General features: G+C 41.6%; 1 protein-coding gene across 1 annotated transcript; it reads right to left on the bottom strand.

The window, feature by feature from the left end:
* Positions 1 to 29,643: 29,643 nt before the first annotated feature.
* LOC139566856 (neuromedin-K receptor-like) lies at positions 29,644 to 71,794 on the bottom strand. Its single transcript, XM_071388181.1, has 5 exons — positions 71,104 to 71,794; positions 66,011 to 66,199; positions 64,897 to 65,047; positions 36,255 to 36,451; positions 29,644 to 34,630 (listed from the first exon to the last, which is right to left on the bottom strand). Exons 1-5 carry the CDS (start codon positions 71,475 to 71,477, stop codon positions 34,330 to 34,332), a joined length of 1,212 nt encoding a protein of 403 aa, XP_071244282.1. The 5' UTR covers positions 71,478 to 71,794; the 3' UTR covers positions 29,644 to 34,329.
* Between the last annotated feature and the right edge of the window lie 295 nt (positions 71,795 to 72,089).

Raw genomic sequence — 72,089 nt, 5'->3', positions numbered from 1 at the left:
AAGTAAGTCAACAGAATGGCTTCAACAGAATAAAATACGCCTTCTGGATTGGCCCAGTCAGAGTCCTGACCTCAACCCGATTGAGATGCTGTGGCATGACCTCCAGAGAGCAACTACAGAAAACGTTTGGTTTAGGTTATTGCTTCCAAAGGAGGGTCAACCAGTTATTAAATCCAAGGATTAACATACTTTCCCACCCTGCACTGTGAATGTTTACACGGTGTGTTCAATAAAGACATGAAAACGTAGAATTGTTTGTGTGCTATTAGTTTAATCAGACTGTGTTTGTCTATTGTTGTGACCTAGATGAAGATAAGATCACATTTTATGACCAATTTATGCAGAAATACAGGTATTTCCATAGGGTTCACATACTTCTTCTTGCCCCTGTAGATAATATCCTCAATTTACCTCCTATTAACAAAAGTCAGGCATGCTTTGTTTCTGTAAAAGAAACCAACATTGAACTTCAATTTCTTCACCAACTCAGTGACAGGTTTTTTAAACTGACAGTTGGTCATCAAGCCAGATACCAATATATTTGTAGGAAGGAACTCAATGTGTGTACATTTCAAACTACAAATTCATTTAAATCTGGGTTATGGAAACTATTTAAAAAAGCATACTTTTTGTTTTCATTTAGCACATCCAATAGTGAGTGACCTCTGCAGTGCCAGAAAATCTGATTTCAGATTTTTATTTTATTATTTCACCTTTATTTAACCAGGTAGGCCATTTGAGAACAAGTTCTCATTTACAACTGCGACCTGGCCAAGATAAAGCAAAGCAGTGTGACAACACAGAGTTACACATGGAGTAAACAAATGTACAGTCAATAACACAATAGAACAATCTGTATACAGTGTGTGCACATGAAGTAAGGAGGTAAGGCAATAAATACGCCATAGTGGCGAAGTAATTACAATTTAGCAATTAACATTGGAGTGATAGATGTGCAAGTAGAAATACTGGTATGCAAAAGAGCAGAAGAAAAAAAAATATGGGGATGAGGAAGGTAGTTGGTTGGATGAGCGATTTACAGATGGGCTGTGTTCAGCTGCAGCGATCGGTAAGCTGCTCTGACAGCTGATGCTTAAAGTTACTGAGGGAGATATAAGTCTCCAACATCAGTGATTTTTGCAATTCGTTCCAGTCATTGGCAGCAGAGAACTGGAAGGAAAGGCAGCCAAAGAGGTGTTGGCTTTGGGCATGACCAGTGAAATAGACCTGCTGGAGCGCGTGCTACACCTATGGTGACCAGTGAGCTGAGATAAGGCAGAGCTTTACCAAGCAAAGACTTATAGATGACCTGGAGCCAGTGGGTTTGGCAACGAATATGTAGCGAGGCCCAGTCAACGAGAGCATACAGGTCGCAGTGGTGGGTAGTATATTGTATGTGGTGGGTAGTATATTGTATGTGGTGGGTAGTATATGTGGTGGGTAGTATCCCACCCTTACGGAGTGGTAGCACAAAAGATGCTTTCCACACTTTTTGGAAAATTTCCTGATACTAAAGTTAAATTTAAAAAACGTGTGTTACGGAGCCAGCAATGAGAGGCGCTGCAAACTTAAGCAAAGACCTGTCCAAATTGTCAGCCACTAATGACTTATTGGTGTCAATAGCTAATAAGGCAGCAAGAACTTCTGTTTCTGTGAGTTGCCTGAAAGAAAAACCCTGACTACCATTCCCGAAATCACGTGGGATTGACTGATCATCCATGAGGCAACTGGGAATGTGGGAAGAACAGTCAACTGACTGGCCAATACCAGTATGACCACGATTTTATTAAAATAAGAAACCAGCTGAGATAAAAATGCTGATTAAAAGCATCACAAATCTGAACTTTTTCAGTAATAATGCAGGAGTCTAAAATGACTTGCTTAGGCAGGGAAGTAGAAGAATGACCCTGCTTCAGTGAATGAACAGTTTTACAGAATTTAGAGGGAACACTAACAGAGTCTGCCTTAACGCTAAGAAAGTTGTTTGGCCTGTTTAACTGAGGCAGTGCACCTATTTCTCAACCGCCTAAATAGCTGCCAATCAGCTAATGAGACAGTTTGTCTAGCCTTGGCCCAGGCTTGATTTTTTTCATAAAGAGGTCTGAGAGTGCAGGAGGATACCATGGATTAGTTCGCCTTTTGACTCTGAGTTGCTTGAAAGGGGCCATGTTAATCAGCCAGAGAGGTAAAAATGGATGAGAAAAATTAAAGTGACAAAACAGGGTCTGAAGAAACACTATAGATCATGAAGGAACACCTGGGGTGAGAATTTCAAAAAATGCATTTCTAAAAATGTATATTTGTTATCTCTAATGCAAGCAATAGGTCAATGGTCGCTGATATAATTTGCAAAAACAACACGAGCCAAATACATGGGGACAGTTAGTCAGGATAAGGTCAATCAATGAATGAGGATTTGATATCTTATTATCTCATGAAGTTTTGATCTTCTTCAGAAATCAACATTGTTTTCTTCCTCACTGACTGGCCGCACGAGCCCAAGACTGGTAACTATCACCGAAAGGCATTAATATCTTCAAAAGTAATCTCTTCCTCGGCGCCCTCTGAAATCATCCAATTTAACATGAATTGGGACAGCGAATCTGACTACTTACACTGAGGTTTAGGAGAAAAAACACAAAAGCATGGATGGCTGCTGATATCACAACTGGAATCAAAGGGGACAACAGGATACATGATGTGTTACGTCAGGTATCCTCTGACTCATGAGGTGGTGACGACAGCACCGCATCGCACTACGTTAAGTAGAACCAAGGGTGCACCAGTGCAATCTTAAAAGCTCTACAGTCCTGCTGGTTTTTGTTCCTTGCTTTTTGACAAACATTCTAGGATTGCCCATGGAGATCAAAACACTTTTTTTTTTGCCTGGTCTAACTCAGTAGCTGATTATCAAGAGAAGAGAATGAAAAACAAGCAGACGTTGACTACGACCCTCAAGGGTCAACATTGTGCACTCCTGCATTCACCCCATGTGCTGTACTGTTAAGGAGCCACTCCACTCCAAGATAGCATAGATAAGTTAAATCCCCCCTGACCCAATGTTCTTTCTCTGAGTAATCTAGCTGTGCTGAGCCTGAGAGGTAGCACAGATAGGGGTGTGATTGCTTTGTGAGTGCCTGGCAGGACTCACTCTTTAATTTGGGGCCTGGGGGCCCATCAGGACCCTGCTCAAAGCAATGCTGCTCCTTGAAAACTCATTGTTTTCAAGGACCGGCTAATCTCAAAAGACCGGAGCAAAATCAGACGTTGGCAACAATGAGACTATAAGATAGTGCTTGAATTGATTCTAAAGCGCTTGGTTATTGCCCGGAGCAATATTTTAGATATTGAGTACAGAGGAAATCTTCTCAAATTGATCTAGTTGTTTTTGTAATCTGTTGTTCATTGCTTTTAAAGACTCCCAAGAGCAAGCTGAGAAAAAACTCCCGAGCTCAGTCTGGAAAAATGTATTATATCTGAATGTAATTGACCATTGTTTTGCGGCAGGGGAGGCAGCGACCATATTCGGTGTCTAAGGCTCAGTTGCTCAGTTTATTTCACCAATGCGCCGCTTTGAATCGAGTGGAATGTTCGCCGGTCACGACAGCCAGCTGGAACGGCCATTTCATCCCAGTGAAGAAACCGGAACAATCTGTAGGTCCTAATCGCAGTTTGACAGAGCGCAACTCTGTGCCTGTGGCAGGCCAACGAGAAGTGCTTGAATGATTGCAGGGCCAACTGCACTGTTCATGATTGAGTAATCTGCTTGTGGAGAACATGATAGTCTTACTGACATCTTAAAGAGGAGGAAATTCTGTGTGTGTGTGAGTGTGTATGTGATTGTGTGTGTGTGTGTGTGTGTGTGTGTGTGTGTGTGTGTGTGTGTGTGTGTGTGTGTGTGTGTGTGTGTGTGTGTGTGTGTGTGTGTGTGTGTGTGTGTGTGTGTGTGTGTGTGTGTGTGTGTGTGTGCGTGCGTGTGTGTGTTCTTGCGTGCATGCATACTGTGTGTGCGCATGTGTGTGTAAGCCACTGTCATTCAGGGATAAATTGCGCTTTGAGGGGAACCTAAGATGGAATTTAAAAGATGAGGTTCATGTAAGGCAAAAGAAAAGGAGAGGTAAACACACAACAACCCAATGGAAATAGTGTCCTGTGTGGCTCAATCGGTAGAGCATGGCGCTTGCACCGTCATGGGTTCGAATCCCGCTGGGGCCACACACACAGAACATTTACGCAAGCATGACTAAGTCGCTTTGGATATATTATATATCATTATTTTTATAGTGTAAGGCTGCAGACAAAAATAGATTTTGTCTCTGAATATTAAGGATAAGCCAGCGGTTTTTCACTGGGAGTGATCCGTGGATGGATGATTAGAACCGAGATAATTGTCTGTTAAAAATGCACAATTTGTTGGCCTTTGTGCGTATCTAACTCGTCCGAAAATAATTAACTTGAGTTGAACTTTTGTAGGACAAAAATGTACAATGATGAATGTGTATCAATTTTCATGTGTCACTGTGTGGCCACAGCCTATTCTTGGCAACAGACAGCACTAAAATGAGCTAATCTCTGTCTAAAGGTTATTATACTGTCTGTAGACTGTATCATAGTTAGGTGCTGTTCGTGATATCTCTCTGTACTGCTGAACAGAGGTACTGGAGGTTATCTATCTATCTATCTATCTATCTATCTATCTATCTATCTATCTATCTATCTGTCATTTATGAACATTTGAACATCTTGGCCATGTTCCTTTATCTGTCTCCCGGGTGGCGCAGTGGTCTAGGGCACTGCATCGCAGTGCTAGCTGCGCCACCAGAGTCTCTGGGTTCGCGCCCAGGCTCTGTCGCAGCCGGCCGCAACCGGGAGATCCGTGGGGCGACGCACAATTGGCATAGCGTCGTCCGGGTTAGGGAGGGTTTGGCCGGTAGGGAGGGTTTGGCCGGTAGGGATATCCTTGTCTCAGTATGTTAAAAAAAAAAAAAAAAATGTAAGAAAAAAAAAAGTTATAAAAATGTATGCACTCTACTGTAAGTCGCTCTGGATAAGAGCGTCTGCTAAATGACTAAAATGTAAAAATAAAATGTGTCTGTCTCTATCTATCTATCTGTGTTGAATGGATTATGCATTCTGTTTGATCAGGCCCCAAGCCTACCCTCAGGCAATTCTACAAATGGCAGCCATGATTAATGTAACCTCTCTTTAGAAGCCCGAGGCATGTCAATGAGCAAGGTTTTAAATGGCTGGGGCTGGCAACTGATCGATTTATACTGGTGGCATATCTGACTGACTGTAGACATATGATATGTGTATTGCATGGAATGTTTCATTTTGTATGTGTGACTAGCATTATAATTAAGAGTGGATGTTTTCCGTTACACTTCCCAAGGACCTTAGAGATACTTCCGATTTGCCACTCAAAATGGTGGTCTGAAAGGAAGATGGAAAGTGGTGAAAATAACGAACAGAAAAAGCTTGAGATTGTTCACGCAACACAGAACTACACTTAACTACCAGGTCTCACAACGTTATCCTCATCCTTTAAGTCCAGGAAGGTCCCGTTTCTTGTCTTCCCTGGTGACTCATTTATAGTGTGTGTGTGTGTGTGTGTGTGTGTGTGTGTGTGTGTGTGTGTGTGTGTGTGTGTGTGTGTGTGTGTGTGTGTGTGTGTGTGTGTGTGTGTGTGTGTGTGTGTGTGTGTGTGTGTGTGTGTGTGTAAATAGGTTTTTTGATAAGCTTGACTCTCTTTTGTTTGTGTGTGTTCCTCTCCCCTCTGGGAATGTACTATGTGAGGCTAGAGACATTAACTGAATGTGTCTGTTGTTGATTGTTCCACTTGATTGTGAGGTAAAACCTGCTGCACAAAAATGGGACTTATTTAAGCCTTTAAATGGATTTATCGTGACGTCGGGTACGTTGTCAAATGATAACCCTGTTTTCTGGTGAAAAGTAATTACTCAATGTAACATCAGAAGGTAACAGATTACTTGATCCACCTGGCCGTGCTGCTGCTCGAGTTTCAACTGTTCTGCCTGCGGCTATGGAACCCTGACCTGTTCACCGGACGTGCTACCTGTCCCAGACCTGCTGTTTTCAACTCTCTAGAGACAGCAGGAGCGGTAGAGATACTCTCAATGATTGGCTATGAAAAGACAACTGACATTTACTCCTGAGGTGTTGACTTGCTGCACCCTCGACAACTACTGTGATTATTATTATTTGACCATGCTGGTCATTTATGAACATTTGAACATCTTGGCCATGTTCTTTTATAATCTCCACCCGGCCTAGCCAGAAGAGGACTGGCCACCCCTCATAGCCTGGTTCCTCTCTAGGTTTCTTCCTAGGTTTTGGCCTTTCTAGGGAGTTTTTTCTAGCCACCGTGCTTCTACACCTTCTACACCTTGCTGTTTGGGGTTTTAGGCTGGGTTTCTGTACAGCACTTTGAGATATCAGCTGATGTAAGAAGGGCTATATAAATACATTTGATTTGATTTGATCATTTTGAACAATTATCTCATAATTACACGTTGAGTTAATACAATACAATAAATAACACCTTGGGAAAGTGTTAGGAATTTTGTTAATAAATAGTTAAAACAAATTCTAGCTTTAAATAAAACTATAACAAATTGAACTCTGCACGCCTGGTGAAAAGAGATTTGTGTTGTGGGTTATAAAGTAAGCAGAAAGGGTCATTCAACTCTGGTTGAACTGACCCAACTTAGCCCTGAGATGTTTAGATTAGGCTGTGGGTCACTTTTTAGGTCTTTCATTATCTTGAGTTGTCTGCTAAAGTGGTAATCAATTATAGTGAGCCTTCAGGATAAATGATTATATGGTGTGTCATATGAGTGCCCTGTGAGGTTAGAATGAACTTTTGAACCTGTTTTCTATTTGATTAGGACAATGAGACGCATTCTGTAACCTATGACGTCATATATTGTATATAAGTCTGTGTTTATGATCAAATGGGAGCTTGCTCCGAGAATAAACACTATTATCTAATTTTAATATGACTGTATCCTGTCTATTTTATGTTAATAAGTATCTTACAAATTCTTATAAATAGACAGATTGAATTTAATTAATGAGTATATTGTAGGAATCATTTAATTCCACTAACAATTGGTCCTTCGAGCCGGATTTCCAAACTTTGCCTCTGTCATCCGAAGATATTAGCCGAAAACCGTGCACGGGCGGGTCAAGACCCGTTATTTAAAGTCCTGGCCTCTGAATTGAGGTTAAACAACAGGCCGGTATTTATATATCTGAGGTAGACAGAGACGGTAACGGAATCAAACCGGCATTGCTTTTCCCAGTCTGCAAGACGAAGGTAAATAGTCTTTATTCTCGAATGTGGGGGGTATGATGTAAGTTATCTTTGATTTTAAATTCTAAACGTGTTTAGCATTTATCAATAATAGTAGCTTCGGATATTTCAAACAGATTGTGGGTTACTTGTATGACCAAGATACAAGATGGATGGATGAAAAGGTCCGAAAAGACCTTGGTAGGTGCATTACCGTAAAAAAAATAATGAACTTGAATAATCCGAGTCTTGCAAAACTGTGAGGATTATTAAGGGTGGGATATAGTAAGTGTTGTTAGGACGGTCGTTTTGTACAAATAGGACAGCCATTAATTCAAAAGACATACCTAAATGAAGTTTTAACCTAAAACAGGTGAGGATAAATTCGGTTTGGTGAGAAGGCAGGGTAATCCTAGGCGAACGGAATAACTGAATTTATTAATACTGAAAGATATTATTATCCAAAAGAGTGGGAGGGAAACTTAAAATAGCGAAGTGAGATTGGATAAATACAAACAGAGTTTGACCAGGGAAGTGTGTCCCCTGGGTAATAACTGATAGTTTAAAGTGAGATCTAATGTCCGATCGATAACAACGCTATAGATAAAGTTTCCAGGGAAGAGAATCATAAGAAATTCATACACATAGATTATAACTTGGGTAAAAGTAGTAACACACACATAGAGAAATAAATAAATAAATAGAAAGACATAGATAGGTGATAAATACCATAACTACTAGTAACGGTAAGGATTTATGAGGATGAGAAGAAGCAGAATAAACAGGGGTTATACACAGCTAGAGTCTGGCTTTCGGAAGCTAGGAAAAGAGTAGAGGGCGATAACAGAAGTCGAGAAAAGTGGGTAATAGTAATGTGAGTCAAAAGAAAAATAGAAAATGTTTTAATTGTAATGAAACTGGACATTTCGTCCGGGAGTGTAACACTCCCTGCAAACATTGTGACAGGATTGGACACAATCACCGAGATTGTAAATTAACTAAGGGAAAGGTAAGGCGCGACTATCGGGAGAATAAGAGAGAGTCGAGAAACAACGAAAGCGAGAAAAATGGGAATTCTCACTGAAGAAATGCTTGAGCTTTTAAATTAGGATATTTGGTTGACTCGGGATTGGAATTACGAATACAGATACATGTAAAGTGGGGTTAAATGCGAATAAGTTTTTATTATTTACATGGCTTTGGTGGATTAGTGGTAGAATTCTCGCGAGAGTCTCGGGTTCGGTTCCCGGTAAATGCTTTGACTAGAATCAGAGTTTTTGATTCTAATTAAACTATTTGTATGTTTTGCCTAGAAAGTTATAGTTGCTAGTGTTTGTATAAGATATAAATTGAACTATTTTAATGGATTGTTTAGGTTAAATTGAGTGACTGATTTATCAAAATATAAATAAATAAAATAACGAAACGAATTTCGATGCAAGACGATGTCTTTTGCCTAAATTATATGTTTGAATAATGTATTGGGAATATAGTCGTAATTAAAATGCTGAATCAAGGAAGAGATAGTTACAAAATTCTAATGAATTCTAAAATAATAATGAAGAGAGACTTAATTGTATGGTGATAACGAAAAACTGCGTCGTTACGTTGAATACACATTTACGTTACTCAAATTAATTTGAAAGTAGTTTAGGGACGGACTCCCACTCTTTTCTGTACTTCTGGAAGTACAATTTGGATTGGGAGATGTTGATTGATGTTGTAAGTTCTATACAAGTTCCAACATTTGTGATAAATTGGGTTTGGTTTATCGAACCCGTAAAACTGCTGCTACAATCAGTCAACTATGATTGTGCAATTCGTTGAAAGTCGCTGTGGCATGGAGACAGGATGAGCGCATGTTGATGACATCACTCACAAGGCACTTTTGTCGCCACGGCAATGATGTTGTGACTGGGGTGTGGCAGAGAAAAGTGTTTGTGACATTTAGAAGGGAAATGCGTCCATTATGATTTTGAGTCACTTTTCAGAAGTTGATAAACATTTCCAGATACATTTTTAAAAGTAGCTGTAAATCGTCAGGGTAGTTAGGAAAGATGCTAAAAACTAGCAACAGATTCGCTAGGTGGGCATCATTGATTTATGGTGTTTATTGGACTATATTCACCTGTGTGAAGGGAGATCTGAATGTCTGAATCGTAAGACATAGTAATAATGGATTCTGATGGTTATTGATTATAAACATTGTATTCTGGTGTGTTTAAGTAGGATTCCTTCTTCCGGGACGGATGGAAGTTATCTAAAATATGTAAGTTGAAGAAGCCATGGGAAAATACGTCTACATTTTTATTAAATACCTGGGATTAAATTACTGATTTCTTACACTGAGAAATGTACGACATTTGCGACAGAGGAAAAAAGTAATATGGTTAGATAATAAATATCAGGTTAATTGAATCTAAGGCTAGCATGTTCACTTAAGTAGGCATATACATGGACGTTGTTTAAAACTTATGATTAATGATTAGAGATTTATTGGAAATTATCATTAGGTTTGGTTAATAGTTCACTTTTGAGTTTCTGAATCGATGTAGCACAGTGAATGCTAGTTAAGCGCTTTGTGTTTTTCCTGGGAGAGTGCGAGTTTTATTGTCTTCTTGAATGTTTAAAGGGACTATTATCTTGGGGAGAGATTGAGGAGTGAGATTGAGGCCATAAACGACCAAATTGGAAAGGGCCTGAAAGGTTTTTGTTTTTTCATTAAGGTTTGCAAATATACACACATAAAACATTTGTTAGGACTATTTGTTTTAGTGCAAAGGAATTTTAAAGGGGCATGCTCATATATGGAGTTTTTATTTTCTGAGTTTTAATTACACAAGTTAATTTTTTGATTTTAAGGATAAAGGGTTCTTTAAAATGTCTAGGAACATGACTATACAGGGGTGGTATAACCTTTGACCTTTATCATGGCTGTCTCTTGAAGTCTGATCAGCTTCAGGGGAGGGCCATGTAGATAATGCATTTGTGGTTATTTGGGATACTAGTTTTGAGGTAAATTAATTGACTATTATTGATTTGGTATTACAACAGGAAAAATCTCCTTTGTCATCAATAATAAATTAGGGAAGATATGATACATTGAGGTTTGGACAGGAGATATTTTAAGCCAATATGGCAGGAAAATACGTAAGCATTAAAATTATTTATGAGAAGAAATAAGTTTTAGTTCTTAGGAGTGGTAATTTACTGTGGATAGGGTTTCCACACTGTAAAACATATATTAATTATTTATGAGACTGAGTTTAAGGTTAACCAAATGTTATTATTTAATAAAAAACAGTGGGCTCCTGGGGGAGAGAGCTTATTAGTAAAGAAAGGATTTGATATGGTTACCATTTGTTTTGGCCATTAGAAGATTTTTATTTAAATAGTATTAAAATTGACAGGGGTATATGGCATATGTGATGATTTGGGATTATTGATAGGATGGAGATAGGTTATGTAAGGACTTTAGAGATTGACACTATAAGACATGTTTGTTTTTTTTTATCCAGGATTTTAGATAAAGCCAAAACAGTGAGACACTTAGTTAATATTTGGATGGAACACATAGTTGTTATTGACTATTATGAGAAAAAGGCATACAGAGGGGTCTGCCATGCACTGTTGAGATCTTGAAGGTTTGAGAGCAGAGTGGAGAGGGGGGACCAGGACATGAGCAAGGTAGGCTGTGAAATAAGAAAAGGGATACGGTTTAAATAAATAAATATATATATATTTAAGAACATATATAGGCGGCACAGATACCTTTTTAAAGTAGATAAGTCTCTTGACAGAGAATTGGAAAAGGATAGATATGATTGGACGCCCAAGGGAGAATTGGACATGCGGCGAATGAAAGGGGCGTTCCTACATGATAATGTCAGACATAAGGATAATTTACACTAATTTGACCTAAGTCATTGGTTTGGTTAGGCAAGGTTGAGCCAGGTAACAAGGGGGGATGGGTAAGTGTTGGTCTAGGATAGGATGTGGCCTATTGGATGATAAACTAATAAATAAAAAAAATCTAGCTAAACAAGCAGATATAGAAATAGAAAGAAGTATTGTTAATTACATGAGGTTGTTTGTTTAACCAAACCTGTATGTCCAAGGTTTTATGCACTACAGGTGAATTACAGGTGAAGTCACTCAATCCAGTCCCTGAGGCCTGTTGAGGGGACCATACCAAGGACTCCTGGTAACAGCTAGCTGAAAGAGCTACCCGGATTCATATCACACTGAGGGAGGGTAAGACACATTGACACTGTCGAACAAGCACAGTGTCCGAGAGGAGAACTGGAATTAACAGAATTCTGGGGGCCATCTCTCGGATGAAGATTTCCTTTTCCCGTCATTCCATTCCTGTGTTTGTTCATAGAAGTGAAAGTGTGTCTGGCTTCTTGCTGATGATGTTTTCTCTGGGAGAGGGTGGGGCTTTATAGGTGGGCGGTCCATCCTGAGCTGTCTGGTTGTGGGAGCCATATTCCTGATACACCATGAACCCCAAGAAGGCCAGAGGGTAATATTGACACATAGTTAGACAATGAGGATTTTGTATTAACCAAGCATAAGAGATCACTTGATCTGGATAAACAGGAAGTGAGAGTGGGATTGGGAAGGAAGTCTCAGTGGAGTTTTATGTAGACCAAATGGGGCCTCTGACTCCTTGGAAGTTTAGGACTAAGAGCAGCCATTGTGGAAGACATCTATGCAAGTCCTTGTGTAGTTCATGGAAACAGGTTATAGCTCACATCATGAGAGAGGGATACATAAATCTACATACCCAGTATGGAAGAAGATGGAGAGTGGTGAAAGTAAGGGTTTCAGTTGACAACCTAGTGCCATTCCGAATACGAGAAGTTAGAGCAGATGATAGTCAGCCAGAATACAAGCAGAGCCTCAGACAAAGCAGATACTGACCGTAGAGTTGTCCAGAGCCAAGGCCGATGTGGATGGTTCAGATGAAAGATTTTAAGGAAGTGATTGAGGTGGAAACTGTTATGGGATTCTAACCTATGGTTAGGCATGCCTCAGCAAAACCTCAGTTCATACTCATTTCCTTTCCATTTGATGGAATTGCTACACCCATGGAATGGCCTGTATGATAAAGCGGTTCAAGAGGGCAGGAAGCTGAACTATGACAGTTGCATTGATCTGTGATATGTGTCCCCAGGTGCCGATTACATCCAGATTTTCTCTTTCACAGTGACAGGATTTTATGGATCGCTACGTAAAACACGGATGGGAAGTAGGGGAAGTCAGTACATGCAATAGGACTGAGAATGTTACAACCGAGAAGACAATGAGGGACATGATTGGCAGATGAAAAGGTTTAGAGTGTGGAGGTATGAAGCTGTGACCTAATCTGCCTACCAATTGGAATGGTAGTTATGCACTAGTGCAGTTAGGCATGTTCTTTACCCTTACTCAGATCCAATTCAAAGCGAGGAATTGGATCTTAGCAGGATTAGAGTCAAGTATTTTCTAGTAGTCCACTCTCAATAAAAATGTGGACTAGATCAATTATACCAGAGATGTAATGAATGGCTTGGCAGAATAGAATAGAATCGAGATAGATATGTTATTGGCAGAAAAGGGTGGGGTTTGTGTGTTATTCGGGTCGATGTGCTGTACGTTTATCCCAAGTAACACAGCTCTGGATGGATCAGTGACCAAGGCCTTGGTAGGTTTAACCACCCTAGCTCACGAGTTGGCAGTGAACTCAGGGGTGGATACTTCTCTGACTAATTGGTTTGACAGTATGTTTGGGAAATGGAAAAATGTCATGATTACTGTGTTATGGGCTACCTTCACCTGTGTGACTGTATTAGTTTTGTGTGGATGTGGTTTGATTCCGTGTTTGAAAGTTCTCATTTCCAGGATTCTGGAGAAATCGATGACACAACAGATGATGAAGTATGGACCAATCATAAGCTCTGACCAGTGGAAGGATGAATGTATGGGCCCGGATCTAGTGGAAAACGATTCCGGATCTTTTAATTATGAGGAACCGAGATTGGACGAGACTGTATTTGATGTTTAGAGAATTTAGACGGTTACATGTTTCAATGTATAGACTGTTTCTTTAATGAAGATTGTAACGAAAATCCTAATAGAAGTGTTACAATTCTGATATAAGTTAGAACAGTCATTGATGTTGATGGAGTGTAGATACATATATTGTTTTGGTATTATTCTTGTATAAACATTTAAGTTTATATATGATCTTTTGATATGTAGCTATGAATTGTTTTGTTATTTAGGGTGGATTGTTAGGAATTTTGTTAATAAATAGTTAAAACAAATTCTAGCTTTAAATAAAACTATAACAAATTGAACTCTGCACGCCTGGTGAAAAGAGATTTGTGTTGTGGGTTATAAAGTAAGCAGAAAGGGTCATTCAACTCTGGTTGAACTGACCCAACTTAGCCCTGAGATGTTTAGATTAGGCTGTGGGTCACTTTTTAGGTCTTTCATTATCTTGAGTTGTCTGCTAAAGTGGTAATCAATTATAGTGAGCCTTCAGGATAAATGATTATATGGTGTGTCATATGAGTGCCCTGTGAGGTTAGAATGAACTTTTGAACCTGTTTTCTATTTGATTAGGACAATGAGACGCATTCTGTAACCTATGACGTCATATATTGTATATAAGTCTGTGTTTATGATCAAATGGGAGCTTGCTCCGAGAATAAACACTATTATCTCATTTTAATATGACTGTATCCTGTCTATTTTATGTTAATAAGTATCTTACAAATTCTTATAAATAGACAGATTGAATTTAATTAATGAGTATATTGTAGGAATCATTTAATTCCACTAACAGAAAGTCTCCGTTGATCACCTTTTTGCGCAAATGACAGCCAAACCGCCACACTTCAGATTTGAACACTTGGCTTCTCTTGTAAATAAATGGTCATTTCAAAATACATATTGCTTGTCCTAACAAAACACGAATCCCTTTTTCCAATTTCATTGACCTTTCCAAAAAAATATTCTTGGCCGATAGGCATTTGTCCACTGATAATTAAAACAGAAATGTTCAACAGGCATTAAGAGACATGCATATTCATAGATACTTGTCAAGCTTACCAAAAAGTGATAGAGGGCGAGGGTGAACCCACTGGGCACACACACTGGTTGAATCAACAGTCCTTCCTCTTAATTTCAATGAAATTACATTGAACCAACATCTGTGCTTCGCCCACAACTGTAAGGCTCTACAGAGGGTGGTGCGGTCTGCACAACGCATCACCGGGGGCAAACTACCTGCCCTCCAGGACACCTACACCACCCGATGTCACAGGAAGGCTAAAAAGATCATCAAGGACAAAAACCACCCGAGCCACTGCCTGTTCACCCCGAGGTTCATCAAGAAGGCGAAGTCAGTACAGGTGCATCAAAGCTGGGACCGAAAGACTGAAAAAAAGCTTCTATCTCAAGGTCATCAGACTGTTAAACAGCCATCACTAATATTGAGTGGCTGCTGCCAACATACTGACTCAAATCTCTAGCCACTTTATTAATAAAAAATTGGATGTAATAAATGTATCACTAGTAACTTTAAACAATGCCACTGTCATGACGTGGCCCTCTTTGGGTATAGCGAGTACCCTCCCCCTCTCTATTACCACCTCTCGCTCCCTCCTACACTCAGGTTCTGTTATCTCAGGTCATAAATTCCATGAGGAGACTCTCCTCAGGGCCAGGCAGTGTAGAAAGAGGGTTTCACAGTAGAACAAAGGAACTTATTCTACATCACAGAACTTGAGAACAATATCCATGTTTTGGTGAATGTGTAAACGGTCGGTGGAGAAACCGTTTTATGTGTTTTATGATTTTGACCTCAGGAAAGACAATACAGCCACATTACCATAACTCTGTTTTACACAGGAGCCTCAGTTATGAGGTTTTGCATCTAATTATTGTATAAAATGAATGAGTAAAGATGAAACTATTTGTGAAATTATGTAATGTGATTTTAAACTGTTTAATGAAAAAGAATCCAATTCCCTTTAAAGTTTAACTAAGTCATTGGCCCGCGCCATGAGCACAGATATTGATCTGGCGTCATGGGATAGCCCCTTTTTACTGTTCGGAATAAAACCCCCACCTAGAGAAATCACCTGTAGACCATGCGTACCTCGATCACAGAGGGGGCGAAGGTTTTTGAATTCCTAACCAAACCACGTGGAGCATTGGCTACACTGGTGGAAAAGGTTAAACTCTGAGACTAACGATACCGACAGAATTACAGCAAATCTTCTATACTAATTACTAGTCTGCAGCTAGGAATGATGTACCATTGACTGCGAAGACCGACAACCGCCAAACACATCTATTCTACAAGAACATTCCTGAATGTTACTCTGAAGTATCCATTCTAACCGCAAAGAGAAGTTCAGATTAACTTTCCAACAGAAAGACGGACGATTCCAACAGAGATCACGACGACACACTGAGCCTAAATATATACAGTATATTGATTGCAATTATTCCCGAATGAGTGAGCGTTCATGTGCCAAGGATTAGTATTTCTATCAATATAATTATCAACTGTGTAGTGTCTTTAGTCTTTCGCGCTTTTCTCAGTCCCTTTGTCTACCAAGCCGCCATATCGGTTTAGCCCGCTAGGGCACATGCCCTATCATTTCCTTGTAACCATATCTACGTTTGTTATGCATTTCTGTGATTATTTAGTTAGTAAATAAATGATTAAGACAATGATGTATGGATGATTCATAGTGAAGGCTGGGTTCGTGCAGATCACCAACAACTTATGGTGTTTAGTGAGACTAACGTGAGGTAAAGAACAATTCATTCATTAGAAGACTAATTGATCAGATATTAAAATATCTGAAAAGTTATATTAGGAAAATGATAACTTTGAAATCTGAAGATTTTCCTTGGTGCCCCGACTTCCTAGTTAATTAAAATTACATGATTAGTTTAATCATGTAATAATAATTACAGAGAATTGATTTGATAAAATAACAGTCTTCAATTTAATGATGCCAAAGACACGACACCACTTTATATATATTATATAATGTTTACATACCCTACATTACTCATCTCATATGTGTCACGTCCTGACCATAGTTCTTATGTGTGTTGCTTGTTTTAGTGTTGGTCAGGACGTGAGCTGGGTGGGCATTCTATGTTGTGTGTCTAGTTTGTCTGTTTCTGTGTTCAGCCTGATATGGTTCTCAATCAGAGGCAGCTGTCAATCGTTGTCCCTGATTGAGAATCATATATAGGTGGCTTGTTTTGTGTTGGGGATTGTGGGTGGTTGTCTTCTGTCTTTGTGTTCTGCACCAGATAGGACTGTTTCGGTTTTCACATTTCTTGTTTTGTTGTTTGTAGTGTTCTAATATATTCTTTATTAAATCATGTTGAACACTAGCCGCGCTGCGTGTTGGTCCTCTCCTTCATCCCAGGAAGAAAACCGTTACAATATGCATATACTGTACTCTATACCATCTATTGCATCTTGCCTATGCCGCACGGCCATCGCTAATCCATATATTTATATCTACATATTCTTATTCATCCCTTTACACTTGTGTGTATAAGGTAGTTGGTCTGAAATTGTTAGATTACTTGTTAGATATTACTGCATGGTCGGAACTAGAAGCACAAGCATTTATCTACACTCGCATTAACATCTGCTAACCATGTGTATGTGACCAATAACATTTGATTTGATTTGATTTGTGCACCCTGGGGAATAGAGAGATGGAATAAGCCAATGCGTCTGCTCCACAAACCAAGTCTCCCTTCAACTTATATATTGTGATCAACCTCATTGGTATCATTTATCCAACTAGAAAAAGTACATTTCCTGACGAAAATGTGTATGCTTGCTTCATCTTTTAGTTGTCTTAGATGTATCATCTAGTTGGAAGTGTACTTAATATAATTGGTAGCGATCGACAATCTAGTTGGTCTACATCTTCTCCATTAAAAGTAGTTACAAGCACTATGTCAAACTGGCTGACATGGACTGAGAGATCTTGCATTTCTGTTGCATCTAATCCTACCACCAGCACCATACACAAATCGCTAGAACCCTCTACCGTGCTCTCCCAAGGGCTACTTTCAAGAGATCCTCTAAATACATCAGGAAGTCTTACTGTGGGAGTGGTGGAGCACGAAGCACAGTGGGGAAGCTGTTATCTGTCCCCTAACAGCACACACACACACGGACACACAAGCACACTCACAAACACACAAATGCAGGAAGTGCAGCTTAAGGACATCTTCTACTAGGGACACTCCTGTAGTCGCTAGGGACACTCATACTCATGCTGTGAACACATGGTGAGGTGTGTGTGTGGGGGAGTATGAATTTCCCCAAGCATTTGATGCAATAGACCTACAGTTGAAGTCAGAAGCTTACATACACCTTAGCCAAATACATTTAAACTCAGTTTTTCACAATTCCTGACATTTAATCCAAGTAAAGATTCCTTGTTTTAGGTCAGTTAGGATCACGACTTTATTTTAAGAATGTGAAATGTCAGAATAATGGTAGAGAGAATTATTTATTTCAGCTTTTATTTCTTTCATCACATTCCCAGTGGTTCAGAAGTTTACATACACTCAATTAGTATTTGGTGGCATTGCCTTCAAATTGTTTAACTTGGGTCAAACATTTCGGGTAGCCTTCCACAAGCTTCCCACAATAAGTTGGGTGAATATTGGCCCATTCCTCCTGACAGAGCTTGTGTAACTGAGTCAGGTTTGTAGGCCTCCTTGCTCGCACACGCTTTTTCAGTTCTGCCCACAAATTGTCTATAGGATTGAGGTCAGGGCTTTGTGATGGCCACTCCAATACCTTGACTTTGTTGTCCTTAAGCCATTTTTCCACAACTTCGGAAGTATGCTTGGGGTCATTGTCCATTTGGAAGACCCATTTGCGACCAAGCTTTAACTTCATGACTGATGTCTTGAGATGTTGTTTCAATATATCCACATAAAGTTCCTTCCTCATGATGCCATCTATTTTGGGAAGTGCACCAGTCCCTCCTGCAGCAAAGCACCCCCACAACATGATGCTGCCACCCCCGTGCTTCACGGTTGGGATGCTGTTCTTCGACTTGCAAGCCTCCCCCTTTTTCCTCCAAACATAACGATGGTCATTATGGCCAAACAGTTCTATTTTTGTTTCATCAGACCAGAGGACATTTCTCCAAAAAGTACGATCTTTGTCCCCATGTGCAGTTGCAAACCGTAGTCTGGCTTTTTTATGGCGGTTTTGGAGCAGTGGCTTTCTTCATTGCTGAGCGGCCTTTCAGGTTATGTCGATATAGGACTCGTTTTACTGTGGATATAGATACTTTTGTACCCGTTTCCTCCATCATCTTCACTAGGTCCTTTGCTGTTGTTCTGGGATTGATTTGCACTTTTCGGACCAAAGTACGTTCATCTCTAGGAGACAGAACGTGTCTCCTTCCTGAGCGGTATGACGGCTGCGTGGTCCCGTGGTGTTTATACTTGCGTACAGATGAACGTGGTACCTTCAGGCGTTTGGAAATTGCTCCCAAGGATGAACCAGACTTGCAGAGGTCTACAACTTTTTTTTCTGAGGTATTGGCTGATTTCTTTTGATTTTCCCATGATGTCAAGCAAAGAGGCATTGAGTTTGAAGGTAGGCCTTGAAATACATCCCCAGGTACACCTCATATTGACTCAAAAGATGTCAATTAGCCTATCAGAAGCTTCTAAAGCCATGACATCATTTTCTGGAATTTTCCAAGCTGTTTAAAGGCACAGTCAACTTAGTGTATGTAAACTTCTGACCCACTGGAATTGTGATACAGTGAATTATAAGTGAAATAATCTGTTTGTAAACAATTGTTGGAAAAATTACTTGTCAGTTTCGGCATTCCATGGTAACCTCACCATGCGGTAAATTGGTTAATAGACCAAAAACAGAGTTCCAAACCTCTCTGCCAATAACAGCTAGTTTTCAGTTTCCCCTCCCCACTCAGACCACTCCCAGACAGTACTAGCTAAATAATTGCTTGAGAAATTGTTTTTTACTAAAAATCAATTTTAGCCCATTTTAATGGAAATCTGTTACAGTATGGTTAGCCAGAAGTGATTTGATAAAAACTACTGCATTAAAGTAATACTCCCACTAGCGTATCAGCTGTGGTAAACAGACATGGGCTTTAAAAAAGGCACCAAATATGTGCAAATCTCAGCAGTCAATCATACTCCAAAGAGAGGGGATAGGATTGAGCTACATTGCCAGAACTCTAATTTATGAAAATGAAGGCATAAATACATATAGAAACTTATGTAAATCACTGGGTAACCTTTCGATCAAAAAAGGGAGAAATTACAGCCTACATAATATATCTTTATCAAAGCTTCATCGTGGTGTAATACTGCCCATCAATACATCCTGTGACACAGACATAAAGCAGTGTATGTTGAAAGATATGCAAATTAGAATAGATAATAGATAGATAGCAGGCAAGGAAGATGAATGCATATGATAGAAGTGCTGGTATTGTATTGATGATCAAGAGTACATTCGCAACGAGAAATACATCTAAGAAATGGTGTGTGTTGCGTGTGTGGGGCGATCTTTTCCATGGACTTGTGAAAGTAAATGGATGGAATTCTGTGTTATAGACTCATCTATAATTCATAGGAATCATCATCATGAAGTCATCAAGCTGTTTCACCATTTCTATTTATTTGAAAAAGAGAGGTCGTCGCTTTTTTGAGGTCTTGAGTCTCTGCCTTGATAAAAGTCAACAGAATGCATCTTACATAATCAAAATTCTAACATGCTGACCAGACCGGACACGTCGCGTGCGCTCACGTCGCAAAATACATTTAGAAATCCAGATTATTAAATTATCGCGCGCGTTAACGAGCGTCTGCGGTGCCACGGGCTAAACAATCCTATTTCTGACGCAGATCGCGCTGGAAGTCCTGCCTCATTGGTTTATAGAAGCAGGTACCCACGTGCCATCTCCTCATTGGTTATACCCACGTAGGTGATTGAAAGACGAAATGTTTTGCCGGTTGTCGTGGTAAAAGTGTAGATGCCAATCACCATGTAAGTTCAAAGATGAACAAGCCTGGAAGGAGGAGAGATGACTAGAAACGATTCGGTTGGCCGTTTTATGTGTGGATTAATTGTCGGAGTAGAAAACCTTGTGCATTTCAGGTAAAATAACAACTCAATGTTTATATCCCAGGACAAATTAGCTAGCAACAGCAAGCTAGCTAAATAGGACAAATTAGCTAGCAAGTGCAAGCTAACTAGCTAAATTGCCATACATGTTTAATGCTTTTCGACCTGTCCCCAAATTAATATCATTGGTTCAGAGTTTGTTTTGATATTTTAACCTGCGTGTCGTGATCACGTTTGGTGTAGGGGGACAAAATACATTTATGCACGATAGCGCACGCGCGCAGCCGGTTTGGGTTCCGTGTTAGAGAAGAGGCCCGGCTCAGTATCAATGTACACACACCAGATATTGTGTCTCGAGTGTGAATCTCTCTCTGCGATTTTCCATTTTCACACTCTGACCTGTATAAAGACTCAGCATATATATTTCACATGAGGGACATACCTTCAGAGAAAGCTTTCAACTTTGAATGCACTACGGAGCGAATGTGAAAGCCATCTCTTTTGGATTGCAGGTAGCAATGTCAAGATGCGCTGTATGGAATAATGTATAAGAAAGGTTTATGACATGACTAGTAAGATGACAGATCTGTGTGCTTGACTCTGAATTCGTAATACACATGTGAAGGTGTGCAGGGTTGCAAGTGCAGTTGATAAAAGAAATAGACAAGACTTATCTGGACCCCCCCAGGGGCCCATAACATTTAATACACTTCTTAATGATTGTGTGATGTGTTGAATTCTATTCCTCCTTTCAGATAAAAGTCAACCTAATCTTTATGAAACCACAAATACTGTGTTTATGAACCCATGGCATTTGAATGAAAAATTGCCCTTCAGTTTCTTTTAAGAATGAACATAGGGGAATGGAATTAAGACAACACTGGATCTTTTTGATCTGGATTAAACATTTTGAAAAACTGACCCCTGAACATAGGATAAATAGGATCCTTGAGAGACTCGTGGAACGAACTGTCTTTCAAAAGACAGGAAAGAGTTCATTCCATTGTCTGGGCTGAGGCATGAGGTGACTCCGGTGTTGAATGAAAGTGGATATTTCCACTACACCCCGGGCCAGCCCACCCCACCCCTTTAAAGCAAAAAAATATCCCCGGGGGAAGAAACACATATTTTCTTATATAAAGGGACTTTGATTTCCACACCAGTGGATGAAGTGAAAGTAGGAGATTGCTCCACCCTGATTCCAGTTGTGTCTCACGAAAATGGGTCTGATTTTTTAAAATTTTATATTAAAGATTGCATGTCTATGTGCAGCGCAGCGGTCTAAGGCACTACATCTCAGTGCAAGAGGCGTCACTACAGTCCCCGGTTCGATTCCAGGCTGTATCACATCCGGTGTGCAAAGCTGTCATCAAGGCAAAGGGTGGCGACTTCAAAATATATTTTGATTTGTTTAACACTTTTTGGGTTACGACATGATTCCATATATGTTATTTCATAGTTTTGATGTATTCACTATTATTCTACAATGTAGTAAATAGTAAAAAAATAAAGAAGAACCCTTGAATGAGTAGGTGTGTCCAAACTTTTGACTGGTACTGTACATCGAGCTATTCTGCATTACTAACTGCCATGGAATTAAATTGACTGGTATGTGATATTTTCCACATCTGCTTATGGCAGCAAGGCCTGTCTGTATACAGTGCATTTGGAAAGTATTCAGACCCCTTGACTTTTTCCACATTTGTTGCGTTACAGGCTTATTCTAAAATTGATGAAGAAAAAAACAATTTAATCAATCTACACACAATATCCCATAATGACAAAGCAAAAACACTTTTTTAGAATTTTTATCAAATATCACATTTACATAAGTATTCAGACCCTTTACTCAGTACTTTGTTGAAGCACCTTTAGCAGCGATTACAGCCTCAAGTTTTCTTGGGTATGACGCTACAACCTTGGCACACCTGTATTTGGGGAGTTTCTCCCATTCTTCTCTGCAGATCCTCTCAAGCTCTGTTTCAAGTATCTCCAGAGATGTTCGATAGGTTTCATGTCCGGGCTCTGGCTTTGCCACTCAAGGACATTCAGAGGCTTGTCCCAAAGCCACTCCTCTGTTGTCTTGGATGTGTGCTTCGGGTCGTTGTCCTGTTGGAAGGTGAACCTTCGCCAAGTCTGAGGTCCTGAGCATTCTGGAGCATGTTTTCATCAAGGATCTCTTTGAACGGAGCAAAGTACATTTTTCATTCGATCCGGACTAGTCCCTGCTGCTGAAAAACATCCCCACAGCATGATGCTGCCACCACTATGCTTTACCATAGGTACGGTGCCAGGTTTCCTCCAGACGTGACGCTTGGCATTCAAGCCAAAGAGTTCAATCTTGGTTTCATTGGAACAGAGAATCTTGTTTCTCATGGTCTGAGAGTCCTTTGGATGCCTTTTGGCAAACTCCAAGCAGGCTGTCGTGTCTTTTACTGAGGAGTCGCTTCCGTCTGGGCACTCTACCATAAAGGCCTGGTTGTTGAAGTGCTGCAGAGATGGTTGTCCTTCTGGAAGGTTCTCCCATCTCCAAAAAGGAAGCCTGTCTATTGGTTCTTGGTCACCTCCCTGACGATGGCCCTCCCCCCCCCGATTGCTCAGTTTGGCCGGGCGGCCAGCTCTAGGAAAAGTCTTGGTGGTTCCAAACTTATTCTATTTAAGGATGGAGGCCACTGTGTTCTTGGGGACCTTCAATGCTGCAGACATTTTTTGGTACACTTCCCCAGATCTGTGCCTTGACACAATCCTGTCTCGGAGCTCTACGAACAATTCCTTCGATCGCATGGCTTGGTTTTTGCTCTGGCATGCACTGTGAACTGTGGGACCTTATACAGACAGGTGTGTGCCTTTCCAAATCATGTCCAATCAATTGAGTTTACCACAGTGGACTCCAAAGAAGTTGTAGAAACATCTCAAGGATGATCAATGGAAACAGGATGCACCAGAGCTCAATTTCGAGTCTCATAGCAAAGGGTCTGAATAAAACTTTGTTTTTCATTTTTTATAAACTTGCTAAAACCCGTTTTCACTCTGCCATTATGGTGTACTGTGTAAAACATGTAATTTAATCTATTTTAGAATATAGCTGTAACTTAACAAAATGTGGAAAAGGGGAAGGGGTCTGAATACTTTGCAAATGCACTGTACCTTACTACTTAACCTGACAAGAGCACTGACACAGAGCAGCCACAAACTGTCCGCACGCTCACGCTGCTCTGCCATGTGGTACGTAGGTGGTAGGATATATTGCTAGGCTGCTACAGTAACAGTTCTCTCAAAAGAGCCTCTGCATGCCAATTGCCTTATTTAGTGTTGTGATTCCAACCATGACTGGTGTGAGTTTGAAAAAAACACTTCCATGGAATCACAGTAGCTGCTATCCAAAATGACATCAAAGCTGCTCAGAGTAGGAGTGATGATCTAGGATCAGTGGCCCTTTTTAAATCAAAATGAATATGATTATATGGACAGATGGGGACCTGATCCTAGATCAGCACTCCCACTCTGAGACACTATATGGATATGAGCCCAGATCACTGAATTACTCATTCAATCAGTGGTGGAAAAAAGTACCTAATTGTCAGTTGAGTAAAAGTAAAGATACCTTTAATAGAAAATGACTCAAGTAAAAGTCACCCAGTAAAATACTACTTGAGTAAAAGTCAAAGTATTTGGATTTAAATATACTTAAGTATCAAAAGGAAATTTAATTGCAAAAATATACTTAAGTATCAAAAGTAAAAGTGTAAATAATTTCAAATTCCTTATATAAAGCAAACCAGATGGAACAATTTTCTTGTTTTGTTCATTTACGGATAGCCAGGGCCATGCTCCAACACTCAGACATCATTTACAAACTAAGCATGTGTTTAGTGAGTCTACCAGATCAGAGGCAGTAGGGATGACCAGGGATGTTCTCTTGAGAAGTGTGTGAATTAGACTAATATTCCTGTTCTGCTAAAGCACAAAAAAATGTAACGAGTACTTTTGGATGGAACAAAAAGTACAGCATTTTCTTTAGGAATGTAGAGAAGGAGAAGTAAAAGTTGTCAAAAATATAAATAGTAAAGTACATATACCCCAAAACTACTTTAGTACTTTTAATTATTTGTACTTAAGTACTTCATACCACTGCATTCAATTTAGAAGAAAATGTGTTTCTTATTTTGTTTTGTTTTTTCTCTCTACCCAAGAAGATATGACCTCTGAAATACACATTCAATTTTGAGGGAAATGTTTTGTCTTTTTTGAGTCCATCTAATATAACATTATGGAGTAAGTAAATATATTTTTTCATTAATTCCACATTGTAAAACAAGAAAATGGGGGGGAAAAGTCCAAGGGTGGCCAATAATTCCTGTAGACACTAATGTATAGGGCTCAAATGAAAATGTATTTTACCAAGAACATACTCAAGCCAGAGCACAAGCTGGGTGGTGAGGTGTGGGAAGATGAGAGCGAATGGAAGAACGGAGAAATAGCTTTATTGTGCTTCATTACTTCTGCAATAACAACAGCTTCAACGACAGCAAGAGATAAACAAGATGGCCCTAGTACAATACGTCTCTTCGCTACATTAGTAGCCATGTCACTTTAGACTGCACTAATGTAATGAGCAACGCCATCAACCCTGCATCATCCCATGGCTTCATCCTACCCTCTTCAGGGAATCACCACACAGAGAAATATTGAAATGATGATGTTTGAGGACAATGATACTGTCAATGCTAAAGCATCTAGAACTGAAAGGGGGAGAAAAAAAACATCTGATTACCTCAAAATGTAATAATGCCAGAGGAAATTGTATGTAAGGAGGAAAAGTAAGTAGAAAAACCATAATGATATCTTGTTCCAACCTATTTCTGGTTAGTTAACTTTCTTTGAAAAAAATTATTCAACACAAACACTTTCACCTCAGCTAATGAACAGTGAACACCCAGCTTATGCCAAGTGAAGCATGCCTAAAAATGCAGTCTGTCAAGTGACCTACTACAATGTACTAAAAGGAAAGGATGCCTGGGTGGTAATAATACACGTTGATACAAGTATGTGGGCAATTAGCGTAAAGTCTTGTCAGTCTGTCTGTCGGTCGGTCAATCTTTTCTTGAAGATCTTATAAATAGCTCTCTAAGTAAAGACAATTGAATAAGGAAGCTTATAGTCTGAGGAAGAGCCTGTGTCTGAAATAGCACCTTATTCCCTATATAATGCACTATTCTTGACCAGAGCCCTATGGGCCCTAGTCATAAGTAGTGCACTTAATAAGTAATAGGGTGCCATTTGAGATACAGACAGAGTTTGAAGCGAGTGGCGTTTATGACGAAGTTAGTTCTGATTTCATTTGGAGTGCAAGCAGGTGAATTATCAGTATTGTCTTGTGAGGGCTGCGAGCCAAGGCAAGTCATGGTCTTGGTTCTGCTTCTTGAATATCAATGCACATTCACAAGTCTCTGAACTAAGGGGTAGACAGTAACAGCACAACAGTAGCCTAACTCTGGCATTTCGAAACAAAAAAAACATGATATTTCTGCTTGATACCGAAGGGTATAAAAAAAAATCTCAAATAATGTACTTTAACTGACTATGTTTTGGGTGCCAGCTAGGTGGGATTTGGACTTTTGTAACTATTTAATTGGTTCCACTGTGCCTGGAAAGCTCAAAAGTATTTGGAGTAATACACTACAGACAAAAAGTTTCCTCCACAGATTGTCTGCTGTCCTTCCATAGAGTTGCATAAAGGGTGCACATGGAAAATGCTAAGATGAGCCCAATTCTATGCCTCCTTGCAAATCCATAGAGGAATGCCTGTCCCAAAAATGTTCACATGGGAGTTCAAATCAAATCAAATTATATTGGTCACATACACATGGTTAGCAGATGTTAATACGAGTGTAGCGAAATGCTTGTGCTTCTAGTTCCGACCGTGCAGTAATATCTAACAAGTAATCTAACAATTTCACAACAATATACACACACAAGTGTAAGGAATTAATAGATGGTATCGAGTACAGTATATACATATGAGATGAGTAATGTAGGGTATGTAAACATTATATAAAGCGGCATTGTTTCAAGTGACTAGTGATACATTTATTACATCCAATTTTTTATTATTAAAGTGGCTAGAGATTTGAGTCAGTATGCTGGAAGCAGCCACTCAGTGTTAGTGATGGCTGTTTAACAGTCTGATGGCCTTGAGATATAAGCTTTTTTTCAGTCTCTCGGTCCCAGCTTTGATGCACCTGTACTGACCTCGCCTTCTGGATGAACTTCGGGGTGAACAGGCAGTGGCTCGGGTGGTTGTTGTCCTTGATGATCCTTTTGGCCTTCCTGTGACATTGGGTGGTGTAGGTGTCTTGGAAGGCAGGTAGTTTGCCCCTGGTGATGTGTTGTGCAGACCTCACTACCCTCTGTAGAGTCTTGCGGTTGTGGGCGGAGCAGTTGCCGTACCAGGCGGTGTTACAGCCCGACAGGATGCTCTCGATTGTGCATCTGTAAAAGTTTGTGAGTGTTTTTGGTGACAAGCCAAATTTCTTCAGCCTCCTGAGGTTGAAGAGGCGCTTTGCTGTTGCGCCTTCTTCACCACGCTGTCTGTGTGGGTGGACCAATTCAGTTTGTCTGTGATGTGTACGCCGAGGAACTTAAAACTTTCCACCTTCTCCACTACTGTCCCGTCGATGTGGATAGGGGGGTACTCCCTCTGCTGTTTCCTGAAGTCCACGATCATCTGGTTGAGTTGGAGGATTAGTCACGTCTGAGTGAGTTCCGATTGGATGAGCGATTGACTAATATTCCCTTCCACGACCATATCCACGACTGATTCCTAGTAGGAAGGATAGTTGAGGATAACTAGTTAGATATCTGCTTTGTTTTGACCGTCCCCCACGCCACTTTAACAATTCGTTTAGATTCAAGGGAAACCACAATAGCTAAATTCTGCAACACCATGGTAATGTAAATGCTGTACCACAGAACGTTGACAGAGCATCCACAAGAAGTAGTAGGGATGCCAAAACGTGGTGGGGTGAACCCGTTGTTGTTGTTTGAATCCCAGACAACCCTTGAAGCACTTTTCTTTGTAGGAAAACTGCAGTAGCTAAATTCCACTACACAATGGCAGTGATGTGAAGTACTAAAGTAAAAATACTTTAAAAGTACTACTTAAGTAGTTTTTGGGGCTATCGGTTATTTACTTTACTATATAAATTTGACAATTTTTACTTCACTACATTCCTAAAGAAAATAATATACTTTCTCCTCCATACATTTTTCCTGACAATGAAAAGTACTTGTTACATTTTGAATGCTAAGCAGGACAAGAAAATGGTCCAATTTACACTTATCAAGAGAACATTACGGACACTGATCTGGCAGACACACTATGTAGTAGGATGTCCCTTGGGGGTATCCGTACCTATGTATGACATGCGAGGATTAGGTTAGTAAACATGCTGGAGCTAGAACCTCGTTGTCGCGCGTCCTTATTTTAGATCATACTACATGGTGTCAGAAGTGGTTTTAAAATTCACATAAACGTGAGGGACGTACCAAGTAAATCATACATTCAGGCTGTTTCAAAGCACGGAGGGCACATTGTTGGAGATAAAACAGCGCATATCATTATTTTGCTAGCTAACGAGCAAGGACTAAGTTACTGCTAAGCAACATGTTGCAAGAGGAAGAAGCTGGCAGGATTTCAGGGTTTGCGACTTCAAGTTCAACGGGCTCTGGCGCAAACACGCACAGGCCAGTGGTTAGTGCTGACGGATTTCGCATTAGTCCCCCGCAGAATATGACTTCACACATGTGACCAGTAGCCCCTACCATGCACAGAGTAATGGTGAGGCAGAGAGCTGTGAAAACAATCAAGGGACTGCTGAAAAAGAACAAGGATCCATACAGGGCTCTGTTAGCTTACAGAGTTACACCACTGCATCATGGGCCGTCGCCTGCCGAGCTCCCGATGGGCAGGATGCTGAGTTCCCCATTGGGTGTCTCCCCGGCTCAGCTTAAACCGCGATGGCCTAACAGGAAGGCATTCGCTGAGAGGGACAAACGGCTGAAACAAACACAAACTGGAGACTTTAATCAGAGACACCGTGCTACGGAGAGGCCAGAGCTGACCGAAGGTCAACGTGTGTGGATTACAAACTCAAAAGACACCAGCAATAGTGCTGAGGAAAGCGGATGCCCAACGCTCCTATGTGGTGGACACAGGCTCAGAAGAGGTACGAAGGAACAAAACACACCTCAGAGCTCTTCCAGATCTACCAGCCACACAGACTGAGGCCACAGAAAATGCACAAAAAGAAGGTGAAGGAGAGAGAATGCTCACAGAGCCACAAGCGCGCCCAAAAAGGGATGTGAAGCCACCAGAGTGGCTGAAAGACTATGTTACGTGAAGAGAAAACACACTGTTGGGGACCATACCCAGCAAAAAGAGACTGTACCTAAGTTAATGTTCATACTGTGTGATTTAATGCTTTCATACTGTTTAAGGATGTGAAGTAGCATGTTAGAGAATAATACTGGTTTCCAAATTGCATTTCAGTTATGCTTCAGTGGTTATGCATGTTGAGTTCTTGTTCATGGGAGAGGGGAAGATGTAGTAGGATGTCCCTTGGGGGTATCTGTACCTACAGTGGGGAGAACAAGTATTTGATACACTGCCGATTTTGCAGGTTTTCCTACTTACAAAGCATGTAGAGGTCTGTCATTTTTATCATAGGTACACTTCAACTGTGAGAGACGGATTCTAAAACAAAAATCCAGAAAATCACATTGTATGATTTTTAAGTAATTAATTAGTATTTTATTGCATGACATAAGTATTTGATACATCAAACAACCCCAAGAACACCATCCCAAACGTAATATAAGGAATTTGAAAGGATTTATACTTTCACTTTTGATACTTAAGTATATTTTAGCAATTACATTTACTTTTGATACTTAAGTATATTTAAAACAATCCTTTAAGACTTTTACTCAAGTAGTATTTAAGTGGGTGACTTTCACTTGAGTCATTTTCTATGAAGGCATCTTTACTTTTACTCAAGTATGACAATTGGGTACTTTTTCCCACAACTACACAATGGACATGTAAATACCACAGAATGTTGACACAGCATCAACAAGAAGAATTAGTAGGGACACCTAATAAAGAACAAAACTATTTTATTTACAGGATCACTTTAAACCAAACACGTTACACATCGACAATGACAAAGTCCACGTTGTGACGAAAGTCAACCAAAACTCCACCAGTAGGTCATAAATAGCTAACACAAAAGTGTTCACAATGTACAGAATTGAATCTATTGATTTATGATTACATGTCTTAAATTGGTAAGGCCCGTGCTACTGTTATCAGTGTGAAACACTGCAAGTTATACACATGCTGCTTGTCACTGTTCATATGGCGCTTGTAAATGTACATGAAGTGCATGACGACATGAAACCCTTTTCAATCTGAGCAAACAGGATTCTCCAAGTGTATGTTTCTTCAATTTGGGATGTATTACTATAAAGTATTTTAAATTCAATATGTCGGGTTGTGTAGATGTAAGCATTCATGATAAGAGCATAGACAGAATCTTGACATTAAGCTTAAACAATACCGTTCAGTACAGGCTGGGTTCACATACCCAGATTAAGCCTATTCAAAAGGAACATCTGATGCCATGAATAAACTTAATCTGGGTCCATGAAACTGGCCCATAAAATCAAACTTTAGAAGTTATGCAGAAATACTTTGTACCACATGCATAAGCATCACATTACAACTTTATAAGCACTACACGAACATTCATAATATCTTATGCCAATGTTAAATCACTACACTGCATACGTCAACTGGGAGTTTGTTGCATACTGTATGCTGCCATTAGCACGTAGTGTTTGTGAAGCTGTTATGACTGATTGCACTGTGGTATATCCTTATTCAGGGCCCTTTGCCCTGAAGTGTTATCAAATCAGTTAATCTGGACGACTGCAACGCAAAAAGGCCAACCATTTGATAGAGGCACTATTAGTTATACATTAAACTTAAACATTGTCTTCAGTAACATAAGTATACAATGGACGACTGACATCACAACAGTTTTTTTTCTTTACGTATTTTCATGTATCAAACCATATCTTAGTGAATAACAACACTATCAAAAAAAAATGGGATTGAATGATAAATACAGTAGCAGCTAAAACGCATCATGACAACGCGTAATGAAATACATGACGCAAATATAGTATTTCTTTACATTCTTTCATAAAGGCTTAGAACATTATTGGCACTCTCCAGCAACACTACACCAGACATACCTCGTTAGAAATATGTCAGAATGTCGACACGTTATAGGACAACCTGTCCCTAATCTTAGACAATACGTCATTATAATGACACAAGAGTAATATACAAGTAATACATCAGATTAGGTGATACACAACTGCAATGGTTGAATACATCATTATAGTGACATAAGTCATGTCACTAAGTGATATACATATACAATTAAGCTTACGTGGCATATAACTACAGTGGTTTAACGTCACTATCTTTACATATTCTGGTAAGACCATGTTGACTTCACGTCTGGGGTAAGGAAACATTGGCGGTATCCTCACAGAATGGCAATATTAAACTGAATCTAGCCTGATTTCACTGTAATATATGCATTTACATCACTATCAAATCGACTGGTCACATTATAGCTCGTTTCAAAACAAACAAAAGTGCGTGTCATGAAAAAAACATCTAGAAATGTCTTTGATCAAAGTTATAATGATCTTACTATCTTTTGATTAACCGACTCATTGCCGTTTGGTATCATGCTCAAGTATTAAACTAAAGAACTACATTTCATCACTTGTGATGCAACCTGTCACAGCGATGCAACCCCATTGATATATATATGAACGCTGTCGAATGTGACTTGTTGTGTATACAGTTTGTTACCTTACCACCGGCAAAAAGCAGGCTGTTTTTTTTCTTCCTTCCCCCCCTTCACACAGCTGTTATTTTCATGTTATCTTTAAGTCAAGCTGAGGGCCACAGGTGGGTAGTCTGTCATCTGGAGAAAAAATAATAATACAACACTTCACCGTCTACAAGGGCCTTGGGGGACCAAGGTGAGACCGGTGCCTCAGGCTTTGAATTATCTTTGCCCCCTGAGGGAGTTTGCAGGAGACCCCCTATCAGACAGCCGTGGAACCTGAGCTATGGCACGTAATGTCTTTATACTGCACTGGGCTGTTGGGTATAACACGGCTCGCTCTCATTGGTCAGGGGAAGAAATACCCTAAACCAAACGTGGTTGTTCTCTTGGCGTGTCGAGTCAAACAAGACAAAAGGCTGAAGAGAAGCCTGGTGCTAGTGCCAGCACTTGATTTAAACCCTGAAGGATCACACACACATATATATATATATATAGTATATACACATACATATATATATATATATATATATAGTAGGCGCACGCAAGCACACATACCCACACCCAGGGAAGAAATACCACCCCTTACTGGAAGTGATGGGATGGCAACCCTCTTTCACTATGGCATCCATCTAATTGATGGCCCAAGGTTTTACCTAACATCTAGATTCTAAACACTGTGGTCATATAAACCCTGCACTGTGGATGCACACACACACTGTGATCATGACAACTCTGCTCCGTGGGCACACGCACGCACAAGCACATCTAAACACCTCATTGTGGGCATTTTGTTCAAAGCTACAGTACTATATGTAAGTGCAATGCAGGAAGTGACGCACTTCTCAATTGGAATATGAAGGCAAAAGAAAAGTAGTAGTACAAACTGTCATCTGCTATTTGAATTCCATTCCACAACAGTTTTTTCCTGCAATTGTTTTCTTATTGGAAAGCGTGCATAACCACAAAGCTACTCAAACATAGAAAAATATGGATACTGATTTTAAAACATTAGCAGTAAAAAAGATTTACGCTGTACTAAGCATTCAGATTCAGATCAATGATGCCGCTTTAAATAAACAATTAGCTAGTTATTTATGTGCAAATTTGTGTATTCGTTAGTTAGCTTTTTTGCCAATGGTGACCTAACGTTGACCATGTAGGAGGAAAAACAGCGTGCATACACACTAACACTTAACACGGGAATCACTAAGTGGCAATAGAGGTTACAATTGTGGCATAATGGAGGTATCAGGTATGAAGGTAAGACCAACAGGGGCAGGCAACAGACAGGTCAAGGCAGACAGGGGTCAGTAAACCGGAGGTGGGGCAACGGTACCGGGCGACAGGCAGAACCAGGGTAAGGCAGAGGTCGGTAATCCAGAGGGGGGCAAAGGTACAGGTCGGCAGGCTGGCTCAGGGTCAGGCAGGCGTGCTCGGAGTCAGGACAGGCAAGGGTCAAAAGCAGGAGGTGGAGAAAAGAGAGACTGGAAAAAGCAGGATCTGAGACACAAAATGCTGGTTGACTTGAACAAACAAGACGAACTGGCAACAGACAGAGAACACAGGTATAAATACACAGGGGATAATGGGGAAGATGGGCGACACCTGGAGGTCGGTGGAGACAATCACAACGACAGGTGAAACAGATCAGGGTGTGACAGGAGGGATAGATGGGATACTTTGGTCATTCTATACATGACATAAGACTTTGTGGAATCTAGTAGAATCTGTAGTGCTTATAAAGACTATATGTATGCCTTTATAAATTGTAGTTTGTTTAAACTGGGACCAGTCATTCTATACATTACGTAAGACTACAGCTAAAAACCACTGCTACAAATGGTAACTATGGACACACTACCTAAAGATATAGGTCGCTCCCCAAAATGTATTCTCTCTGGTATCTAGCAGGCATATATCTAAAAGTGCTGTAATTTCTAAATGGTTCACTCGATAGGGATGAATATACCCTCACATTAAAGCTGACAGTCTGCACGTCCAAAGTGCTGGTGTACAGAGCCAAAAACAACAAAGAAAATTGTCGCTGTCCCAATACTTTTGGAGCTGAGTGTACAAAACATCAAGAACACCTTCCGAACATCCCTGTAGAATCCGTTCGACACCTTGAGACACTAGGTGTCGAAAGCATTCTACAGGGATGCTGGCCCATGTTGACTCCAATGCTTCAAGTTGGCTGGATGTCCTTTGGGTGGTGGACCGTTCTTGATACACACGGGAAACGTTGAGCATGAAAAACCCAGCAGCGTTGCAGTTCTTGACACAAACCAGTGTGCCTGGTAGCTACTATCATACCCCGTTCAAAGGCACTTACATCTTTTGTCTTGCCCATTCACCCTCTGAATGGCACACACACACAATCCATGTCTCAATTGTCTCAAGGCTTAAAAATCCTTCTTTAACCGGTCTCCTCCCCTTCATCTACACTGATTGAAGTGGATTTAATAAGGGATCATAGCTTTCAACTGGATTCACCTGGTCAGTCTGTGTCATGGAAAGAGCAGGTGTTCATAATGTTTTGAAAACACTCAGTAGCCATTGCATTCAGGATGTTACTTGGCCAGGCATTTTTTGTATATTTTTTCGTATGCATGTTTTTATATACAGTACACTCAGTATTACAGACCGTACAACAATATGATATCTGATGGTTATATTCGACAATTAATTCCTGCTTCTCATCTAAAAGGTGTTTTCTGCCATCTTCTCTGAACTCTTTGAAAAGTGTGTGTTTGCATGTGTGTGTATTGACAGGGACAGCATGTCTTGTATGCATGTTTGCAATGTCTACCTGTTTTTGCATGTACTGTACACAGTATAAGTTACCACTCTATACATGCCAGTGTGTTTGCGCATGCCTGACAGTGTTTGTCTGCTTTCTTGTATGCCCTCCTTTAGGAGAAGTCCTCAGCCTCAGCATTGGGGGCGCAGCCTGCCTTAGCCCCGTTCCTATTGCAACCAAGCCCGTTTTCTACTCTAGGCTTGACGTAGCTCTTCTTCCTGGCCTGGTTCTGGTTGTTTGTTCTGTCTACAGGGTCATACACCACTACCACGGCGGTATCCATGCGAGACAAGGTGTACATGCTGCTCTGGCGGGCCGGGTGGAGGCGCGTGGCCCTCAGCTCCAGCTCGTCATAGCTGGACACCTGGACAAAGGGGCACCAGCGGAACGCCTGCTTGAAGCCGGCCCGGAACCTGGGGGGAAGAAGGGGCGAATAGAGAGGGGGGCAGGGGTGTGAATGACATGTGATTTTACAAACGGGGTAGTGTTCAAGGGCACGCTGTTGTGAAATGTTTCCCATTGGAAAAGGAAAATCTGTGTTCCTATTGCACGAGTTAAAGTAGCACAGTACCTGTGTCACTACGTTTCCAAAACATTTTCCACCTACTGAACACAATCCAGGTTTTCATAGGATGATCTGATTTTCATAAGGCAGGAGTAAAAAAATTACATACCAATGTATACAGTGCAGTGAGGTTGAAGAGAGAGTTGTATAATGACATAAAACATGAAAGCACACAGACAAACAAACAATTAAACAGGAAACTAAATATAAATCGACTGCAACATACACAGCCCTGTGTTCTCCATCAATTTAAAGTCAGCTAATGACCCAGATAATAAACAACAAATACATACTTAATACAGTACATAAATAAATACATCAAATATTTTTTTAAATAATAGAATAGAGTCCTGTCCAGGGGTATACTTCAAGCTGCCTCACTCTACCGAAACAGGAGATAGGCTCCTGCCCTATTGGCCATTTTGGCTTGGACAAGGCTTACTTAATAATAGCCAAGAAAGATTTAATGATGTTGTTTTTATATATACACATCATGAATGGGGCAAATCAACCACACAGCACATCCTTCCTGAACAGGCCGATTGTGTAGATGGTAAGATTGCTATATGTGCTTTAGATAATTGCCTGCGTGTACCTAAGTGCACTGGGGAGCTTCATTCACAAGCTAGCATTCATCAACGCTCAGACTCCGGATTCAGAGCACTGAAGCTCCTTCAAGGGAGGTCTTGCTCTGTATTTCATTTGGTTATGAGATTTCTGAGGCCGGGCAAAGGAAAGACTAAGGCACAGAGCTTGTCGAGATGGATATACAATTGCCATGCTCTTTTCTTGGCATTAGGATTAATTAACCATGGAAATACAGCTACGTGTGTTTGTGTGTGTGTACACGAGGTGACGCTGAGAGGGTCTTATAGGACTACATCTGACGTCGTACCTCCAGGTTCTGTACCTGCATTGTTCCTGTTTGCAGAAAGAATGAGTCACACAGGTACTGAGTGGTTTAAAGAACAATGTTCAAAAAGCGTACAATGGTAACCAATTTAAATCATGCTTTGATTTCCAGGTCTCTTCAGCATTTCTTAACGATGTCCTGGAAGTAGCTTTACTTTCAATCCTCAGTCCTAAAATTGTATTTTTTTTTTTGCATTTTCAAGAGTGCATGAAAATCACAAAAGGACATGTAATCAGGATTGCCATGGCCTGGACCTTTGTTGAAGCACATGTCTCTTGTGCTGTGTTTGGAGAATTACCGGATATTCAAAGGTTCGACATTCTAATGCACCTTAGTTGTTTTTCAAGGATTGTTATGAACCTATACAGAGGCAGGCCAACAGCATAGATATAATTTCCATGCCCTTTCCAACCATCGACTATGAAAATATAGCTACATGGGTATGTGTGTGTGAGCACATATACCTACGTTTGCATGCACATGTGGGTGTATGTACCTCTGCCCGTGCCTGCTCCCATTTCTGCTTGCCTGCCTGTGTGCACGTGTGTATTCTCCTTACCTGCTGTTGAGGCAGCAGTAGATGATGGGGTTGTACATGGTGGAGCTCATGGCCAGCCACAGCACTGACAGGTAGACCTGCTGGATGGACTTCCACCTCATCAGAGCCTTGTTGAGGCCCGTCACGATGAAGTAGACGTGGTACGGCAGCCAGCAGAGGGCGAAGGTCACCACCACGATGATCATCATCTTGACCACCTGGAGGTGAGGGAGGTGTGAGGTAACATTTAGTTCAATTCTCGTTCAACCCCGTGAGGCGAGCTGTCTGGACACTGTGTGGCGTCTGCTGATAAAACAGACACTCGATCAGCCAGACAAATTATGCTAATTAGTCTGTAAAGTGCACTCTGCAGTTATTATTCTGTGGAGAGCAGAGAGAGCTGTCTCTCCTTCATTTGGAGAAGGGAAATTAAGCTTTAGCCTGTGGTTTCCTTCTTCCAGTGTGTGTGTGTGTGTGTGTGTGTGTGTGTGTGTGTGTGTGTGTGTGTGTGCTTTAATGAGCCTGGTAGGAGCTCTGACTGGCTGGAGTGTATATGAGTAAACTTATAGGCTACAATGATCAAAGATAATAGGCCAGGGTTAGGGAAGAAGTGCATCAGAGAGAAAAAGCCCTGTCTGTGTGTCTGCTCTTCGCACTTTTCAAAACTAAATGTATGTTACTGTAGATATAGATATATAAATAAATAAGTGGTGGTTAGATATCTTGCTTAAAAAAAAAAAACACTCCAGTTCACTGGCCTTTTAAACCTTCATTTTCTTCGGGGAGAAACTGGTGGCAAAAACACAGTTTCTGAAAGACACAACAACAGGGTTGAAATGGGAAGAAGTGAACTCCAGCTTTCAGTCTCTTATCACCAGTTGGTGGTGTTCTGTAGTCTGCACCACAATCCCAGAAGTATTTTAGAAACTGAAGACATTTCTCAGGGTCGATACTCTTCACAGCAAGGGGTGATCTTTTCTCCAGGTGGGCGTCAGATCCAACAGGCAGGAGATAATAACAGAGCTTCTTTATGTGAGTGTGCGTGCACGCGCATGCGTCTGTGACCACCGCGGAAAGACTGCTATGATTGCACATCTCTCTTCTCCTCAAAAAGGACCTGTGGCCCCGAAGATTAAAGAAACGGAGGCTGACCATTCAGCCTACCGAGAGACTGGCAGGAAAGATCTTAGCTACCCTTTGAATCCCCAGGACATGGCTTCTCTTCTGAAGAGAGCGCTTGGACTTGTCCCAAATGGCACCATATTCCCTATATAGTGCACTACTTTTGACCAGAGCCCTATGGGTTAGGTTAAATAGGTAGCAATTTGGGACAAAGCCCTTAGCTTTGTGTAGGTAGACTGCACAATGGTGTGGTTGCTAGATGGTGGTAGGAGTTGTTATCGCAAAAGCAAAATATGGTCATGCTCAAGGTTGAATAGACTTGTTCAAAAACTGATTAACATCAAGGAAAATCTACACCTAAAGACTTACTGGATCAGTAAGTGTACGGTACAAAAGCAGTAATGTCACTGTCAAATTAAAAATAATACTGAAAACTGTTGAATATTGAAGAATAGGTAGATTTCCTGAATAAAGCAATCTTCCCACGTCCTGTAGCATTGTGGATACAGGTAGCGTACACAGTGACAGGTGTGGTCTGTCTGTCTCTGGACGAGCATGGGAAAAGAGTTGGCTGTCTTCAACAGAAGGGCTTTTCATAAAGGCTCAGAAGAGCAAAGTTCAGAGTGTGCCACACAACTGAGCCCAGACAGGCAGAGAGCAAAAAGTGAAGGAAAACCACCCGGAGAGAACTAAAATACAATCCAAATTTTCCTCATCTCTATTTCTAGCAGCCAATATGGAGTGACAAAAGTTCACGGATGCCTGCACAATAATTGAAACAAGGCAAGACAATCTTAAATTTCTCATGTCCATGATGTGAAATAGTACTTGTTTTCTTTCTGTCCTTGATTGAGCGTGTGTGGCTTGATGGAGCCATTGGAACCAATGCAAACGCTACCCTACCTGGCACTCTCGGCAATGCCAAACTAAACTCTCAAAGTATTTCAGTGAAAACAAATACTATTCAAACCCAGGTCTGGCTGGCATATCAACGGTATTGTACCTAAGGACAGTACATGGAATGTGTTGTTTTCAGTGTTTCTTGGAAGGATAAGGAAGCAATACTAGCATACCTAGTAAAATGCCAGTCACTGCCCGCGGCTACATGTGGTCATGTCTTATAATAACCAACAGAAACAATGGTCATGTAGTCAACATGTCACAGACAAATGTGGTGTCCCAAATGGCACCCTATTCCCTTTAAAGTGCACTACTTCTGACCAGTTGAGGACAGCAAATGAGACAGTCGATAAGTCAGGGTTTTTAAGTGTTAGTAAGATAAGCGGACAACAGCCATTTTCAATTACTTATCTCAGATACAGGAAAATAATCACATCAGATTTTTCCAGGACAATCGGTCTTTGTAATCTGAAAGAAATGTTACTCCTAGCAAATAGCAGCAACACACTCCTTAAAGAAGTATTTACACTTAAATATCAGGAAATATAGATACAGACTCAATTATTTTCTCCTTTTTCATGTAAGTAAGCAGAGATACAAATGGAGGATGGTTGTTCTCTGACAAGGAGAAAGGACATTTACTTGCTCGAGGACACTTGTGGCTAAAATGAACGGACATCAACAAAACAAAAGCCTGTGGCATGGGAGAAAACTAGAGAGGTCACAGAATGTGTTAGTAACACTACTGCTGGGCTGGTTAGCTGGAGCAATATGGATTCTGTCTGTTACGTGGGTTTGGTTCCCTGTTAATAATCTGTACACTATGAAAATAAAGAGCTAGGGGATGTATAGACCACTGGGTAAAAAAGACAGACACAGTCACAGCAACAAACACATGCGAGCGCACACTCACAAATACGCGAGAATGCATGCTAATGTGCATGCACGCGGACACACACAGCAGCTCAAAACGAAACGGAAAGTACAGTATAACCCAGAACCAGCTGAATGAACCGTCATTCATCACAATGACTATCCTAGTAAAAAGCAAATGACCTGGCATCTCGCTCAACACTCGAGCACACACATTGAAGAGCAGGGGAGCTAGAGACTCAAAAACAAGTGAGGATAAATACAACCTAAAAGCCTGCGGAGCTATCAAGAATGGATCAGGTATGCATTCATTCAAAGGGAGAGCGGTGGGACATATTTACTCATAAGTGCCACTTGCCGTAGGGTGGCAGGGAAGGAGCGATGGGTGCCGCAGAAAGAGTAACTGTCTGATTAGGTAGGTGATGAGGTGGGTTGATTATGCCTCATTTTTGCACTCCCCATTTACGCAATCTGAAGCAACCGCCTGCTGTCAGCAATCATTAGTGTTGGTGGTGACTCGGTTACCCATGATCCCTCGCAGGCACGCACACACACACACTCTCCCATACAGGGTTCTGACAACCTGGTGGTTTTGGTTATTCTCTCTGCTAGACCTGGGTTCAAATAGTATTTGTTTACTTCCAAATAGAGCATTTCAGGTGCACTTGTTTGAGCTTGAGCCTTGTTCAATGAAACCAATGAAGTAGTCCCAAACACCGCCCATCTCATGGCACTGCAACTATGATTCAACCAGTACGTGCCCAGTGGGTTTCTTCTAATGGCCTCTCGCTGCCTCCGGAACTCAGGTGAAAACGTTCGGAAATAGTGTTTAATGGTCCATTTATCCATGCAATTCTCTCTGAAAAAAAAAGACTTTGGTTTTAGGGTCCACTGAGGGTCCACTTTTAGTTTTAGGGTCCACTTTACCTGATTGCGAGGTAAAACACAAACACCAACCTCATCACTGTAAGCTGGGCAAGTTAAAGGGTGTTTTTAAACCTCAAAAGGAGTCTCTGTTGAGATGAGCACTTTCCAGGCCATCTGTTATGTAGAGTTTAGAAGACTCTTAAGAGAGGAATGTTCAGTGCACTGCATTTTCATGTGTTTATTTCCTTTGCATATAAGAACTAATATAGTGGTTATTAAATTCAATTAAGAAAATAAATGGCCAACTCATTCCCTGAGGCCTTCAATAGCAATTGACCGATTTTGTCTTTTTGGTTTTAAAGGCTCATTTGTTCAAAAAAAAAAAAGAAACTGTACTGAAAAACGCTCTTTCAAAAACATATATGCAACTGATGTGAAAGACTGTACAGTATTTTCTGCTCTTCGAGTGACGTTGTGACAGACGTTTATGAATGTGGCATGCTGATTACAGCTTCAAGCAAATAGGAGAAGAGAAAAAAAGCATAGTTTAGAAAAACATACTGTATGTCAAACAAATGTACTGTTTTTAATGTGGGATCAATTCATTTCCTAGACAAGTCCTGGTGAGGACATGAAATCCTTCAAAAGCCCAAAACAAATACTGTATATTTAATTCACCCTGGCTCAACACAAAGAAGCTACAAATCCTTTGAATTCAGTCCTACAGAACACATACTGATTTGAATATACAGTCTACTCAAATAACCAGAGAATATACGAATACATATTTATACACCCAGAAGCTACACTAAATAAAGTGTCTATCCTTTAAAAAAAAAAAAAAGATTCCTATTCTTGTCACTAAAGACCTCAAGACCTCACATTTCACAATAACCACTTGGAAGCAGATAAAAAAAAATCTTCTGATTTAAACTAACACCGGGGGAGAAACCTTGTGCTATCAATACTGAATGTTAACGATCATTTACATTTGTATAATGGTTATTGAATTATTCAGTAAGCGAGCTGAATGGTCTTGGTTAGACTAAAGGGAAACCGGAGTATTTAGAGCAACTGACAATGAGAGAGAAATGGCGAGAGAGAAAAAAGAGATTCAGAAAGAGCATTTAAAAGTTTTGTGGTGGAAGCATCATTTTATGGGTATGCTTATCACCGGCCGGCAAAGTGAGTTTCAGGATCAAAAGAAAAATGAAAGGAGCAAAGCCCAGGGAAACAGTTAGAGGAAACCCTGCCTCCGTCTTCTGAATACCTAATCCTGGAATAGCTGTATTTTTCAGTGGAACAATTACATACATTTTAATGCCAAAAACACACCACAATGGCTTTCCAAGAGGTGTTGAGTGTTCCTAAATGATCCAGCCTCAATCCTGACTTAAATCTGCCTGAAAATCTGAGACAAGGCTAGACTATTGCTGCCCATTTTTTATTTATTCAACCTTTATTTAACTAGGCAAGTCAGTTAGGATTCCCAACCACATGTACTGAGCAATGTTAACAAAACAATGGATATATGTAGGGTTGCACATTTTGGGGAATATTCAGAGGTGGAAACTTTCCGTGGGAATATATGGGAATTAACAGAAATGTGTAAATTAATATTAATACCATTTAAATGTAGATGTTTTTTGCATCAGAAACCTAAACCTTTTACCTTATCATAAGTAGAATAGAAATAAAAAAAACAATTTAGTTATTGCATCTCCATCCCAAAGCCCTTGCTTGAAAGTGTACTTCGCCAGACTGCCAAGAACTTTGCCCTCATCCAGGCCAAGGTGGCGAGACACGGTAGTGATGACACCATAGGCCTCGTTGATCTCTGCACCAGACGGGATGCTCTTGCCAGCATACTTGGGGTCTAACATGTACGCTGCGGCGTGTATGGGTTTCGGGCAGAAGTCTTAACGCTTTTTGATGTATTTCAGAACTGCAGTTTCCTCTGCTTGGAGCAACAGTGAAGTGGGCAGTACAGATTTCTGCTCTTCCATCTGCAAGCAGAGTCTGAACATCAGACAGGATGGCATTGTCTCCCTCAATCCATGCAATGGCTACTGCTATAGGTTTCAGGCTGCTTACCACTCTCTCCCATAATACATCATCCAGGAGGATCCTCTTGGCAGACTGTGTAATGGAAAATTCTTGGAGAGATTCCTTCCCCTCCAGGAGACTGTCAAACATGATGACAACACCACCCCAACGGGTGTTGCTGGGCAGCTTTAATGTGGTGCTCTTATTCCTCTCACTTTGCTTGGTGAGGTAGATTGCTGCTATAACTTGACCCTTCACATACCTAACCATTTCCTTGGCTCTCTTGTAGAATGCATCCATTGTTTCAGTGCCATGATGACCTTGAGGAGCAGATTCAATGCATGAGCAGCACAGCAAATGGGTGTGATGTGAGGGTAGGACTCCTCCACTTTAGACCAAGCAGCCTTCATGTTTGCAGCATTGTCTGTCACCAGTACAAATACCTTCTGTGGTCAAGGTCATTGATGAGTGCCTTCAGTTCATCTGCATTGTAGAGACTGGTGTGTCTGTTGTCCCTTGTCTCTGTGCTCTTGTAGAATACTGGTTGAGGGGTGGAGATGATGTAGTTAATTATTCCTTGCCCACAAACATTCGACCACCCATCAGAGATGATTGCAAAACAGTCTGCTTTCTCTGATTTGCTTGACCTTCATTTGAACACTGTATCCAGAAAATGAGTAGATAAAGCATGTCTGGTTGGAGGGGTGTATGCTGGGCGAAGAATATTCAGAAATCTCTTCCAATACACATTGCCTGTGAGCAGTTGCGTACACAGTTTGACATTCATCAGCATTTCTCTGACTACGTTCCTCCATTGAGTGAAAAAAAAACTTCTGATTCCAGGAGGACCATGAGCTGTTCATATCGATAAGGTGTCTGATTCATCATTTTCACCTTGAATAGAAGTAGAGGGACTTTTGTCAGAGGTTGCTTGTTGTGAGCGCTGAGGGAACTTTATGCACTTGGTCAGATGATTCTGCATCTTTGTTGCATTCTTTACATATGATTTGGCACAGTATTTGCAAATGTACACAGCTTTTCCTTCTACATTAGCTGCAGTGAAATGTCTCCACACATCAGATAGTGCCCGTGGCATTTTCCTGTAAAGATGAGCAATATGAGTAAAAAAATAAAAAGTAAAAAAAAACACACAATAAAAAAACAATTCCATGTACAGATAAGTAGTTAAGCAGTTAGATTAAACAACTCATTTGTAAGATAAATGTTTAAAAATGAAACATGTATGGAAACAGGTGAATTAACACTCCTCAGCAGGCTCAAGCAAGCTAAAACCTACATGGTAGCAAAAACTAACTAGCAGAAATTGTTAACAAGTTAGAAATTATTTAAACACACTTTGCTCATTAGTGTGCAAGATCTTGAGAATCAGCTGTACATGTGATGGAAGAGTGCACTGCACATGTGATGGAAGAATGCACTGTGCATGCAATGGGTTGCAATTCCATTCAATTGGGGATAGTTTAACCAAAATATGCCACAAGACCTAGAGTTGCCATGTGTATCCCACAAAAAAGGTTCACTGTTATAAGCTAACTTTTTTGATGAATTCAAGCAAAATTCCCGAGCTTAACTTCCTATGGAAATATTCTGGAAAAATTCCAGAAATATACCGGAAGGTTTCCGACCCTATACAACGCTAGATATATGTTGTGCAAAGTTGGTAGAAAGGCAGCAAAATGTGAAGACTGTGCAACGGGTGTTTAGACTTTCGCTAGGCACATTATATAGAGAATAGGGTGCCATTTGAAATGCAGGAACAGTCAGACTAGGAGGATTACCCCTGCTGCTCCTACCCTCTTATCTGCCCAGTTTAGAAGGAGCCTGTGTATCACACGTGTGTGTACCATGGGGATTAACAAACAGTCTTATTGGATTAAAAAAAAAGAGGCAAAAATCCAGGTCTCCCCAGGAAATCCATCTATCCACAAGTCAACAGCAACATGCATCCAACCTCTTTCAAATCCTGCTTCGCTGCCAGACACTGAATCGATGATGCTTCGAGCGACTCCACTCTATACCCAGATGGGGTAATGGATTCACAGGTGTCATTACGAGGCATTTCTCCAACGCCTAATGTCATTTTTCCTAGATTTTGTGTGTATGCCACCAGACAGGGACCAAACATAACCTGGAGTACCAGGCCTGGTCTGCACAGCGGAGGTTGAAGGAACAAAAGGAAATGCGAGCCTCCTCCGACATCATTTCAGTTGAATGGAGGTAATAATGATGAATGTCAGGGAATTACGGCTTTTATAGCTATTCAATGCTTCCTGACACACTTCTGACCTGACCTGTGCTCACGTGAATAATAACCTGTCCATCTCACCTGGCGGAGAAACCGAGAAAGATCAATTAGGCTGCTGACGACCCGGGATTAGTATTTCATTCACTGTATATACCGTTCACCTTTCTCATGGCCTCGTGATGGCATGCCCCTAGAAATACATCAGAAGAAATCTGACTTTAAAGCCTTTCAAACAAAGGCCCACAACAAAATGGTATCCCAGCCACATGGTTTGCTATGTAACTGATGGATGATCAACAAAAATATGACAGAGTGGGCCAGTTAAATTCTTCAAAATTCACAAAAGTATATGTACACTGAACAAAAATATATACGCAACATGCAACAATTGCAAATATTTTACAGAGTTACAGTTCATATAAGGATATCAGTCAATTGAAATGTATTCATTAAGCCCTAATCTATGGATTTCACATGACTGGGAATAGAGATATGCATCTGTTGGTCACAGATACTTTTTTTTAAAAGGTAGGGGTGTGGATCTGTTGTGACTTCCATTTTCCTCATGCAGCGCGACGTATCTACTTTGGATAGAGTTGATCAGGCTGTTGATTGTGGCCTGTGGAATGTTGTCCCACTCCTCTCCAATGGCTGTGCGAAGTTGCTGGATATTGGCGGGAACTGGAACACGCTTTCGTACACGTTGATCCAGAGCATCCCAAACATGCTCAACGTGTGACATGTCTGGTGAGTGTGCAGGCCATGGAAGACCTGGGAGTTTTTCAGCTTCCAGGAATTGTGTACAGATCCTTGCGACATGGGGCAGTGCATTATCATGCTGAAACATGCGGTGATGGCGGCGGATGAATGGCACAACAATGGGCCTCAGGATCTCGTCATGGTATCTATGTGCATTCAAATTGACATTGATAAAATGCAAATTGTGTTTGTTGTCCGCAGCTTATGCCTGCCCATACCATAACCCCACCGCCACCATGGGGCACTCTGTTCACAACATTGACGTCAGCAAACCGCTCACCCACACGACACCATACACGCTGTCTGTCATCTGCCCGGTAAAGTTGAAACTGGGAATAATCCGTGACGAGCAAACTTCTCCAGCGTGCCACTGTCTGGGTGGCTGGTCTCAGACGATCCCGCAGGTAAAGAAGCCGGATGTGGAGGACCTGGGCTGGCATGGTTACACGTGGTCTCCGGTTGTGAAGCCGGTTGGACATACTACCAAATTCTCTAAAACGACATTGGAGGCAGCTTATGGTAGATAAATGTACATTTTATTGTCCCTATTCTATCCCCCATTGGATTGGCTGAACAAACCAGAGGTAATTCATTTCTGGGTTTTAGGACTACAAGCTGGCGAACTCTATAGAGAAAGCGGTATTTGTTAGGCTAAAAAGTTTATGATTGGGCTCTGTCTAGCCTGTAGAAAACCACAGAGCAATGACATGACATATTTGGTGTAGCCAACTCTTATTATTTCATTCGATTCCAATTGATGTAGTCCATTAAATACATATCTTTAACTGGAAAATTGTTTGGTATGGTAATTTCCTATCAAGATCGGGAGTAAAATATCCCGACTGTCCATACTTGAAATGTACTAAATCATGTCAACCGAGTTATACAGCCTATACATTATCAAATAAATGTAGGCTAATTAAGTTTACAAATGGCATATATTATATTATTTTGCCATTTAAGGTGAAAAGTTTGAATGAAATATAGGCCTACTTTAAAAATGAAATACTCCAATAAGTTGTTATATTCAGCATCCTTACAGTTTCCGATGCGCCTGATAGGTCGACATTTCATTGGTGGCGGGAATAGAGAACGTAGATGATCTGGTATGATAATCACTTGACACGGTAACCACGAGAGATCAACTTTTTTGCTGGTTTATTTTTGTGGGTTTTTGGTAGCAAGCAAGTTTGCTTTAACACGCAGGTGCATGTAATCTCCCGTTAGTAGCATTTTAAGAAACACAGGGCCAACGGTATTGCTTAGCACAGTGCTGCATACTGCCTGTTGGCTGCAATGCAGCCACTCTGGTTTAGATGTTCTAGTTCGATAAAAAGTAGTGTTGGAGCTTGATTCATAGCTTCAGCACAGCTGGAGTAAATCTGCTTAATAGTTTGCTGCAATGCTTTACATTTACATGGGGTATATGGATCAGGGTGAGGATGTGGTGAAAGGGGGAGTGCTGTGGGATTATTTAAGAAACTCTTTGAAGAGGTAGGGTTTCAGATGTTTTCGGGAAGATGGGCAGGGACTCTGCTGTCCTAGCTTCAGGTGGAAGCTGGTTCCCCCATTGGGGTGCCAGGACAGAGAAGAGCTTGGACTGGGCTGAGCTGCCCTCCCGTTGGGGTGAGAGGACCAAGCGACCAGAGGTGGCAGAATGGAGTGCTCGGGTTGGGGTGTAGGGTTTGAGCATAGCCTGAAGGTACGGAGGGGCAGTTCCTCTTGCTGCTTCGTAGGCAAGTACAATGGTCTTGTAGTGGATGCGAGCTTCGACTGGAAGCCAATGGAGTGTGCTGAGGAGCGGGGTGACATGGGAGAATTTGGGAAGGTTGAACACCAGGCGGGCTGCAGTGTTCTGGATAAGTTGCAGGTGTTTGATGGCACAAGTGGGGAGCCCAGACAACAGCAAGTTGCAGTTGTCCAGACTAGAGATGACAAGCACATGGATTAGGACGGGGGAGTTGTCAACCGTGATGGAGAAGTCTTGGAGCGGACAGGTCTTCCCCAGGAAGAAGAGCAGATCCGTCTTGTCGAGGTTCAGCTTGAGGTGGTGGGCCGACATCCATGTGGATACAGTGCATTCGGGAACGCTTTCAGACCCCCTGAATTGTTCCAAATTTAGTTACGTTACAGCCTTATTCTAAAATGGATTACATTAAAAAAAGTCCTCAATCTACACACAATACCCCATAATGACAAAGCGAAAATAGGTATTGATTCAAAATAAAACAGAAATACCTTAGTTAAATAATTATTCAGACCCTTGGCTATGAGACTCGAAATTGAGCTCAGGTGCATTCTGTTTCCATTGATCATCCTTGAGATGTTTCTACAACTTGACTGATTGGAGTCCACCTGTGGTACATTCAATTGGTTGGACATAATTTGGAAAGGCTCACACCTGTCTATATAAGGTCCCAGAGTTCACAGTGCATGTCAGAGCAAAAACCAAGCCACGAGGTGAAGGAATTGTCCGTAGAGCGCTGAGGCAAGATTGTGTCGAGGCTCCGATCTGGGGAAGGTTACCAAAAAATTTGTGCAATATTGAAGGTCCCCAAGAACACAGTGGCCTCCATCATTCCTAAAATAGAAGAAGTTTGGAACCACCAGGAATATTCCTAGAGCTGGCTGCCCGGCCAAAAGGAGCAATCGGGGGAGAAGGGCCTTGATCAATGAGGTGACCAAGAACCTGATGGTCACTGACAGAGCTCCAGGGTTCCTCTGTGGAGATGGGAGAACCTTCCAGAAGCACAACCATCTCTGCAGCACTCCACCAATCAGGCCTTTATGGTAGAGTGGCCAGACGGAAGTCACTCCTCAGTAGAAGGTACATGACAGCCCGCTTGGAGTTTGCCAAAAGGCACCTAAAGGACTCTCAGACCATGAGAAACAAGAATCTATGGTCTGATGAAACCAAGCTTGTAGCGCATACCCAAGAAGACTCAAGGCTGTAATCGCTGCCAAAGGTGCTTCAACAAAGTACTGTTTAAAAGGGTCTGAATACTAACGTAAATGTGATATTTTAGTTTACATTTTTTATACATTTTCTAAAAAAAAACTGGGTGTCAGAAGGGGGAAGGAGAAAAGTAGTGGAGTGGCATCTGCATACCAATGATAGGAGAGACTAGAGGTCGATCGATTATGATTTTTCAACGCCGATACCGATACCGATTATTGGAGGACCGAAAAAAGCCGATACCGATTAATCGGACAATTTTTTGATTTTATTTGTAATAATGACAATTACAACAATACTGAATGAACACTTATTTTAACCTAATATAATACATCAATAAAATCAATTTAGCCTCAAATAAATAATGAAACATGTTCAATCTGGTTTAAATAATACAAAAACAAAGTGTTGGAGAAGAAAGTAAAAGTGCAATATGTGCCATGTAAAAAAAGCTAACGTTTAAGTTCCTTGCTCAGAACATGAACGTGGTTCCTTTTAACATGAGTCTTCAATATTCCCAGGTAAGAAGTTTTAGGTTGTAGTTCTTATAGGAATTATAGGACTATTTCTCTCTATACAATTTGTATTTCATATACCTTTGACTATTGGATGTTCTTATAGGCACTTTAGTATTGCCAGTGTAACAGTATAGCTTCCGTCCCTCTCCTCGCTCCTACCTGGGCTCGAACCAGGAACACATCGACAACAGCCACCCTCGAAGCAGCGTTACCCATGCAGAGCAAGGGGAACAACTACTCCAAGTCTCAGAGCGAGTGACGTTTAAAACACTATTAGCGCCCACCCCGCTAACTAGCTAGCCATTTCACATCGGTTACACCAGCCTAATCTCGGGAGTTGATAGGCTTGAAGTCATAAACAGCGGATTGCTTGAAGCATTGCGAAGAGCTGCTGGCAAATGCATGAAAGTGCTGTTTGAATGAATGCTTACGAGCCTGCTGGTGCCTACCATCGCTCAGTCAGACTGCTCTATCAAATCATAGACTTAATTATAACATAATAACACACAGAAATACGAGCCTTTGGTCATTAAAATGGTCGAATCCGGAAACTATCATTTAGAAAACAAAACGTTTATTCTTTCAGTGAAATATGGAACCGTTCCGTATTTTATCTAACGGGTGGCATCCCTTAGTCTAAATATTGCTGTTACATTGTACAACCTTCAATGTTATGTCATAATTATGTACAATTCTGCCAAATTAATTACGACCTTTGTTAGGAATAAATGGACTTCACACAGTTCGCAATGAGCCAGGCGGCCCAAACTGCTGCATATACCCTGACTGCTTGCAAGAGAAGTGACACAATTTGCCTAGTTATAAGAAATTCATGTTAGCAGGCAATATTAACTAAATATGCAGGTTTAAAAAATATATACTTGTGTATTGATTCAAAGAGGCATTGATGTTTATGGTTAGGTATGTTGGTGCAACGACAGTGCTTTTTTCATGAATGCGCTTGTTAAATCATCACCCGTTTGTCGAAGTAGGCTGTGATTCAATGAGAAATTAATGGGCACCGCATCGATTATATGCAACGCAGGACACGCTAGATAAACTAGTAATATCATCAACCATGTGTAGTTAACTACTGATTATGTTAAGATTGATTGTTTTTTATAAGATAAGTTTAATGCTAGCTAGCAACTTACTTTGGATTCTTGCTGCCCTCGCGTAACAGGTAGTCAGCCTGCCACGCAGGCTCCTCGTGGAGTGCAATGTAAGGCAGGTGGTTAGAGCGTTGGACTAGTAACCGGAAGGTTGCAAAAACGAATCCCCGAGCTGACACGGTAAAAATCTGTCGTTCTGCCCCTGAACAAGGCAGTTAACTCACCATTCCTAGGCCGTCATTGAAAATAAGAATGTGTTCTTAACTGACTTGCCTAGTTTAAATAAAGGTGTCGGTAATCGGTCCAAAAATACCGATTACCGATTGTTATGAAAACTTGAAATCGGCCCTAATTAAATCGGCCATTCCGATTAATCGGTCGACTTCTAGGAGAGACCGTGTGAGGATATGACGGAGCTAAGTGACTTGGTGTATAGAGAGAAAAGGAGAGGGCCTAGACCCGGGCCCTGGGGGACACCAGTAGTGAGAGTACATGATGCAGACACAGATCATCTCCACGTCTCCAGGTAGGATGCAATCCAAGAGTGTGCAGAGCCTGAGACGCCCAGCACTGAGAGTGTGGAGAGGAGGATCTGATGGTTTATGGTGTTGAAGGCAGCGGATAGATCTAGGAGGATGAGAACAGCGGAGACTCAGCTTTAGCAGTGTGGAAAGCCTCCATGACACAGAGAAGAGCAGTCTCGTGGAGTGTTTGTTCCTTTAGGAGGGGAGTGAATTGGGCCATTTTAAAGTCCAAGGGGACGCAGCCAGTGGTCAAAGATGAGCTGATAGGGAAGTGAGGAATGGGAGAAGGTTTCCAATGATGATCTAGAGAAGAGAGGAGGATATGGGGACGAGCGGGCAAGTTGTCAGGCGGCCGAACCTCACCAGTCCCAGGATTTCATGTGGAAAGAGGGGGGAGAAAGAAGTCAAGGCTTAGGGTAGTTCTGTGTGAGTGGGACCAGTGGACTCAATAGGCTGGGTGAATGAAGAGCGGATGTCATCAACCTTCTTTTCAAAGTAGTTGACAAAGTTGTCCGCAGAAAGGGAGGAGGGAGGGGAAGGGGGTGGCGGATTAAGGAGGAAGGAGAAGGTGGTAAATAGTTTCCTATGGTTAGAGGCAGAAGCTTTACATGTAGAGTGATAGAAAGTGGCATTAGCAGTGGATACAGAGGAGGAGAAGGTAGAGAGGAGGGAGTGAAAGGTTGATAGGTCCTCCGGAAGTTTCGTTTTCCTCCATTTTCGCTCAGCTGCCCACAGCCCTGTTCTGTAAACAAGCAATGAGTCACTTAGCCACAGAGCAGGAGGGGAGGGCTGAACAGCCTCTAGTAAAGATGAGGTCAACCGTATTATGTGCCTTGTGAATGGGAAAGGACTGGGAAAGGGTGAGGTCAGAAGAGGCAAGGAGGAGAATGAGAGAGTTAGAAAGAAATTAATCGAAGGCAAATGTCAGGAGGTTGAAGTCGCCAAGTACAAATAGCTGTGAGCCATTGCCAGGAAATTAGTTCATCAAGGTGTCAGGCTCATTGATGAAATCTGTAAGGACACTTGGTGGGCGATAGATGACAGCAATCTTAATCTTGAGTGCACAAGTGACAGTGACAGCATGGCATTCAAATGAGGAGATGGTCAGGTGAGCAAGGGAGAAAAGAGAAAACCTCCACTTAGGAGAAATTAGTAGCCTTGTGCCACCACCACACTGAACAGATGCTCTCAGACTATGAGAAAACGTAGTCAGATGAAGAAAGAGCATTTGGAGCAGTGTTCTCTGTGGGGATCCATGTCTCCGTCATGGCCAAAATGTCAACGGACTGAAGGGCAGCATAGGCTGAGAAACTCTGCATTTTTGACTGCAGATCGGCAGATACCAGGAATTCCACGTGGGTTGTGCACACAGGGTACACTAAATTAGAAGGGTTGCAGCCAAGGTGTGGGGAGCATCTGTAAAGCTTACAGTGAGAGGAGCGAACAGGTATAAAATAAAAAAAACACACAGTTGCCAAAAGTTACAAAAGAGAAAAATGAGATCATCTGAAAAGAACTAGGTAAGATAAGGGAGTGGTGTGGAGCCTCCTCTTTCCTACCTCGAAAAACTCTGCAGAACAACTCTGCAGAACAGTCTTTGTTTTGCGACGAGATCGCCGGTTTTAGCCGTCGCTGCGAAAACAGGGGAGACTGAAGTACTAATATTATTTTATTCTCATTTACAATTGCGACCTGGCCAAGATAAAGCAAAGCAGTTCGACACGTACAACAACACAGAGTTACACATGGAGTAAAACAAACATACAGTCAATAATACAGTAGAAATATACGTCTATATACAATGTGAGCAAATAAGGTGAGATAAGGGAGGTAAACGGCAAAAAAAGGCCATGGTGGCGAAGTAAATACAATATAGCAAGTAAAATACTGGAATGGTAGATTTGCAGTGGAAGAATGTGCAAAGTAGAAATAGAAATAATGGGGTGCAAAGGAGCAAAATAAATAAATAAATACAGTAGGGGAAGAGGTAGTTGTTTGGGCTAAATTATAGATGGGCTATGTACAGGTGCAGTAATCTGTGAGCTGCTCGGACAGCTGGTGCTTAAAGCTAGTGAGGGAGATAAGTGTATCCAGTTTCAGAGATTTTTGTAGTTCGTTCCAGTCATTGGCAGCAGAGAACTGGAAGGAGAGGCGGCCAAAGGAGGAATTGGCTTTGGGGGTGACCAGAGAGATATACCTGCTGGTGCGCGTGCTAATACTGATTGCCTTGCCAAGGGGAAGAGCACACCTGGTCGGTACCAATTGCCTAGGAGAGGAGAAACCACTCCCCCTCCAATACAGCTACTGATTACCAAAACAACAACAGTCATAAGTTTGAGAGTGATACTGCGGACTACAAGGAGCAGAAGTTATATTTCTGGAGGGATGGCCGGAGACAGCCAATTGGCACTCCCCCACGAGCAAGCTGGAAGTGTAAACGCCAGCCCAGCCGTAATCCGAGGGCCACTAATGTGGCGATCAAACAACTCCCTCACATCTGACTCCAGTGACCAATCTAGAGCGTCTTCTTTTTTGGGAAATCCCAATGGAAGACATCATTGAATAGGCCCCCACCCTGCGTCCCCGCAAGAAATGCAGGGGAGGACTATGTAGGAAGACAGATCTATATATCTGATACATGTTCATCTGCCCTAGTTAAGAGACTATCATTTGTCCCAACATCACAGGCCAATGATTTTGATACAGTTATAGACTTTCAAAAGTTTTTCTGCAGTTTGAGATTGACTGAGTTTTTTGGTAATGGGGTTCCTATGCACATGCCAATGTTAATCTATTGAACAATATTAGTAACCAGACAGGAAATAGTGCTAATGTTTTTCCCACTGATAACCTGAATGACAATGAACCTGACTCTCGCCGTGAGGACATGACTCCCAAAGAGCCCTACTAATCAATTCAAGTCTCTGATCCATGATAAATTGTCTACATTTTTGAATGAAGGGGAAATTAAAGACAGAATATGAGTTTATGAAAGTTGACTGCACAACCATACCTGTCATATACGCTCTATCCAAAATTCGCAAGAGCATGACACCACCTATACCAGGCAGGCCCATTGTGAGTAGTAATGGATCTCTGACAGAGAATCTCTCTACCTTTATAGACCATTTTGTGAAACCCTGGGTGACCTCCCTCCCCTCATATACTAGAGACTCTATTGATTTTATAAAAATTATATTCTGTGTACTTTTGATGTTACCAGTCTATATACTAACATCCCCCATTAGGGCGGCCTAGAGGCCCTCAAGTTCTACCTCAATGAACCCTAATGCTCTTCCTAGAACTCATTGTATTGTGGACTTGGCTGAACTGGTACTAACCTCCAACTATTTTCTCTTCAGAGGACACTTTTTCCTCCAGACCATAGGGACAGCACTATGGCTCATAAGTATGCTAACCTACATCTAGGAATGTTTGAAAAACAGGTGGTGCTGAATCCAGACCTTAACCCGTTTCTCTCCAATATTCTCCTAATTCTGAGATATTTGGATTACATTTTCGTGATCTATACAGGGACCCGGTAAGAACTTTTGGAATTCCATGCGTATCTAAACTTTATGAATGAACACATTCACATCACCATTAACTATGACCTATCACAAATCAGTTCTTGATGTGATGGTTATTAAGGACAAAACCTCCCTCTCTACAGATCTCTATAGGAACCTGCGGACAGGAATACCCTCCTTAGAGGTGACAGTTTAATTCCACGTCCACTCGTTAAAAAAGTCTCCCTTTAAATCAATTCAGTCGCATCAGAAGAACATGCAGCTCTGATGCTTCTTAGCTTCTTATCAGAAACAGACCACGGACCTCACACAAAGGTTTAAGGAAAGGGGGTACAAAGACAATTGGGTAAAACATGCCAATGATTGTTTTGAAGGACTAACACAGATGGAAAGCCTTCAACCAAAAGTCAAAGAAAAAGCAGAACATGTCCCATTATGCTTTACCCAATACTCACCATTGGGGAAGCCATTTAAAAAGGACATTATCAGGAAGTACTGGGACATTATTGATACTGACCCACATTTGAAACCCATTTTTAAATATCCCCCATGTATGGTCTTTAAAAAGACCTCCAAACGTGAGAGATATTGTGGTTAAATCTGGGAAAAGGGACACTTTCTTGGACAAGGTTCCGGAGGGTAATTACAAATATGGCCAATGCACTCAACGCAGCTCATTTACCAACCCCTACACAGGACAAAGACTTAAAATCAAGGGCCTGATTACCTGCATGTCCACCAATGTTATTTGCAAGTTGAAATGTCCTTGTGGTCTGTCTTACATAGGGAAAACCCGTAGAAGCCTTATGACACGGATCAGTGAGCACCGCAGGAATATACAGACAGGTGAAAAAAAAATATATATATATATAATCGGGTTACTGATCATTTTGTATAAGCTGGACATCCTATTAGTTCTCTGAGATACATTGGAATAGAAATGGTCAAGATATCACGCAGGGGAGGGGACATTGAGAGGAAACTTCTTCAAAGGGAATCTTTCTGGATCCACAGGCTCAACACACTGTCTCCTCTTGGCCTTAACGAGGAGTTTGACTTGAAACCATTTTTATAGTTTCCGATATGTCCAAATTGTTTAAAAAAAAATCATAATTGAACATTGTATGTTTAAGTATTTTACTGTAAATATTGATCACAGTCCCTGTGTATGATTGTATATTTTGATACATTGAATGTTAATATTGTGAAACTATGTTATACATTTTTGTACCTCCTGTTTCAGGAAGTGATGTCACTGAGTACTAACCCATATATATATATATATATATATATATATATAAAACCTTCCACCTGGCATATGGATGCCTGATGAAGACCTAAAGGTCGAAACGTCTGAGCAGCAGTGTGCAGCGTTTTCCTTTCTGTTTTCCATGAGTTTGCCTGCAACTCCAGCAGCTGCTGAAAGTACCTGGATGTTCTTCAGCTTTTGTACAGTCAGCAGTTCACTCACCAAGTAGGCTGCTGGGAAGACAGGCAGCACTTAAAGTAGATGTAGCAAAAAGACAGTACCAGACAACAATATATAAAGACAAAAATTATACTTATCAATCCTGAAGATATCAGGAGTCCTCTAGCTAGAGAATTACACGGAATAGAGGAATAGGAGGAGACTTTTAGAGGGCGCCAGTTCAATTCAAGAAATGTTTTAAGCCAAAGAACATCCACAGTCCCCATTTCTCAGGCATTTGCCTTACAGTACCTTAAGCTTGTAAAGATAATAGTCTGTACGCATCAAATTCATTCAGATTATGACAATACAGTGCTCTCAACTCCTCAAGCAAATGTTATTTTATTTTGGAAAAGAGGATAATAAGAAACTTAGAGGAAAAACAGTGATGTCGCTAAGCTAGGCTCAGTGTGGGCTGACAGAGCAGAACAGTGCCTGAGGCCACCAACTCCATACTCAGACTGTCTCTGAGCACCTAACCTTATCTGAACCCCATTCACCTGGGCCCGTATTTATAAAGCGCCTCAGAGTAGAAGTGCTGATCTTATACTTTTTAAAAACGCTCAAACCGGTGTGATTATAACGCTTATTTAGAACATCCGGTTTCGAATGACGCAACAGTCAGCATTAAAGCTGGCCACACTTTTTTTCAAACATTTTGCACAAACACAGTCCTTACAAAGTTATGTCCTGCATGTGACCAGTTTATTTTTGGATGCAATGTTCAGGAGTACTAATCGAAAGTAATCCAACGATGGGTAGTTTGTGCGAGCCGCCAGATAAGAGGAGACGAGATGAGCTTGGTGAGACAAATAGCGCCGAAGGAGATGGCTGCAGTTTTATGGGCTCTTAACCAGTTCTGCGATTGTGTGTTTTTTCACGTTCTGTGTTATGACGTGCCCTGGGGGGAGGATCATGGCCCTCTCTCTACAGATTTATGACTTAACGACAGGTTGTAAATTCCTGGAAGGGACCCTCTCTCCCACTTTGGACATGCAGTATTGAGAGAGAACAAAGGACTTCACTTGGCAAACTCCTAAATCCCCAAAACGGGAGAATTAAACAATATTTCTACTTTTGAGAATGTTGGAATGGTGGACACTTAAGGGACAGTTATGACGAGTGTGGTTAATTTGATGATCTCACGAAGGACAGGAAACACACATAGCGGTATCTCTTAAAGTGTACATTTCCCAGCTGTCAGGTTTACATCTAAATATTGTGAAACGTATGTGATTAAACTAAACTCAGCAAAGAAAGAAACGTCCTCTCACTGTCAACTGCGTTTATTCTCAGAAAACGTAACATGTATAAATATTTGTCTGAACATAAGATTGAACAACTGAGACATAAACTGAACAAGTTCCACAGACACGTGACTAACAGAAATGGAATAATATGTCCCTGAACAAGGGGGGGTAACAGTTAGTATCTGGTGTGGCTACCTGCTGCATTAAGTACTGCAGTGCATCTCCTCCTCATGGACTGCACCAGATTTGCCAGTTCTTGCTGTGAGATGTTACCCCACTCTTCCACCAAGGCACCTGCAAGTTCCTGGACATTTCTGGGGGGAATGGCCCTAGTCCTCACCCTCCGATCCAACAGGTCCCAGACGTGCTCAATGAGATTGAGATCCGGGCTCTTCGCTGGCCATGGCAGAACACTGACATTCCTGTCTTGCAGGAAATCACTCATAGAACGAGCAGTCTGGCTGGTGGCATTGTCATGCTGGTGGGTCATGTCAGGTTGAGCCTGCAGGAAGGGTACCACATGAGGGAGGAGGATGTCTTCCCTGTAACGCACAGAGTTGAGATTGCTTGCAATGACAACAAGCTCAGTCTGATGATGCTGTGACACACCACCCCAGACCATGAAGGACCCTCCACCTCCAAATCGATCCCGCCCCAGAGTACAGGCCTCGGTGTAACACTCATTCCTTCGACGATAAACTCGAATCCGACCATCACCTCTGGTGAGACAAAACCGCGACTCATCAGTGAAAAGCACTTTTTGCCAGTCCTGTCTGGTCCAGCGATGGTGGGTTTGTGCCCACAGGCGACGTTGTTGCTGGTGATGTCTGGTGAGGACCTGCCTTACAATAGGCCTACAAGCCCTCAGTCCAGCCTCTCTCAGCATATTGCGGACAGTCTGAGCACTGATGGAGGGATTGTGCATTCCTGGTGTAACTCGGGCAGTTGTTGTTGCCATCCTGTACCTGTCCCGCAGGTGTGATGTTCGGATGTACCGATCCTGTGCAGGTGTTGTTACACGTGGTCTGCCACTGTGAGGACGATCAGCTGTCCGTCCTGTCTCCCTGTAGCGCTGTCTTAGGCGTCTCACAGTACGGACATTGCAATTTATTGCCCTGGCCACATCTGCATTCCTCATGCCTCCTTTCAGCATGCCTAAAGGCACGTTCACGCAGATGAGCAGGGACCCTGGGCATCTTTCTTTTGGTGTATTTCAGAGTCAGTAGAAAGGCCTCTTTAGTGTCCTAAGTTTTCATAAATGTGACCTTAATTGCCTACCGTCTATAACTGGTTAACTGACTTGCCTAGTTAAATAAAGGTAAAAAAATATATAAAATAAAAATGGAGGACAGGAAACACACATAATGGTATCTCTTAAAGGTGTACATTTCCCAGCAGTCAGGTTTACATCTAAATATTGTGAAACCCATGTGATTAAACATTAAACTATTTGTGAAAAGATGTAATGTGACGTTAACCTTCAAAATTATTAAATATGGGTTTTCATATAAAGTCAGTAACCATGCCCACAAGAGCATAGACATTACGTCGGCGTCATGGACCGCCCTTTTCTACTGAAATGTAGAAAACCGCATGTGACGAAATTTACATTTCATGCCAAAGAGACCCACGGTAAGCCGGACGTCTCGAATGGTCAAGACCACGGTGTAAGCTAAGGTAGCAAATGGTTCAACTCTGAGACTATCGATCACTACAGAATAAAAGCAAATCTTAGACGTATAATTACTAGTCTGCAGCTAGAAATTACGTAAGTCTAGAACGAGAATACAGACAACCGCCGAAGCAGCTATTCTATGAGAACATTTCCAAATGGTACACAAAAGTATCCATACTAACCACCTACAACCACGAAAGACATCGTGACTTCTGGGAAAGTGAACCAGAGACTCTGATGAACGCTACAGGACGATTGAGGATTCGAACAGAAAGACAAGACATACTCGTAAATATGTAAATTGCAATTTCTTTTCGAATGAGCAGTCGTTCATGTAAAGTATTAATTTCTATGAGCGTAGTTATCAGCTATGAGTTTCCTGCTCTTGAGCGGTCCACACCCCCTTCCCTTTGTCTACCAAGCCATCATATCGGCTTAGCCCACTTGTGACTTTCCTATCATTGTTAGTAACCAATATCTACTGTTTGTTTGTTATGTATTTCTGTGATTATTTAGTTAGTAAATAAATAATTAAGCCAATTTGTGTATTGCTGATTCATTATGGAAACTAGGGTCCGTGCAGATAACCAAGAATTTTCACAATGTCTGGAATAAGACTAATGAGGTAACAATTAATAATTCATTAAATAGAAGACTAATTGGTTATATTCGGAAAATTAAAACTTTGTAATCAATATTTTCCGTGGTGCCCCGACTTCCTAGTTAATTAAAGTTGACATGATTAGTTTAATCCCGTAATAATAATTACACAGAGAATTGGTTTGATAAAATAACTCTTCACATTTAATGATAGTCCAGACACAACATTTATTTTGTACATAATGTTTCTACCACCAACTCTTATGACCGAAAAGAGATTCTGGATATCAGGACAGTTATTACGCACCTCTTACTGGACAAAGATTTTCTCTTTAAAGAGTCGGACTCAAATTATTTACTTCAGACACCTAACAAGGCCGTCACTCGCAGGAGAAAGAGACCTCATCCAGAGGTGGCGCTCCTAGTGGCCAGGGACTTTAATGCAGGGAAACTACCTCATTCCTACCAGCATGTTAAACGTGCAAAGAAAAAGAAAACTCTAGACCACCTTTACTCCACACACAAAGCTCTCCCTCACCCTCCATTTGGCAAAACTGACCGTAATTCTATCCTCCTGATTCCTGCTTACAAGCAAAAACTAAAGCAGGAAGCACAAGTGAATCAGTCAATAAAGAAGTGGTCAGATGACGCAGATGCTAAGCTACAGGACTGTTTTGCTAGCATAGACCAGAAGAATCCCAGAACATATTCTAATGGCATTGAGGACCACACCACATCAGTCACTGGCTTCATCAATAAGTGCATTGATGTCACCACAGTGACCGTACGTACATACCCCAACCAGAAGCCATGGATTACAGGCAACATCCGCACTGAGCTAAAGGGTAAAGCTGCCGCGTTCAAGGAGTGGGACTCTAATCCGGAAGCTTATAAGAAATCCCACTATGCCCTCCGACGAACCATCAAACAGGCAAAGCGTCAATACAGGACTAAGATTGAATCGTACTACACCGACTTCGACGCTCGTCGGATGTGGCAGAGCTTGCAAACTATTACAGACTACAAAGGGAAGCACAGCCACGAGCTGCCCAGTGACACAAGCCTACCAGACAAGCTAAATTACTTCTATGCTCGCTTCGAGGCAAGAAACACTGAAGCATGCATGAGAGCATCAGCTGTTCCGGATGACTGTGTGATCATGTTCTCCGTAGCCAATGTGAGTAAGACCTTTTAACAGGTCAACATTCACAAGGCCGCGGGGCCAGACGGATTACTAGGATGTGTACTCCAAGCATGCGCTGACCAACTGGCAAGTGTCTTCACTGACATTTTTAACCTCTTCCTGACTGAGTCTCTAATACCAACATGTTTCAAGCAGACCACCATAGTCTCTGTACCCAAGAACACTAAATGTAACCTGCCTAAATGATTACCGACCCGTAGCACTTATGAAGTGCTTTGAAAGGCTGGTCATGGCTCACATCAACCATTATCCCAGAAACCCTAGACCCACTCCAATTAGCATACTGCCCCAACAGATCCACAGATGATGCAATCTCTATTGCACTCGACACTGCCCTTTCCTACCTGGACAAAAGGAACACCTACATGAGAATGCTATTCAGTGACTACAGCTCAGCATTCAACACCATAGTGCCCTCAAAGCTCATCAGTAAGCTAAGGACACTGGGACTAAATACTTCCCTCTGCACCTGGATCCTGGACTTCTAGATGGGCTGCCCCCAGATGGTAAAGGTAGGTAACAACACATCTGCCACACTGATCCTCAACACGGGAGACCCTCAGGGGTGCGTGCACAGTCCCCTCCTGTACTCCCTGTTCACCCATGACTGCATGGCCAGACACAACTCCAAAACCATTATTACGTTTTCAGATGACACACTGAACAGCTAATCAAATGGCTACCCAGACTATTTGAATTGTCGTCGTCCCCCCACCCCCACACACCCCTTATTTTACACTGCTGCTGCTCTCTGGTTATTATCTCTGCATAATCACTTTAACTCTACCTACATGTACATATTACCTCAATTACATAGACTAACCTGTGCCCCCGCACATTGACTCTGTACAGGTACCCCCTGTATATAGCCTCGCTACTGTTATTTTACTGCTGCTCTTTAACTATTTATGTGCATGTTTTACTTAACGCTTTTTTTCTTGAAACTGCATTGTTGGTTAAGTAAGCATTTCACTGTAAGGTCTACACCTGTTGTATTCGGCGCATGTGACAAATACAATTTGATGCTTCCAGTATGCATGTTGAAGGGGGTGTGTCATCTACGATCATTCACTTCCCTTCATTCAATTCCGGAAGTTTACTCGAAAGATGAGAGAACCATTCCTTTACCTCAAATGTCTGCATGCTTGATCTGCGGAAACACTAAGGAAGTGCTTGGGCTCCCCTTGAAGAGAGAAGTTTGTCTGGCTCAGTAAAACCTAACAAATTGTCCGCAACACGGAAATGGGCTAATTCTATGTGAATTAATGAGGCGGAAACCACCTCAATTCACACTATTGTTAGAAAATAAAACGTGTTAGAAAATCATTTGAAATTGGCAAGTAACAAGTGTTTACTGTCCTGTTGCGTAACAATCACAGTTTGGAACAGTGAGGGCATTCTGACATCAAGTGGATAAAAAAAACTCACGCTGGGACGACCGTTTGAGATATTTGAAACTCACATGTGAAAAGGTTAAAGTCAACTTTTTGTCTTCAACATTCTAAAGGCCCCATTGTGACATCACTTCCAATATTCTATTTTATTGACTGTAAAATTGACCTCTTTGCCAACTACTTAGGCAAAACGTTAGAGCGCATGCAATCTTACTCCAATTCTCTACTATTCAAATCGGAACAGAAATATCGGCTGACAATCAAAAGTTACAGCAGTTTGTCAGAGTATAAAGTGATGAAAAGTAGCTAGCTAACGTCAGCGAACAGCTCTCTGTCTTCACTGAGCTCCCAAACAGAGCCGTTGCTATGGATTCTCCCACACACGGAGGAGCACACGGGGCAGTGAAGGCAAAAAAATTATTAGGAGGGTGAAGAGGGTGATTGAATTTAGAACAATAGTGTAATGACGATGAAGAATTGTGAACACCAAGAAAGAAGCTACTTCCTTCTCAGGATCATACATCATGCTCTAAATAACTCAACTGGCTAGTTTTCCTGTCTGTAAAGAGAAGGGTGGGTTGTACATTGGTCCTGCTACCCTGATTGGATAGAGCGAAGCCGTTCACTCGCTTCATATTTCACCTAATCACTTCTGATCGCATATTTCGGTCTAATCATTTAGATTACTGCGGCCTCCTGTCAGCCTGCTACTATGATAAATCATCAGGCGAGGACGTTTGCTAGCAGCTACCAATGTGAATTATATCCAACATATATTATGTTTTGAGTGCAAGACACAGTCACACACACACACCTCTGCACACTGCTCCTAATCTGCAGCTTTTTTGTTCTATCAATCTGCAGATAGATGTTGGCAAAATACCTATTTAGGCATAATAAAACACTTATTTTTTCCCCGTTCACGAATATCAACTGTCAATTTATGGATACGATTACGAATAAGAATATAGCCAGGTTGTCACACCCCTAACAACAACACACTAGAATCTGATTAAAGGGAAACTTTCCAGTTTACAAAAGAAATTGCGTGTGAAAACGTCTTTGTTTTTACACGCATCAACATCGAGATTTTAATATGAAGGAGAGTTGTGTGGCCTATTCAGTTCAGTCAGTCAGCATCAGTGATTTGTATTTTTCGTTCTGAAACGTGTGCAGTGTGCGTGTAGGTCTACACTGTGTAGCCGTTAGCGATGATGCTAATGAAAAACTACTTCTGGTGGAGATGGAAAGGCTTTCCCAAAAACCTTCTCAATTAAATGCTAACTACGAAGTGGCCTAGGCATACCTGGTAGAATGATATGATTATTTAAATCAATCTAAATGGCCATTTGTTTGGCAAACTCATGCAAAACACACCCAAAATCTACATTTCTCTTTTTCCCCAGACCTCAAAAGCGGCCCCTGATGTGGGTTTAAGCATTGTTGTGGATTTTATAGGGCCCTACGTATGCTATGCTCAGTTAACTTGTGTGTGTCCCTTGGGTTTAAAGGTGCTCTGAGGGAAGGGGTTCTCCTTTTCCCGCCAGTGGGTCCCTCTTCTCACTGATCTCCCTCCAGCCCAGACAGGACATTTTTGTTTATTTATATAAAAACTTAAACCTGCCTCATTGTCTTCTGTGCTCTATTATTACAGTTTCGATCTACTGTCGTATTCTAGTAGCAGAGTGTATACAAGTGTAGTAGTCAGAGAGTAGTTATTTCTGATTAAATGTGTGATCTAATTGCCGCACAGTCCAAAGTAATATTTAATTTAAAAAATATATTTCACTAGGCAAGTCAGTTAAAAAGAAATTCTTATTTACAATGACGGCCTACAGCGGCCAAACACGGACGACGCTGGGCCAATTGTGCGCCGCCCTATGGGACCCCCAATCACGGCCGGTTGTGATACAGCCTAATAAAGGTTGATATAGTAGTACATCAAAGTAAATCAGACCAATTCTTTTTCTACACTTAACTTTGACTATATGTACAGTAACTGCTTTGTGTTACATAGAAAAGTAAAAATTCTTCCACTACCACAAAAATACTTTTAAAGAGCTGAATCAAGTTCCACAACTTTACTTCATGTAAAGTTACCATCTAGTTCATTGTGATCTTACAGGCAAAACTTATCCTAGATCAGCACTCCTACTCTGAGATGCTTTATGAATATGTGCCTGGGGGGGGGGGGGGGGGGGGTGGAGGTGACCTTCTTACTATTGAAACTCTATGGTTTATGCAGAGGTATTGTTCCGATACATAGAAAGGTCTCTTCACCTACAATAGCCTAGCCTGGTGCTCCAGTCCGTTCGTGTTTTAGCCAACTTCACACGCCATCTCTCTTGTCTCTGTGGTCTTTAGAGTGTGGACACTCTAGTGTCTCCAGTCCAATCCTTATCACTCGTTAATTCCCAGTGGAGGTGCATCTCTCATATTTCCTGTCGGCTTAAGGTCATTTACCCAGCAGGGCTCCCACTTTTAAGGGGCAATCTGGAATTAGTACATACATGTTTTAACTCAAATGGATGGCCAGTTCTTAGCTGTTTAGCAAAAAAAGTGGCAGGGAGTCAGCTTTGTTGTTGTTTTAGGCTTAGTGCCAGAATGGACAGGGCTTGACCCACCCACTGTGGTTGATACTGAATCGTATTAGCACAAGCTTCTTAGGTACAAAATGGGTCAAAATCCAAAGCAAAATGTAATCTGTTACATGGAGTGTGTACCGAAATGTTGGACCAGTTTTCAATTAACTCTGCCTAGGCCGCATTTCCGGTTTCTGTTTAACACGATTATTTTCTTAGGAAGCACGTTTTATTCTCAAAACCAGAAAACAACACTGACAAGTCACCTGTTCTGACTGTCTGAGTATGCCTGTGACTCACAAAGTAGACAGTCCGGAGAGTATATCCAAGTGTTGACTTTTGACATCGGTATGAGATGGAGGGCCAAGCTCACAGTGCCTCAGGAGGCCATTAGCATTCAGAGCTAGCGCTGCATGTCAAAAAGCCACGACGTCAAAAAACAGGGTCGATGGAGGAACGGTGACCACAAGTCAGAAAAAAACGAACGTCTCAAATTCATTTTTCATAGACTTAAAGGTCTGTGCTGTGTTTCGGCGATTAGGTTGTGTTGGTAGGTTTTTGTCTGCGGAGATTGACCAATGTGTTGGATTAGGTGACCCAGACTGTAACGTAATAGTTATTGTGAATGTCGAAACACATAAAGACACAGTAAATCCTCCATTATCTTGCTATAAACGCACTCCGAGTTTGTACCCATAGTACAGTATGTGTGTAGTATGTGTGTTTTGATGAATTATATGTCCCTGTAGTACACTAACCCTCAACCAACTCACTTGAGTGATTTTTTGGCACTTTGAAGATAGATTGATTATTATGTAATGGGTTTTTGACTATCTGTGAAAATCCTAGTGGATGGCTTTATATAGCATCGCTACTGCCTTAAAGTTCCTGAGACCTGAAGTACTGTCACCCCAGAAACAAAGATACCTTTTCTGGGTCAGTGGTACCGAGAGAGCATCATAAGTACGTTGTGTTGTTGTGTCGTGGGTTATAATCCCGGGTCAGCTCTGGATTTACCTTCCTCTTGGCCCGGAGCTGGCCGTGGTAGTTGTCAGATGAATCCCCTGGGATCTCTCCCCCCCACAGAGTCACCCCGACGATGGTGTAGGTGATTCCCATTACCATTAGGGGCAGCAGGTAGACCAGTACCATCACAATGATATGAAACCTGGGCACGACAGGGAGAAAACCAGAATGTAAACAAAGATGAAACAACAATAAGCAAAATGGCACTGGCCCATTTTTTTAAAGTGGATATGCAGGCAGAGAAGTAAGGAAGGAGGAAAATAAGAGTGAGGTAAACTAGACAGGCATGATAAAAAGAGCAGTTCAAATCTCAGAGAGAGAGAGGAGTGAGAGGACCAGGTGCACTTCCAGAGAGGAGAAAAGCAGAAGGGAAGAGAGAAGAGTGCTAGTCAGATGACGTGCTTATACTGTAACACAACAAAAAGGAGTGAGGCGAGATAACACATTGAGTTGCAGAGAGAGAGGAGTGAAAAGAAGGGCTATGCTAAGCTAGCCCAGAGCAGGCAAGCTAATCATCTCTCTCTCTCAACTGGTACAGTCACATCTTTCCATTGTCACAGCCAATGTGTGATGAGCGCTCTGGCACAATACGGCTGCCATAATGCATCATAATGCTGCCATAATACAACCCTGAAGAAGGCCATGAGCGGGAAATAACAATAAATTCACTTTTCTATCAACTTCCACTGTCCTCCAAGAGTTGCTGAATATCTTCCTCACTTCAGTTCGTTCCTCAATTCATGCACCTTGGTTGGAGAGCGAGTTAGCGGCAGTATTCCCATAATACATAAGCTGCCATAAAGTGTAACCATGTAAAACTGAGTGAAATGAAGAAGCTTATGATGATAAAAGAGGCTTAGGGTGATAAACATGTCTCATATGAAGTAGTCGTATAGAAGTCTAGAATGAGGTGGCCTGGTGCGATGTACCGCTGCCAGCATGGGTTCAGATCTGGCCTACTGCTCTACTCTCCTACCTTTCACCTCTATCGCTCTCTATCCAATAAAAAAACAAAATACTTCAAAGATATATACTGTATACTTTAAAGGCTTGAAGGAGGCTAGTCTACAAAGGAGGCCACAGGGCTAAAGGTGTCGTTACTCACATGAAGGGGTCGTCCTCCTTGCGGGGCCAGGCCACGTAGCAGATGGTCCGGCGGGGCAGGATGCGGATGGTGGAGTAGAAGCAGAGTGGGAAGGCCAGCACCACGGCCAGCGCCCAGATACACATGATCACCACCTTGGTGGCTGTAGCCGACAACCGGGGCTTCAGAGGGTGGATGATGGCCATGTACCTGCAGGGGTCAAGACGTTGAAATGGGGTCAAAGGTCAAACGTAAGGGAAAGGGGGATACGTAGTCAGTTGTACAACTGAATGCATTCAACTGAAATGTGTCTTCCGCATTTAATCCAACCCCTCTGAATCAGAGGAAGTCCTCTCTTTCAGGGTGTGTGGAGTCTTGGAAGTCCCATTCATGAATTTAGTTTTTGTAGTGGCAAATTACATAAATGAATCTGTGAATGTTCTTTTACATCTTTGACATGCAATTTGAATTATTTAATTCAATTCCTGTACTGAATTGATAAGGAATTGACTGCATCCTTGCTCCTGTCTGTCTCGTGTGTTTCCAAAACACAAAAACGTTCAGAAATCCATTTGTGGTCTGGCAGTTTCTATTGTAACGTCGATTCATTCATATCAAACAAGAGGCTTTGGGGCAAAGCCACGGACAAAGCTGAAACAATGGATCGTCCAAATTAGTAGGAGATTACTCTGAACACGCTGTAAGCCTGGGGACACACTTTATTATGCTGCTGCGTCCTCTTGTTTGCCTCACTTTATGACTGTCCATTACTGAGAGCCACGGCGTGTTGATGCTAATGCTAATTAGCGTCTCCTTTCCTTGAATGAAGCGCCTCGGACTCTGTTTCTGATAATTTTCAGCGCCCTGGCTGCCATCTCAATGACAGATGGAAAACTGCCAAAGTGCAGTCCCTCAACTCGTCTGTGATCACTTGTGATCACTTGGTATTTAGTCTGAGTGGCACTTGGGTCCTGGTATTGAGATGAGAGGAATTCAGATTTAATCAACTATATTTCAGTAGCAGTGTGTGTGCAGTGCAGTGCCACGCAGGGGGCTGCTCTTTCAGGGCTTCGTTGTATTTCATCACAGAAATCTCATTATGGTGTTTTCCTGAGGGGTTAATAAGTATTACCACAAAGCAATACCCAAGGGCAGCCAAGACCAAAATAGGTACTTGCAAAAGGGCATTTCGTCATTTCTTTAGGCATAAAAGGGGTAAAAGGTGGAAATAATGCATGAAAAGGGTAGAGGGTGAAAATACTGCACTAGCCTACACATCAGCCTTCCAAAATGTGTTCCTCTCCCTTTGCATCACAAAATTAGCAATTAACGTATATTATATATATTTCCACACTATGAGGTTGGAATAATACTGTGAAAACTATGATAATGACCTTTAAGTGTAAGAGCTGTTTGAAAAGACCGCCTGAAATCAGCCTGTTTGGCAGGATGGAGTTTTGGCCTGCCTGGTGACACCACCTCTCTGCCAATAACAGCTAACTTACTTGATCAATTGCTCTTTATTAAGAAGCTATTCTTGTTTCTTTTTTACCATTTTAATTGAAAATATTCACAATAAGGTACTTAATTGTTACCCAGAAATGTATTTGATATTGAGATAAAAACATCGGCATTGGATCTTTTAATGATTTTCAGAGTTGTAACTTGCATAGTCTCAGCCGTTAACATCAGTTAGAGGCTACTGCGCCTAACATGACCATCTAAGAATAACGAAGAACAATGAAGTGGGAGACTTGCTTGAAGAGTGTCAACTACCAACAATGGTAAATCTGAATCAGTCCCATCTCAAAAAATACACTCGCTGACAGACTGGCACCTCGTCACACTCTTCCCTCCAAACGAGTGTGTGTGTGGGAGGATGTCTTGCCGTTTTTAATCAAAGGTGTGTGTAGGAGTCTTATCTGAAGTGCTGTTCACACATCAAATGCGTTTCACTTCCACAGGAAATAGGGATGGAAGGGGGGCACATGTACGGTTGGCCCCCAAATTGCAACCCGGTGCCATTTCCAAGGCGACAGTCTGTCTGGATTGCGCTGCGCATCAGTTCAGCCATGAAACAATTAGGACTGGAGGTTATGTGTTTCAATCTGGGTCAAATCTATGTTCTCTTGTTCTCTTTATCTCTGGCATTGGGTGATGAAATCGAAGGGACACTTAAAAAGATGGAATTTGTCTGCCTCGGCTGCAGGAAGGTCATTGAGAGCAGAGCCTAAAGGGTGTGCCTTTTGTGTTGTCGCAGAGCTGCAGGAGATACCAGTGCCTCACACTCACTACTTCTCCATTATCACACCATAGCTCTATAGTATGATGAAACATGGGGATATTCATCAATATCGAATCAGCCAGAGTCCCATTTGATATGATAATATCATTAAGTGACACCACAGAAGAGGAAGAGTCATTGAGGGATGTGTATGTGTTTTGTGTGTGCCAAGCTACTTGTGTTTGATGCAAGGGTGTGTGCGTGCGTATATGTGTGTGTAGTCAGTGCAAGCGTGTGTGTTCTTTTATTTTTACAAGCCAAGTCTGGCATCTGGCTTTGGCTAGGGTATAAACAACCCTTTAGGCTTGTGGAGTTGGGAAACAATTCCTGTCTTGTCTGTCTCATCTCTTTAGCAGACCATCGGAGAATGGTGTCAACAGAAGGACAGCAACTCATAGTGTTTGACTGACACCCCATTGAATGAATACTATTCAGTTAAAATGGCAATTCTAATCAATCTGCTGTCAAATGAGTGACTCATTTAAATTCACTGCAACCAATCAACCACTTACAGAAATAAGAGCAGAGCCGAGATGACTCTGTGTATACAATGCATACGCTGCATATCAATGCACTTCATACTCCAAACACCAGATCCATTTGTGCTACAGCCAGTTCCTATGATCATAATCAAGCCATGTTTGACATGACAAGGTGTAACCGGTGTGAAATGGCTAGCTAGTTAGTTAGCGGGGTGCGTGCAAATAGCGTTTCAAATTGGTGACATCACTCGCTCTGAGACCTTGAAGTAGTTGTTGATGTGTGCAGAGGGTCCCTGGTTCGAGGCGAGGAGAGGGAAGGAAGCAAAACTGTTACATTGGTGCTGTGACCGGAATCACTGGTTGCTGCGGAAAAGCAGGGTGAGTGTAACCGGTGTGAAATGGCTAGTTAGCGGGGTGCGCGCTAATAGCGTTTCAAATCGGTAACGTCACTCGCTCTGAGACTTCGAAGCACGTTACCCATCGCTCCACAAAAGCCATCCCTTGCAGAGAAAGTCACTTCAATGTCTCAGAGTGGTGTCACGGATTGAAACGCTGTTAGCGCGCACCCCGCTTACTAGCTAGCCATTTCACACCGGTTACAAAGGCATAACAATGACCATAGGAATTGACAAGACAGCACAGATCCAAGCATACTATAAATATTTAACTACACACAATTATCTAAGGGGTGGTGTTTCTCTGCATGGTCAACGTTTGTGAAGTGGAGGCACAATAACACAACCCCCCGAGGCACCTCCATTACTGGAATGGGTAGGTGTAGGCTTCCCCAGTAAACACCCCTGAAGACGCCATTAATAAGTTATTAGCGTCTGAAAATGAGCAATAATAGTGCGGGCTTGCGCCTATTTGTCAAACGACTGATTCGTTATTTCCAAGCTGTCTTGGTGGTGCGTTTTCCAAATGTAGGTTTTGGTTTCCTTGAGTATAAGTAAAGTAAAATGGATGCTGGTGTTTGTGTTGATAAATGTATTTTTCCTTTTTGGTCGTATGAGTGTATACCTACACACACGCGCACTCACAAGCATGTGTACACACACACACACACACTGCCACCCCCTACACAGATGCAAGCATATGCTCGCACGTGCACGCATGCCCGCACGCACACACACAAAATACTCTGCCACCCCACATGCAAGCAGGCCATCAGTGTCATGTCAATGTGACGTTCTACTTGCTACACAGAGCGTGTTGTTTTGAGAGTGGAGGAGCAGAAGGGAAGAGCGTCATTTTCCCCTACTGTACCTTATTCATTGATTATGCGTAAGTGCAATAGCTTTAGTCCAGTTTTTCGCAAGTACTCATTAACTTGTTGCTAGTGGTTGTACTAAATGATTCTCTAATTACACAAGATTATTTTGTATACAATGTGAAAATAATCCATGTAGCTAGATAGCTAGAGTTTCTTCTCACTAGTATTTCCTTGGCTTCATACATCTTAGTATGTGGAAGTGACGCAACGTGAGCACAACATGGACAATATAGCAGCTTTCATTGATTTCAAAGGAATCATTCCCTCAATGGCTGACGGCAACGCCAGATACCCGATGGCTATAGTGTAGCAGGGCCATAATGATGACAAACCTACAATTACTGATATGCCAGAACATGCTACAGAAGCCTGACACCAGCTTCGTCTAGATTTACAGTTTGAATCACAAGGACATTTCCAACACACAACCTGTAATATAGCTGTGCTCTGGATTGATGTCGTCAGTCTGGATATTCCATGTCTCTTGATATGACTGCCAAGGTAAGTTAAGATGGAATTTAATATTTTTCACCTCCCCTGACTTCCATGAATAAGATGAAAAGCATTACTAAGTTCACGGTTACTAATAGTTTTAATCTTTTCATTATCTTCTGTGGTAGGTGCTGCTTTGAACCTCTCCACTGACTCATCTGCTTCACACACACACAAAAAGGTATAAATGTACGCACATGCATGTACGCAGGCATCCACATACACAAATTCATGCTTACAGATGCAATATACTGCCTTCCCCAGCAGACACACACACACACACACACACTACTGCCTGGATAGAATAAACAATGAAATGCACATTTGCTTAAACAGGAAAAAATTTAACCATGGTGTGTGATCTCAATTCAATAACAATTTAAGGGATACCAATTCCCTACAACCTTATCAGCATCACCATGTAGAGTGAATCCTGTGTTTTCTTTTACTGGTAGAAAATGCTTGTAAAGAATCATGAGAAGTGTTGAATAATAACGTTTATAGATGGTCATCATAATTAATCATAATAAATAAATACCGTTAGTGATTTAAAAAGTAGGCATGATCAGCATCAGTTGCCTACCTATCAACGGCAATTGCAGTCATCGAATAGATGCTTGCGAACACGGAGGTGACGGGGAAAAAGTTTTGAAACCTGCAATAAGCCTCTCCGAAGTACCAGTCTCCGTGGGCAGCGTATATGAAATTAATTAAAGTGTTGAAGGCGGCCATAGATGCGTCCGAAAATGCCAAGTTCAAAAGGAAATAGTTGGTGACTGTCCGCATTCGTTTGTGGGCGAGAATTATCCATATGACAATGAGGTTTCCGAACACAGCCACCGCCAAAACGGAGCTGTAGGCGACCGACCACAGGGCAATGCGCCAAGGCGGCTGAACAAATTGATTCGTAAAGTTCCCCGTAGTTATGTTCGATCCATTGAGTGCCACAACTGCCATTCTGACTTCTATGTTCACTTCCTACTGTGGAACAAGTCGTTTTTTCAGGCTGTGTCCTTGAAATGTTTGGAGAAACAGAGTAGATAGCCGCACCACTGCGCGCAACGCACCTCTCCACAAAACGCCAGTAAAAATACTCTCAACTTTGAAGACGACCTGTCAACTTCGACTCCACCGCAGTCGCCTGAGCGCATCCCATTTAGAATTTTAGTTTTGAGTGCACGCCACTATTTCGGTAAAGATGGCAAGATGCGAAGTATAGTTTCCATTCGCATCCTGTTGAATGTGAGCGTGGTGGCACGGCGGAGCCCCCAAGCCTCTGCAGTATAAACTGTGCGCGCACATAATGACGTACCACCAGTTTCAGCTGGCTCAAATAGGCTAGAAAGCTCGATTGATTCTGGCACTGCTTGTTTTAAACTCAGTGAGGGTCAAATAGGTTGGATCAGGCGTCTGCCTACGCTCAGTGAACCTAAAAAACACAATCCCGAGTGACAACATGATGTTTGGGAATCACTCCACAATCATTCAAATATCAGACAGCAAATCCATATTTTAAATGTTTTATCTTCTTACTACATTTGATTAATTCTGTCAAACAATTAGGTCTTC

Source organism: Salvelinus alpinus, chromosome 39 (genome assembly GCF_045679555.1).
Source record: "Salvelinus alpinus chromosome 39, SLU_Salpinus.1, whole genome shotgun sequence".
NCBI lineage: Eukaryota > Metazoa > Chordata > Actinopteri > Salmoniformes > Salmonidae > Salvelinus > Salvelinus alpinus.
Note: the sequence above shows the minus strand (reverse complement) of the source record. Positions and strands in the feature narration are given on the sequence as shown.

Excerpts from the sequence above, each read along its gene's own strand:
- LOC139566856 (XM_071388181.1), bottom strand. The coding sequence starts at position 71,477 with ATGGCAGTTGTGGCACTCAATGGATCGAACATAACTACGGGGAACTTT. Across the intron at positions 36,452-64,896 it reads AGCTCCGGGCCAAGAGGAAG|GTGGTCAAGATGATGATCAT; the intron begins GTAAATCCAGAG and ends CCTCACCTCCAG. Across the intron at positions 34,631-36,254 it reads TACTGCTGCCTCAACAGCAG|GTTCCGGGCCGGCTTCAAGC; the intron begins GTAAGGAGAATA and ends TCTTCCCCCCAG.